The sequence below is a fragment of the Lacerta agilis genome, chromosome 17 (genome assembly GCF_009819535.1).
Source record: "Lacerta agilis isolate rLacAgi1 chromosome 17, rLacAgi1.pri, whole genome shotgun sequence".
Lineage (NCBI taxonomy): Eukaryota > Metazoa > Chordata > Lepidosauria > Squamata > Lacertidae > Lacerta > Lacerta agilis.
The window spans coordinates 39,098,037-39,166,482 of NC_046328.1; the positions used below are offsets into that span (position 1 = coordinate 39,098,037).

General features: G+C 46.4%; 2 protein-coding genes and 1 pseudogene across 2 annotated transcripts; 2 read left to right on the plus strand and 1 right to left on the minus strand.

The window, feature by feature from the left end:
- Positions 1-534: 534 nt before the first annotated feature.
- Positions 535-1,915, plus strand: LOC117061493 (annotated as a pseudogene).
- A 2,365-nt stretch (positions 1,916-4,280) lies between these two features.
- Positions 4,281-11,631, plus strand: LOC117039204 (vomeronasal type-2 receptor 26-like). The gene is made up of 6 exons (XM_033136286.1): positions 4,281-4,474; positions 6,814-6,991; positions 8,273-9,127; positions 9,333-9,560; positions 9,771-9,897; positions 10,730-11,631. The coding sequence occupies exons 1-6, from the start codon at positions 4,308-4,310 to the stop codon at positions 11,629-11,631; spliced, it is 2,457 nt and encodes an 818-aa protein (XP_032992177.1). The 5' UTR covers positions 4,281-4,307.
- Positions 11,632-12,645: 1,014 nt separating this feature from the next.
- Positions 12,646-39,108, minus strand: LOC117061495 (hemicentin-2-like). Its single transcript, XM_033174331.1, has 9 exons — positions 39,088-39,108; positions 37,936-37,954; positions 30,583-30,927; positions 29,480-29,841; positions 19,895-20,138; positions 19,480-19,782; positions 16,263-16,360; positions 15,969-16,022; positions 12,646-12,804 (listed from the first exon to the last, which is right to left on the minus strand). The coding sequence occupies exons 1-9, from the start codon at positions 39,106-39,108 to the stop codon at positions 12,646-12,648; spliced, it is 1,605 nt and encodes a 534-aa protein (XP_033030222.1).
- Between the last annotated feature and the right edge of the window lie 29,338 nt (positions 39,109-68,446).

Below are 68,446 nucleotides of genomic sequence, written 5' to 3' on the forward strand. Positions count from 1 at the left end.
AGATTCTCAGATAATGTTCAAAGGAGCCACAGCTAAAAAAACTAACATGGTTAGGAAGTGACGAAGCAAATGGCACCACCCAAAGTCTGAAACATATAATTGTAAGAAGAAAGCAAGACACACAGAACCAGGAAACATGGACAACTTATTTATTTATTCAATATAAATCAATCAGTAAAAATAAATAAATGAAGAGCAGACGCACCAGAGAACCCTAAGGTGAGGAGTGAGCCCCAGTTCTCATAGGCCCCATAAAAGTGGGTTCTGGGTCTTTGTGGCCTGCTCAGTGTTCAGCAGGGGACATTCAGTATCAGACAGTGGGAAGGCATTTGCTGTGAAGCAAACAACGGAAGAACCAAGGGGAGGCAGCTCCTCGAATGTGAATGGTCTTCCTGATCCTTTTGGCACTTCAGACTTCCTGCCAGTGTGGAAAACAGTGGAGTAAATTTGGCCCCATCTGAGGAACAGGTACGGCATGCTTAAGTCAAAATGACCACCTTCTTTCCTCTATGGACAGGCACAACCCTTTCTCTGTGCAATGAGAATTGCCAAATGGGCTACAGTCGGACCAAGAAGGAAGGGAAGCTACCTTGCTGCTATGATTGCATCCCGTGCCCAGAAGGGAAGATTTCAGACCAGAAGGGTAGGAGATGTTTTATTTTTATTTTTTGGGTACACTAGTTAGAAGCATTGTCAAGGATGTTCCAGTACATGAAAATCAAAATAATTAAAGAATTAATTTGGTGTCCAGTGATACCACTAAGATGAACCTGTTTTTGGAAGCATAGTCTCATAGGCTCGTGGAATGCAGAGGTAAGGATTTCAGCATAGCAGGAGATGATGGAAACAGGGAGAACTTCTTGTATATAGAATTACTTGCGCCAACTCCTATATTTTTTACCAGGACTGATCCAGCAGCCATCATTCAAGGCTTTCTGACCATTTGCCTTGATTTCTTCCGGGCACAAAACGCTTCACAAGAAGAGTATAGCCATTTTGCATTTTTCTTTTTCAGACATGGACGACTGTTTTGAATGCCCCGAAGATCAGTATTCAAACAGTGACAAGGATGGATGCCTTCCAAAGATGAAACTTTCTTGTCTTATGGAGAACCGTTGGGGATCAGTCTGGCCTCTTTTGCTGTCTGCTTTTCCTTCATCACAGCTGCAGTGCTTGGAATATTCGTGAAACACAAGGCGACTCCCATAGTCAAGCCAACAACAGGAATCTCACCTATGCTCTCCTCTTCTCTCTCCTCCTCTCCTTCCTTTGTGCTTTGCTCTTCATTGGCCAACCGAACAAGCTGACCTGCATCCTACGGCAAACTGCTTTTGGCATGATCTTCTCAGTTGCCATTTCGTGCATATTGTCCAAAACCGCCATTGTGGTTCTGGCTTTCATGGCTACCAAGCCTGGGTCCAGCATGAGGAAGTGGCTGGGGACACAATTGGCCAGCTCCATTGTGCTCTCCTGCTCCCTTATTCAAGCCACAATCTGTAGCATATGGCTGGCCACTTCTCCTCCTTTCCCAGACGTTGACATGCACTCAGTGACTGAAGAACTAATACTAGAATGTAATGAAGGCTCCACTCTTATGTTTTATTGTGTCCTGGGATTCATGGGTTTGCTGGCCTTTGTGAGCTTCACGGTGGCTTTCCTAGCTAGAAAGTTGCCTGACAGTTTCAATGAAGCCAAATTCATCACTTTCAGCATGTTGGTGTTTTGCAGTGTGTGGCTGTCCTTCGTTCCAACCTACTTGAGCACCAAGGGGAAATATATGGTGGCTGTAGAGGTCTTCTCCATCTTGGCCTCCAGTTGTGGGTTACTGGGCTGCATCTTTACCCCCAAATGCTATGTTATTTTACTGAGGCCTGAGCTGAACAGCAGGGAGCAGTTAATGAGAACAAAGAGTTAAGAACTGACCAGAGTGACTCAATGGTCCTGTCAATTCTTTGTAACTGGAAATTAGAGGTACTTCTTTCCAGATCATTGTCAGTTGGGTATGGATTAATTGAACACATGAAGTTAATATAAACTGAGTTCCATGTTTTCAGAAGTTTGGTCCTGGTTCATCATATCTCAATCGACCGTGATTTATCCACACACGTGGTACCTCATTTGTTTCCACTACTCTTCATCGTCCTGACACCAATGTAATTATGTTGAAACCAGAAGGTGTATTTTGTGAGGTCATTAACTGGCATATAATTTCTCAACCCACCACCAGTTATCCACACACCCAATATTGCACATTACTATATGAAATCCCCCTTGCCTGCTGATAATAGTTGTTCAATAGTTCTGTTAGATCTACTTGAGTGGATTGAGAAGAGTGATAAGGGATGCAAACTCATCCATTGGATACAAACTTTTTGACTGTGGCTTAATATATTAACATTTATTCAGAAATTTTGCAAATATGCACAGGAACACATATATTTGACTCATAATAAATACCTTGCCATCCTGCTCAGGAGAATCTTGCTGAGATCTGAAGAAAAGGCAACTTGTTTTCTTTTGCAGAGTCCCAGAAGAACTACAGTTTATGAGTGAGCCATGAACTACACCAGAATTACCCACTTTACCATAACTGCATCTCTTAATTCTTCTAGTTCCGTGGTTCCCAACGTGGGGCACAGGGGGGCAATTTGATTTTTAAGGGAGGCAATTTGAGAATGGATTATGAACAGTTAATGGTCTTTTAGGCTTCCTCCACATAAATAGGAGTTCACTTTTTGAATAATAAAAATTATATGTCACACGGAGCGGGGCCTCAGGATTTTAGAGATGCTTAGATGGAGCATGGCGGGGGGGGAGGTCGGAACCACTTATTATATAAGCACTGCTCTAGTAAGTAGGGAATTCAGGAGTCAGATGTGAAACTAAGAACCAAGACTAGAGGGTGCTATTAATACACTATCTACTGTGCCATTTGAAGATGGGGCCACAGACACAGAAGGCTCTGGACTTGGCTATAAAGCTGCAAATAAAACATTTTGTGCTGCAAAGTACATTGGCGATGATGGACTACGGGAAATTCAATCTGTTTTTGCAAGACGTTATCTACAGTGGTGCCCCGCTAGACGAAAATAATTCGTTCTACGAGTGTCTTCATAGAGCGAATTTTTCGTCTAGCGAAGCGGCAATGCAGCGCGGAGGTTTTCGCGCCCCCCAAAAAAATCGTCTTGCGAGGCAGCCCCATTGACTTTTTCATCTTGCGGGACAGCCTTCCGCTAGCGAATGCCTTTCGTCTAGCGAGTTTTTCATCTAGCGAGGCATTCGTCTAGCGGGGCACCACTGTACTTAGAAGCAGCTGTTCTACCAGCAAATTTCAATCATTTGTGATGAAAAGATAACAATCATGGTTTCTTATTTTTAAAATGCCATAAGAGTGAATGCATAGGCAAAAATCTATTTAATTGTTGGATTCGGTTATTGTTTCATACCTGAGTGTGATATACTCAGAGTCGAGCCATCAGTTTTAAGGAGTTTATTCAAGTTGTAATAAGAACAGTCAGTCCTCATGCGTGTTTGTTGCTGGGGCCCCACGCAGACCACAGGCTAAATATCCTTTATTTGGGTCACCTAGGTCACACCTGATAGGCTGATTCAAACTTCCCATCTGGAGCCGGGTTGGGCAGCTACTACGGCCAATCTGATCACTACATTCTAAAATCCTACCTGCCTATCATTCCAAGATCCCAGCTCCAGACATAACACTGAGACAAACCAGGCAGCCTTTGAAAACTCAGTTCTTTTGCTGAATCGGGGTCTCAACCGATTTTTCACCTGGTGCAATCCCCTCTTGTTACCTATGCTGTCCCTAGTCTCCCCATTAAGGAGAACCAAGAGAGAGTTCTGCTGAAATGTGATTGATATGTTTTCACCTTAGAGAATCCAGAATTCTGAGCAAGTCATTATCTCCCCTTGTAGTTATGGAATTATCTATAATTACTACTTCTCCAATTCCTTAGGCAGTTCAGCTGCCCGCTAGCAAAACAGCACAGATGGAAGAAGACATTTAAGATCTTCTGTGTCATTCAGAACTGGAAAAATAAATAGAGAAAGAGAGTTCCATTCTGTTTCTGGGACTAGAGACACACAAGGCTCTGATAAATGAAATTTTGCACCATACAGCCCTGGCTTCAATCATCCAAGTGAGTGGTCATTCAAGCCACACTGTACAATTCAGTATCGTGGTGATGTTGATGTAGGGACAGATTGATTGGTTTCTATCAAGAAGATTTTTGTGCAAGATGGAGGTAGTATTGCTATTGCTAGTAGTGCTACTTCCTCAGGCAGTGTGCATGGTTCCTGTTTCTAGATGCAATGTTAGTGACCCTCTTCCTATTCATCACAAGTATTATCAGCCAGGAGACCTCATAATTGGTGGCATTCTTTCGCACATCTTCCGTTTTTTAAGTGTGCCAAACTTCAAACAACGTCTCTCTTCTGAGCTCTTTGATGACCTTGTGTAAGGAGTTGGGTTTTCTTAAACATATCATATATCTGTCCTGATATTCTTCTTTTTCACAGCTTCATTTTATATGCATTTCCAGCTTATATGGAATATCTTTTGCCTCAGTGTATTAGAAAGATAGGCATGCCTGGACGCTCTGGTCCATGGGGTCACGAAGCGTCGGACACGACTGAACGACTGAACAACAACAATTAGAACAGTTCCTGTGGGTGATAATAAAAGGCACTATCTGAATTATCTTGTTACAGCTGAGTTGAATTATCATAAGCTAGAATTTTCTGAAACATTTTCAGATTTTTATATTTGAAACCTTCCACACCATTGCAGAATTACAACTCTCTCTTGTGGGGGGTGGGGAGTGGGGAAATGACCTTCACGGTTTAACCATCTGTGAATACGGTGGAGAACGTTGGATGCAACTGTTGATCTAGTTTCAATTTTTTTTAGTATTCTTTAATACAGGTATCTAATATTTTGATATTTTACAGTAAAGTCTCTTCTTCCAGCCAATTATCTTAGCCCACCACTCCTTTCATTCATCAGTGTTGCTTAAAATTCGATAGTTCCATTCCGCATTAACTCAGCTGAAATTTCAGTGAATTTCAAAAACTCTAACTTTTGGAGAAATCCACTTTCTTCCCAGAGAGTATTTATGTGAATCACTCACAAATGTTGCCATCCATAAATGCCTCTTTATTTTCAAAGCTATAAACTGGTACTTAATTGATCAGCTGTGTAATGTGCAAGTGCATCATAGAAACAGGGATGGACGGATCAGTATATATTTTGTCAATTTCATATGTGTTCACTCCTAAATCATTTGTGTTCTATTTCCATACTAATCTGTGATTTTTTTTTAAACACCCTGTAAACTTATATTTTAATATGTATTTTATTACATTCTACACAGTTCTAAATGTGTTTTAGAATAAAACACGACAAATGATTTCTTCCCATATTTTAGTACTGTGAAATTTAAAGGATTATTACATGGATTAGTCTGGGCACGACCAGATTTAGGTTTGATGAGGCCCTAAACTACTGGGGCCCTTTATACATCCAGCTGTCCTTTGTCAACAACAAATTGTGGTCGTTTTTTGTGTTGAATATATGCTATATAGTAATTGATGGACCTAATAGGTATCTAAAGCCATTTGCACATAACAAAATATGTATTTTATCAGAGTAATTGTTGAATTGAAATACAATTAATACAATTTTTTCCCTTTATTTTTTTGGGGGGGCAAGAGAGTGGGGCCCTATGCTATAGCTTGTTTCGCTTATACGTAAATCCGGCACTGAGTCTGGGTAATTTAAATTGTGTGACTTATCTTAAAAAGTTGGGCTGAACAAAAGACCCCCTCCCTTACTAGGAAAAGTTTTGTTCATTAGAATTATGTCTCACATACTACAATCTATTTGCATTATTATTTATACTTTCCCCCTAATATTAAATAATCTCATTATTCTTAAGAGTTGTTATATGTTTGTTGTTCTGATGTGCATCTGAAATGTTAGCAACCTGTGCTCCATTGGCAAACAATATTCACCGCAACCTGATTTTATGTCAGGTATGTCAAGTATTCTGTATTGCACCAATCTACCAAGACTGGAGATGCGGGTGGCGCTGTGGTCTAAACCACAGAGCCTCTTGGGCTTGCCGATCAGAAGGTTGGCGGTTTGAATCCCCGCGACGGGGTGAGCTCCGGTTGCTCTGTCCCAGCTCCTGCCAACCTAGCAGTTCGAAACCACGTCAAAGTGCAAGTAGATAAATAGGTACCACTCCAGCGGGAAGGTGAACGGCGTTTCCGTGCGCTGCTCTGGTTCGCCAGAAGCGGCTTAGTCATGCTGGCCACATGACCCGGAAAAACTGTCTGCGGACAAATGCCGGCTCCCTTGGCCAGTAAAGCGAGATGAGCGCCGCAACCCCAGAGTCATTGGGGACTTAACTGTCCTTTACCTTACCAATCACCCTAATAGCTGCAGGTACTATGTTCTGGAGAACATATGAAATGTTTTGGGGGACCCAAAGGGTTTACTGAATGTAGTAGCATGGTCAGGAACAGGCTATAATAAAGTGAAGTTCTTATTAAATTTGTCACTGAATTGTATAAAATATAAATGCTGGTTAACTAAGGCAGCTATTTAGATGAGAAGTTGTTTTTGAAATTAAGAGAAGAGGGGTTGTCACTTCAAGGTCGTGTTTTCTCTCATTTTAGGGTGCTGACTCACCACTACCAGCACATTCTGGCCTTGGTATTTGCTCTAAAAGAGATAAATGAAAATCCCCGGATCTTACCCAACATCAGCCTTGGCTCCCACCTCTATAACAGCGGTTTCAGATCCAGTGCAACATATCTTGCCTCCATGGAACTCCTCTCCACAAAAGGCAAATTCTTCCCTAACTACAAGTGTGATGTCCGGGACAATCTTATAGCAGTCATTGGGGGACCTAATTGTGACGTTGATCTGAATATGGCAATTATGCTGTGGAACTACAAGATTCCACAGGTAAGTTGTGCTCCTAACAAAAAATAAAGAATAATCTATCCTACCATTTTAGATTTAGTAAGCATTAGAAAACTGCATATATCATAGGGACGGACAGAGCAGTTAATTACATGCCAGTTCCTGGCACTGAAAAATAGTTCCACTCCTTCCTTTTCTATCCCATTGCATGCCTTTCTGTGCCGTTTCACCCCCATTTTGTCCTTTCCCTCCAGTTTTCTGCTCACTTTTTACACAAAACATACATTTTTCAGTGTGTTTGAATACATTCGTTTCGTATGCATCTTTACAAGAAACGCAGAATTCTGTGCATGGAAATGCATTGCAAAACCAGGGAATGTGCACACTCCCAATGGGAACTGTGTTTCAATCCACAACCAAATTCAAGAATATCAGATCAGGGTGGATCAAGCAAATTCTTCCCCAATTTATGTCCAAATACAAAAGCTAGGATACAAAGGATGGGGCAATTGATGCCCTGAAGGGGAATTTCACATCTGATGCGTCTCTACCCCCATCGTTCTGCCCGGACACTGAGGTCCAGTGCCGAGGGCCTTCTGGTGGTTCCCTCGCTGCGAGAAGCGAGGTTACAGGGAACCAGGCAGAGGGCCTTCTCGGTAGTTGCACCTGCCCTGTGGAACACCCTCCCATCAGATGTCAAAGAGGAAACCAACTACCAGACTTTTAGGAGTCATCTGAAAGCAGCCCTGTTTAGGGAAGCTTTTAATGTTTAATACATTATTGTATTTTAACATTCTGTTAGAAGCCACCCAGAGTGGCTGGGGAAACCCAGCCAGATGGACGGGGTATAAATAATAAATTAGTAGTAGCAGTAGCAGCAGCAGCAGTAGTAGTAGTAGTAGTAGTAGTAGTAGTAGTATTTTGAGCATGGTTCCTGAATGGCTCCGTTTTCAAACGTTTCGGCTCCCCAAAGCTGAGAACCTGTAAGTAAATACTCCAGTTTTTGAATGTTTTTCGGAACCTGAACATCTGACGCAGCCCCCGCTTTAGTGCAAGAATCTCTTGCAACCAATCGGAAGCTGCGCCTCGGTTGTCAAACATTTCGGGAATGAAAAATGGGCTTCTGGAACGGATTACGTTCGACAACCACGGTTTGACCATGGCGCCCAGCACAGGCGAGGTGGCAGCCGCGATGGCACCCTGCTGGGATTGCACTGATGGGGCGGTGCGCTCCCCCCACATTCCTCTTCTTCCACCAGTGCGCGCACACACACAAACATACATATATACATACATACCATTTTCCATCTGCTCTTTACTTAGCTCCCATATGGTTCTGCTCTTGTAGCAGATCGCAAATCTCAAGGAGCCTTCTTTCACCAGATGTTCCCAGATGTGGACCACCAGTATAAAGGGATTCTCCAGTTACTTCTTCATTTCCGGTGGACATGGATTGGGGTGCTTCATCTGGATGATGACACTGGAGAGAGGTTTTCCCAGATGGTTCTTCCCGTGTTTTCCCGGAGTGGCATCTGCTTTGACTTCATAGAAAAATTCCCACAACTCTCTTTTTCCGAAGATGTTTTTCAAATGGCTGGAAATGGAATTGAAAAATCAAAGGTGATCATGAATAGCAGTGCTAGTGCCTTGATTGCACATGGTGAAATTCAGACCATGATTGTTTTGAGAATGTTGATATTCGTCCCAACATTTATGGACATGCCAGTTAAGACAAAAGTCTGGATTATGACAGCCCAGATGGACTTCACATCTCTTCCCTTTCAGAGCAATTGGGACATAGATTTCCTCCATGGTGCTATATCGTTTGCAGTAAGTTCAAAGGAGTTGCAGACATTCCATAAATTTCTTCATGCAATAAATCCTACCTTGGAAAAGGAATATGACTTTATCAGAGTCTTCTGGGAACATGCATTTAGCTGTTTATTTCCAGGCCCTTTGGTAGACAACATGGGTGGGAGAATCTGTACTGGAAGGGAAAAGCTGGAGACTCTCCCTGCATCAGTTTTTGAAATGAGCATGACCGGCCACAGTTACAGTGTCTACAATGCTGTCTATGCTGTGGCACATGCTCTGCATGCCATTCATTTGTTCGAATCCAAGCACAGAGGAAGGGCAAATAAAGGAAGGTGGACATTTTCATATCAACAGAGATGGCAGGTAATATCCTGAGCAGACTCCTTCAGGAGAGTTTTCTACACTTTTGTAAGTCGTCAAGTCTTTTTTTAGCCTACCATTGAACTTCTGTATCCCTTTTTAAATACACACATGTGTATTTAACCCAAAAAAAATACCGTGTTTTTAAGTATCTTGTACATTGAACCTTCACCTTCTTTTTACTTTTTTTTTTCCTTACCCCCTTCAGCTGCACTATTATCTGAGAAGTGTTTCCTTTAACAATACTGCTGGGGGAACCATTTCCTTTGATGAAAACGGGTCATTAGCAGCTGGATTTGACATTATCAACTGGGTCACATTCCCGAACCAATCCTTTCTCAGAGTGAGAGTTGGGAGCATAGGCCCACAGGCCCACAAGGAAAATGTGCTCACTATTTATGAAGATACCATTGTATGGCCAGACAAATTCAACCAGGTAAGGTCCAAGCTTATCTTGGGATGCATTGACTCATTTTACAAATGCTGAGAAAGTGCGACTCAGGAGAAGCAAACTAGAAATGATGCCATTGTGTGATTCCAGCCTTAGCCCATTTTTAAAATCCAGAGTGACTCAGGAGAAGCAAACTCCCAAAATGTATTCCCTGAGAGTATTTCCAGATTAGTATCTTCTTTCATTTATGGACAGATTCCACCTCTTTCTGTGTGTAATGACAACTGCCATTTGGGGTCCAGTAAGACAAAGAAGGAAGGGGCGCCATTCTGCTGCTATAGTTGCCTTCCATGCCCAGAAGGAAAGATCTCAAACAAAACAGGTAAGAGATATTAGTACAGAGTAGGTTTCTTAAAAAAATGCATGCTGGCTCTGATTCACAGTACAGTGGTACCTCTGGTTGCGAACGGGATCCGTTCCAGAGCCCCGTTTGCAACCTGAAAGGTCTGCAACCTGATGCGCCGTGTCTGAACATGCGCGTAACGAATTGCCGAACCCGGAAGTAACCCATTCCGGTACTTCCAGGTTCAGCGTCTTCGTATCCCGTGACGAAATGCAACCTGGACCAATCGTAACCAGAGGTACGACTGTATCCCAAGCTGCTCAGCAGTGGTGGTGATGGCCTCACCTGAGAGAGAAAGAAAAGGGAGATTGTAGTATACCTCAACAAAAAGTGAGATGATGCTAACTTCCCAGTTGTGATATGCAAGGAGAGCAGTGGTGAGGCTGAGCTTTCCTTTGGACCAGATGTTCTGAAGAAGAGAGTTTTAGTTCACAAAGGCTGATGCCATAAAAATGCGTGAGTCCTCAAGGTGCCACAAGACTATTTCTTTTTTATTTCTATCATCACTGTTTCTGACCCAATCATAACTTACTGTACATGGTACATCAAAGGACCAGCCTCCCTCTAGGACTTTAAAAAATGTTAAGAATCACAATTGGTCACATGAATCAAACATAAATAACAATTACAAAAAAAAAAAAACCAGGACCAAAGAAAAGGTCCAATGACTTCAATAACATGACATTTGAAGGAGCCCGATGGTGTAGTTTCTTCTCTGTATCTTTCCCCCCTAGCACCCTATGCTCAGATAGAGTTTTGAATGCTAAGGGTTGTTTAATGTCTATATCGAAAGCCATGTTTTCTTTTCCAGACATGGATGTCTGTATTCAATGTCAAGAAGATCAATATCCAAACCGTGGCCAGGATTCATGCATTCCAAAGAAGATAAGTTTCTTGTCTTATGGCGAACCTTTGGGGATCAGTTTGGCCATTGTTGCTCTTTCCTTCTCTCTCCTCACAGCTCTGGTCCTTGGAGTCTTCATTAAGCACAAAGACACGCCCATCGTCAAAGCCAACAACCGGAGCCTCACCTACGGTCTCCTCATCTCCCTACTGCTCTGCTTCCTTTGTGTATTCCTATTCATTGGCCAGCCTGAGAAGATCCCATGCCTCTTTCGACAACCTGCCTTTGGCATTATCTTCTCCATGGCAGTTTCTTGTGTGTTGGCCAAAACCATCACTGTGATCCTGGCCTTCACGGCGACCAAGCCTGGGTCCAGGATGAGGAAATGGGTAGGGAAAAGACTGGCCTTCTCCGTTGTTCTATCGTGCTCCCTTATTCAAAGCACCATCTGTGCTGTGTGGCTGGCAACCTCTCCCCCATTCTTGTATTTTGACATGCACTCAATGACGGAAGAAATTGTTCTGGAATGTAATGAAGGTTCGGTTATGATGTTCTACTGCGTCTTGGGCTTCATGGGCTTCCTAGCCGTTGTCAGCTTCACTGTGGCTTTCCTAGCCAGGAAATTACCCGACAGTTTCAATGAAGCCAAGTTTATCACCTTCAGTATGCTTCTGTTTTGCAGTGTTTGGCTGTCCTTCGTTCCCACCTACCAGAGCACCAAGGGGAAATACATGGTGGCCGTGGAGATCTTCTCCATCTTAGCTTCCAGTGCAGGGCTACTGATTTGCATATTTTTACCAAAGTGCTATATCATTGTGGTTAGGCCTGAGTTGAACACTAGGGGGCAGCTAATTCAAAGAATAAATTAAAGATGCTAAATAGTAAGTGCCTTTGCCTCACATTCTGCTAAAACTGGTTATTTGTTTTAAGGCATTGGAGATAGCCATGAACAACTTATTCAGTTCATATACTGTAAACAGTTGTTAACCGGAACTAATCCTCCGTGGAAGTTTATTGTCTGATCTCATATTCCCTCCACCACCACATTAGAGCGCCGTGAGGAAAGAGGTTTAGTCAAGCACAGTTTACAAACTCTACTCTTCAGACCTTCAGTCATCAAATAAGAATTGTATGACAAATCCGGTTTTCAACAGGTTTTCCACACCTATCAGCCAATCACCCATTCCCACCACCCTTCTGAGTCATACCCCTCCCCACTCTCCCACTATATATAAGGGTCTGGTGACTTCCGTTTCAGTGTATCCGAAGAAGTGTGCACGCACACGAAAGCTCATACAAAGAACAAACTTAGTTGGTCTCTAAGGTGCTACTGGAAGGAATTTTTTATTTTGTTTTGTTTTGACTATGGCAGACCAACACGGCTACCTACCTGTAATTGTCATAGTTATGCTTTTGTACTCAATATTTAAAAAAAGAACGAGACATTCATACAACATACTCATATCCAGCTACAGTATATTATTCTTGGAGTAGATGCACTGAAATTAATTGGCTTAAGTTAGTCATATCCATTAATTTCAATGAATCGGTTGTGACTCACCCTTAGATTCCTATTCAGACCTAGCAGAAGCAAGAGCACAGCCAGGGAAACCGATGGAAATTACATGGGGTTCACTACTTACCCTGATGTTAGGTTTCTGGCAGAGCACATGTACGTGAAATCACGTACAGTGGAACCTTGGTTCTCCAACAGCTTAGCTGATGGACAAATCGGCTCCCGAATGCTGAAAACCCAGAAGTGAGTGCAGAGGCGTACGGAGCCACTTCACCGCCTGGAGCGTCAAACGCAGGGGCACCCCCCAGGGGCAGGGTGCTGCTCTGTAGCGTGCGTGCATGTGTAGTGACATAACAATGCACACGCGCTACTGAGAGCTGTCCGTAGCTGCTGGGTGCAAGCAGCCTGTCCGTGCGGCGGCTGCTCGCACGGCAACTCGCAGTGCTGCCAGGCGCGAGCAGCCACATGGACGGGCTGCTTCAGCCCGTTCGAGCGGCGGTTGCTCGCGCCCAGCATCCGGGGCAGACTGCGCAAGTGCGCACATGTGCAGTCTGTGCAGGATTCCGCACTTGTACAGTCCGTCCCGGATGCTGGGCGTGAGCAGCACCCTGTCCATGCAGCAACTTGTAAGGCTGCAGCACGCGAGCAGAGAGTTGATGTGCGAGCAGCCGCTGCACGGAAGTGGTGTGGGTGGCGGCTTGGGAGTCGTCGGGGGGTGCCGAGTGTCAACCCCCCCTCCAGGCTGGAACCGGCTGGAACGGGGGCCTGCCACTCTCAACACCCCTACCTTCCTACGCCACTGAGTGTTCAAGTATTTGAATGTTTTTCAGAAGCCGAACGTCTGATGCGGCTTCTTTACATGCTTCTTTACGGATGGACAGGGCAGCCCCACAAGCTGCTGCTCACTCGCCGGCTGGCCGCGGAAGCAGCAGTGCCGGCCCGGATGCACTACGCATGCCCGGAAATTCTTGGCATGCGCAGTGCATACAACATGCGTCGTGACACCCCATTGCCAGGGGGGTGCCTCCACTCCTCCGCCCCGGGTAGTGAAGAGGCTTCCTCCGCCACTGCACCCGGGGTCCTTTATGTTCACAGTGCATAAACATAATCACTGTAAGCATATGCAAGAAGCCCTGGCAGATATGGGTGACCCGGTGCAGCTAAGTCAACTTTAATAACTTTATGAGTTATCCTCTGTTCCTTCTGAAGCCTTACAGATTTGATTAGGTGCATGCGTGTATGAATTTGGAAAGGGATGTTGGAGGAAAAGTTCTGTGAGGAAGAGAAACAGAAGCGGTTGCTCTCTCCACCCCTCGTTCTGGCTGAGTTTCTGCGTTTGCCATTCTTCTGACAGGCAGAAACTCAGTTAAGTGGAGACGATGTGATTCATTGAACTGAATGTGCTTTGCTAACTTAGATCCAGGGCCATCTTAAAGGGATCGGCCGCCATGGCACGACGATCCCTCGGCGCCCCCCGGTGGGCCGCCTCTCCGCCCACCTCCCTCCTGCGCTGGCCCCCCCTCGGGATGGGGGGTGGGTGAGCGGGGGATGAGGGGCGTGGCGCTGGAGCGGCGCGGGGCTTTGCGCGCCCTTCCCAACGCTCCAGCTGGGGCTCCGGAGGGCAGGCGGCTTGCAGCTTGCCCGCCGGCGCGCGAGCACCCGCCCTGCCGCCCATGGGGGCGGGTGCGGGTTGGGGAGGGGGCGCCCAGTATGCCGGCGGGCTCGCGGGGGCGCCCCTGGGGGGCCTGGCGCCCTGGTGCGCCGCGCCTCCCGCCCCTATGACGAAACGGCCCTGCTTAGATCCATAAATTTTGTTGGGTCTGCTCTGTGAGTATGACCAGCACTGGAAATAACCCATTGTAATGGATTGCTTTGAAGTCATTTCTGCAATAGGTACAGCCATTTTTAATCCCCACCCCACCCCACCCCACCCCACCCCACCTCCCCATTCCTGTCCCTTATTATGTGGCAACCCTGCTCTGAATACCTCTGAATACCGGCTGCCAGGAATTGCTGGAGGGGAGAGTTGCATTCTGATCCTGGTTCATCCCATATATTCTGTGGGTTTTCCACAATGGGCACCTGGTTGGCCATGGTGAGAAGAGGGTGCTGGACTAGATGGGCCATTGTCCCAATCCATCTTGTTCTCGTGTGTATCGTGTTTGCAGCTATAGAAGAAAACCTTTTGATCATCCTTTCCGCTGTGGTAAACATCTCTCTGCCCTTTGTCACATTAGACCTGAGGTGTGAAACATGTAAGCCAGAAACCAATGGGGGGGGGGGAATATCTAGCAAAAATTGTTCTGACAGCATTTTCTCCACTTCCGCTGTTGTCTGCTAACACGCATGGTGATCGCTCAGAAAGTTGCTGCTAGGGAACCTCTATTATTCATTATTATTGAAGGGGTGGTAAATATTGTCTCCTTGCTTTCAAGAATGAAGAATTGGAGGAGTCTCGTGCATGTAAATCTCTGTACCTACTATACCAAGTTAAAAAAGGGCTTCTTCTTGTTGTTGTTTTGCAAATGTATATTTCAACATTTTTTAAAATCTCATTATAAATCATTTCCCTGAAGTCCTTTACTTTCTTACATTCCCACCACATATGGTAAAAAGTACCTTCCCCCCCCCTTACATTTCCAACATTTGTTATTTGTTTTGTACATTTTATCTAATTTCACTGGTGTTATAGACCATCTGTGCATCATTTTCAAGAATTGGAGGAGTCTCAAACCTTTGCCATGGTTTATTTATCAGTTGCATTCATGTTTCCCCTTTTCCTCCAAGTTCCCTCCAGGTGTTGTTGGACTCCAGCTGCCACCGCCACCGCCTCCCACCTATTGGACCAACCAATTGGCTCAAACCACCAAACACTGCGAAATGTCACCATCTCATACAGTAACAAATGTGAGCAAGTTTTAAATCCAATGTGGTATTCCTTTTCAGTATGCATGATTTTAAAAGGCAATCTGGAGATTCGCAATGGGGGAAGCTTTGTTGTTCCTTGCCATATGGGGGGAAGAGAGTCTCTCTTTAATGCAGAAGAAGAGTTTGGATTTGATATCCCGCTTTATCACTACCCAAAGGAGTCTTAAAGTGGCTCACATTCTCCTTTCCCTTCCTCCCTGTGAGGTGAGTGGGGCTGAGAGACTTCAGGGAAGTGTGACTAGTCCAAGGTCACCCAGCAGCTGCATGTGGAGGAGCGGAGACGCAAACCTAGTTCACCAGATTACGAGTCTACCGCTCTTAACCACTGCAGGCAGAGTGGCTGAGAGCAACCCTTCTAATCATTTGCAAACCGGCAGACAGGGCGGGGTGTCCTTTCCTGCGAACCACACCAGGGGTCGCCAAACATTTTTGGGCATTGGGTGGATTTGAAATTTTGTGGCTTCCAGTCACAAAATGGCTGCTGTGGACAAGAATTTTAATAGCACAAAAATGGAAACAAGAAGAATTACGAAGAAAGGAAGAATGGTTAATGGAGTTGGTGGAGTATGCGGAACTGGCTAAGATGACGGGAAGAATCCGAGAAAAATGTAATGGAAATTACTATTGTATTATTGTAAAATGAATAAAAATGATTTGGCAAAAAAAATTGGCTGCCGTGGGATATGGGACATGGCACAAAATGGTTGTCACGGGTAATAAGGTCCATTAGCCACCTCCTCCAATGGAAAGAAAAGCACGTACTTCAGCCGCCACCACGATGCTCTCAGAGGAAAGCTCTTTGCGCATCTCCTCTGCCTGGAATGGAAGGGGGGGAGACGGGGGGGGTCCGATCTCAAACGTGGCAGAGTTGTGGTAAGAGAGTCTGAGCCACTGCAAGCCGGAAGAGCAAACAGTCCCTCGCATACCGTGGCTTTTTAGAAAAGGAGACACTTATCAAAACCTATTGCAGAGGCCGCCATAGCAATGACTGGTGGGCACCGTGGGCTCCACATTAGCAGTCCGTGGTTCTATGCCGACACAACACTGGTCTCAAACTTTCCTTTCCAGAACGTTCAGCAAGATGATGGTGGCAACCTGGAGGGCCAGCCCCACGACCATGGTGGTCCTCACCCAGGAGAAGCAGCTACATTCATCTGCAGGGGGGCGGAGAGGAGAAGGAGGAGGGAAGAGATCTTTCAGAATGGAGAACGGTGGACATTCAGACCTTTGCCCATCCACCCACCCACCACCCCAACTGTTATCCATAGTCTCTCACCCAATCGCTGCTTAATTCTGTTAACTTTGATTTACTTGTCACAATTTGACATACTGCCGGCAGGGGAAAAATTAGCTCCCACTGAAATGCTGCTGTTTGCCCAAGCATTTAAAACTATGGCCCATTGCTCATCCTACTCAGAGTAGATCCATTGAAGTTAACATCCATGACTGATTTGGACTTATTCCTTTCAGTGAGTCTACTCTGTCTAGAACTTAGTTAGAGACAACCAATGCTATTTTTACTGTTGTTGTTGTGTTATCAATCATCTTGTAAACCACTGTTTCAATGAAATTTACACCTAAGATAATTAAAAACAGAACAAACACAAGATACCAGGCAAGCACGTTCAACTGTACACTTTTCAGTGCCTGGGGGAAACATTTTCCTTTAGATAAGTTTGCCCAGAAAACTGGTGCAAGTCTTAGTCTGTTGTTATCTTAACTTTTCAAAAGTCTTAAATTGTTGTTATTTTTTCTTATTGATAATTTGTTTTATCTTTTTTATAAACCACTTTGAGTTTTTTCCCCTTACAATCAAGCATTGTATACCTTTTATAAAAAATAAATTAATGTGTTTTGTTTTTCTTATTGCTTTCTATTTTTTCCTCATTGCTTTCTAAACCACTGTCTCAAGGAGACTTACACATCAGATGATTAAAAAGCATTAAAAAACACGTAATCAGCAAATGCGCTAAAAACAAGACTAAAGCCCTAACAAATATTGTATTTTTCCGTGTATAAGACTATGTTTTCCCCATTATTATTTTTTAACTTTAAAATTGGGGGTCATCTTATACACGGACAAAATTTCTTAATTTTGGGCTCAAAAAATAGGGGTCGTTTTATACATGGGGGCATCTGATATGCAGAAAAATACGGTAAATGCTAATAGCAAAGGTTCATTTATTCAGCTGGGAAAGCCTTCAGCTCCCAAAATAATGACCTTTTTAGCGCTTGCTTCGTGAAACCTCACACTTCTCCTGTTTCACTTCTCCCTTAAGAGTTCATCTTTTAGTTTTCACTTTTCAGCACAGCAATAAATTCCTCTCCCCCGCATACCATTTTTAAAAATAAAAAGGCTTATTAATATCACCTAACAATTCAAACCAAATTTGAGAGGCTCCCTCTTTTCGTCTTGGCCCCTAAAAGCTTGTCCCCAGTCCCTACACACACACACACACACCATTTTCATGTTAATTCCCTCCCCTTCCTTTCCTAAGAAAGAGTTTGATGACCAGTTGGGGTGGGGGGGGGGGAGTCATCCAATTAGAAATGGGAAGCTGGAATAATGATAGGACTCAGTATCCCGGCTGGATGTCTGACCTGAAGCAAGAAGTCATCCTTACACAGACCCAGCTAGTGGGAGAGTCGGCTTAGCATCAAAAGGGGAGGCTCGGCTTAGCACAGATTTCATTTTTTAAGGCTAAAAGAATTCAGTTATTTTAAATGGGAAAAGGCAACCAATAACCTTGAATGTAACTTTCAGCTTTCAGCTCAGCTTAAAACCAGATTTTAAAATCTGTCACTTACATTCTTGTAAAATTGTGCTTATAGCATGGTCTTCAAAACCTGATTGATATATATATATATATATATATATAATATATATATATATAGACGCACCCTATTTTTTAATATAATGCTTTTTATTCAGTTTTACACTGTACATTTAAATGCAAACATTAGATGTGATCATCAACATTTAGGATTCCCTGAATTCTTAGACTTCCCTCCACCCTTCCATGGTTTCCATTTTCAATCTTTTTCAACTGCATCATATATTTCTCTACTTTTCTCAAAATAATCCATTTTACCTTCATTTTTAGTACATTACAAGCATTACTCAAATCCTGCCAACGTTTTTAGTTGTTTACAGTGTTCCGTTAAGTAATCTGTAAATTTAGGATGCACCCTATTCTCTTGATTGCAATCAGGTTTAGCTGTTTTTAATAGTGTGCTTTTATCTGCATTATTAACAATAACGCAGTCCCACGGCTCTCAGAAGAAGCCCTATAAGGCACAGGGAATTAATTACATTGTACAATATACTGAATGTTTTCCAGTAAGATGCAGTTCCGCAGCTTAAAGGGTGGGTCCTGAGGCCACCCACTAAGCGTGTTTGCCAGGGTGTTTTGGGGTGCCGGGCTATGGAGAAATATCTGGGATACCTTAATTTTGGTGCTTGTCTGACCCACTAAGATAAAAAACTAAGAGGATTATATTTAACCCGGTCAATTGAACACCTTATACTCCTAACTTTAAGGTGTTCATATTTAGCTGTATTCAGCTGAGTTCTACTCAGAGGATGCCCATTGAAATGATGGAGCCTAAGATGGAGCAAGCTGGTTTTCTGCTTCTCCAGAGGGGAAGACCGGAATCAGACTCAAATTACAAGAAAGGAGATTCTGATTAAACATTACGAAGAACTTTCTGATGGTAAGAGCCATTCAGCAGTGGAACAGGCTCCCTTGGTGGGTGGAGGAGCCTCCTTCATTGGAGGTTTTGAAACAGAGGTCGGAGGAACATCTGTCAGGGGTTTGTTAGTTGTGATTCTTGCATTGCAGGAGGCCAGACTAGATAGCTCTTGGTGCCCCTTCCAACTCTGCAATTCTATGATTCTGTGATAAACAAGATAAGCAACCAGAAGATAGGGAGTCCTTGGGAGTCCCTCCCAACTTTATTATTCTGTTAGTCATGTCCATTGACTTCAGTGGGTTTACTCTGAGTAGGACCATTCTGGAACGACACCTAGAATCATTATTGTATTTCATAGAATCATGGAATTGTAGAATTGGGATGTACCCCAAGGGACAACTAGTCCAAATAAATGCTATTGATTAGATGTTTGCTCCATAAAGTGTCTCTAAGCAACTTACAGAAAAAATATTAAAGCATAACATAAAGTTTTAAAAGTTTTCGTTTTTTTAATTACAATAACAATCCAGAGAAGAGACCCTCTAAAACAGCGACAGGGTCATGCTAGACTTTGACTGACCTCGAGCTTCATCCTGACAGATGTTGAAGACATCAAACGAGATGTTCTTCTGATCAACTGAATTGCTGACCAGGCAGGTGAAAGTGGAATTTGACGTGTTTGGCCGCCATGACAGGTGAAGGTCCTTGTCGCCGTTGGTGAGGCGATACCAGTCTAAAGCTTCTGAGGTCCTGAGTGGGTTTCCGTTTTCCCAGGAAAAATGCAAATCTGACATTCCAGACGTCCGACAATGCAGCGTCACGTTACATTGATTGGCGGAGCTGGAAATGATCTGGTGATTTATTTGTGGTGGCGGCACGGGCTCTGTTGGATAGAAACGATAAATGTTTGCGCTCTGTGGCTACACAAAAAGATAGATGGCCACCCTAGCTCCTCACTTGGTTGTGAGATAGGCAAAGAAGATAGAGTCCCTTACCGTGGACCACGAGGTTGAAGGAGTACTCCACAATCGCTGAGGAAGCAAACCTCACACGGACGTCCATCACTCCAGAGTCCGCCATCGTCAGGTCTTTCATCTTCAGCGTGGTCCCCTCAACCATTTCTACCCGTGGTCCAAAACTGTCGTTTGGATGTGGTCTCCTCAGCTCCCCCTGGGCAAACTCAGCAACCAGGAGGGGCTGACCCCCTGTGGGGGTGAATTTCCATTCAACCTCGTCCACCTTTTTCAGGGGGGGTATATTTAGGGGAAACAAGACTGACCCACCGAGAATCCCATGCAGCTGGTTGGGGGGATCTTGCGCAGGAAAATGAGCAGCACCTGAAGTCAATAAGAAATGAAAGCAAATTACTGCTAAAATAGTAATAATAACTAATAGTATCAGTAATTACTAGTAATAATTACTATTAATAGTAATAATTACTACTCGTAGTAATAATTAATAGGGATAATGGATGCCAACAGTAATTAACAACAGTAATTAACTATAGGGAGAGAAAACGTACGTCCCCACTGTAATAACAACAATGGTAATTTTGTTATTTATAATAATTATTTATATGCTTCCCATCTGACTAGATAGCCCAGCCACTCTGGGCGACTCCCAACAAAATATTCAAAGCACAATAAAACATCAAACATTAAAAGCTATAGATACTATAGGCTGTTTTTCGTTTTGTCTTTAAGAAAACAGCTTTAAATATTGAGTTGCTGTTTTTACTATCTTTGTTTTAATAAACCCTTTTGTATATTGTTTTAACTCTATTAGAGTTCAATTGCTTTTTAACGATTCTCTTTTATATGCCTTTAGCTTTTCCCATCTTATCCGTGTCCTTTTGATTTGCCTAAGCCCTGCAGTTCTGCTTCCCTGCAATGGAAAGCGAAAATCCTTCTCTTAAAATCTGAAGACGTCAAAACCTTCTTGGAACTTATGGCTGTTCGCTTTCCTTGGAACAAGGGAATGATTCCCATTTCACAAAGTTGCTGCTGCTGCTGCTGTTTGGGGGTGGGGGGAGATCTTGAATTTCAGGAGAATGGCTGCCAGCTGGACAAGCGGAGCTCCCATAATTTCCTTGGTCTCAGTGGTCTACATGGTTTCCCTCCTCCCCATTTTAACTTCACAACTACCCCCCGAGGAAGGCTAGGCTGAAAGATGGCGACTGGCCCCAATGTCACAACTGGGGAGCTTCATGGCCAAGTGGGGATCCAAACTGTGGTCTCTCCCAGGTTCCAGTCCAACCATCTAACCACCCCTGGCTCTTTCCATTGGGATGCATCACTGGAGATGAGGAGCACCCTTGACTGTGTTGGGTCCTGAGAACATCAGAAGGGTCTTTCCGCAGCAGCTGGATAAGGCCCAGGGGGGGCCTATCTAGCCCAGTCAATAGCAGTCAACCAGATGACCTAAAGGAAACCTGCAGGCAAGCAGGACCTGAGTGCCACAAACAGGATTCTCTCCCCACTTGGGATCCAGAAACCAGCCTCTGTCTTGCTAGGCACTGGGCTGGCCATGAGATTCCTGTCTCCCTCTTCTCCACTGCTCACCTGGGAATTGGAGAATGACGAGCAGAAGCAGGAGCTGGGTGCTCTGGGTTTCCATCCTTGCCTCTGCCTCCTCCGTTCTCTGCCACCTTCCTCCCCCAGTGCTGAAACGGGGTCTTGTGTGTGGTCTTCCTTCTCTGCACAAGTCTTCAGCCCCTCCTGCCTTGCCTTCAACCAACCACAAGTTTCCTCTTCAGCTCCCGTGCTTGACACTTAAGTCTCACTTCCCTGCCAGAAGCAGCCGTCGAGCGAGGCCCTCTCACCCCAGTCCTGAGAAGCGTTGGCCCTGGGTTTCTTGGTAGCAGATCAAAGAAGATAAGAGATGACATGACGGTCGCACGACCCAGCAGAAGGGATGGCAGCAGGTGAACCCAAACTCACTTCTGAGAATTTTTGCATGGTCAATATATGTGGGTGGGTGGGTGTGTTTATTAGGGGAAAGGGTGCAGAAGAATGCATATATCCAGGGAATCAATATACTAAAGCACATGCTCTTTGGGGAAATTTGCTTGCAAAAAAGGGCAAAATCGGGCAAAATGGAACCAAGCTTTTGTGGGATAAAGGCACACTGAAATGAGCCAGTGTGGTGTAGTGGTTAGAGTGTTGGACTGGGACCTGGGAGATCAGGGTTTGAATCCCACTCGGCTATGGTGCTCACTGGGGTGACCTTGGGCCAGTCACTACCCCTCAGTCTGACCTACCTCACAGGGTTGTTGTAGAGATTAAAGGAGCTGGGAGAGAACCATGTATACCAGCTTGAGCTCCTTGGAGAGAAAGGTGCAGTGAGGCAGCAAACGGGAGATTGGAACCGTACGAAACTGAGGGAGCTCAAAACTGGCAGATTGCTCCGTCAGAAGGGACCTGTCTGTTGATCACTTTATTGGAAATGTTTTTTGCTGCTGCTCTAAGGTTTTGGATACTTTCATGGAAGTATTTTTCTGACCAGTCGTGTATTTTAATTTATATATATATATTATATATATATATATATATATATATATATATATATATATATATATATATATATATAAGATTTTATTATTTTCCATATAAAAACAAAGAACAAAACAGAAATACATAATAAACAACAAACAATAAACAACAACAATAACAATAACAATATCAATAAACATAAGAAAAACACAAATGCATGACTAAACACACACCTATCTTAATCATCTTCTTAATTCTATCTTCATTTCAACCTTTTTGACTTCCCCCGTTCCCCCTCCTGCATTCATAATTATTATATAACTTGGGTAGCTTTGTATCTTTTTCCACAAATCATAATCTTGTCTCTCATTAAACTTTAAATTGATTAAACAAATATAGTTTCTCACTTAAACTCATTATCTTTGTATATTCTTACACAATCATAATATTACACATCATAATATTTATCTCTAAACTTCTGATACACTATTTTATCTAACATAAACATGCTAAAGCCGATTCTACTAGCTAACTCTGCTCAAATATTCAGTTTTACACATTTAACTAAATAATCCTTAAATTTCTTCCAATCCTGCGACACCTTCTCCTCCCCTGGTCTCGGATTCTCGTGGTCAGTTCGGCGAGTTCCATATAGTCCATTAACTTCATCTGCCATTCTTCCACTGTCGGAATCTCTTCGCCTTTCCAGTTTCTTGCCAATAAAATTCTAGCGGCTGTTGTGGCATACATGAAAAATACTCTATCCTGACTGGGAATCTCTTCATTGGTCATGCTCAAAAGGAATGCCTCTGGTTTCTTACTAAAGGTAATTTTCATTACCTTCTTCAGTATTTTAATTATATATTATCTGTCCCTTGTATTTACCAGAAAATGTAATGACCCTCCTCCTGTTTGCTGGAACAGGTCTTGATGAAGACCATGAAAATCTCTTTTGAGATAAGTGTGTTATTCGGGAACTAGAGATGTGGATATGGTCTTCCAAAAATGAAGGCCAGGTCCTCTTTGCTTCAAACTCATTTACAAAACAACAATGCAGTAGAAGGAGCAGACAACAGTTCTCAGGACTTCGGGGCTACATTATTCACTCACATAGGAAGCCCCTTTCTGCCTCTCTCCATGAAAGTTAGGAAAATCAAAGATTTGTTTGTTTGTTGCACTTGTATCTCACATTTTTCTTCAAGGATCCCAAGGTGGTATATGAGGGTCTGCCCTCCATTTTATCTTCACAACCCTGTGAGGTGGCCCAAGGTCACCCAGTAAGTTTCAGGACTGAGTGGGGATTTGAACCTGGGTCTCCCAGTAGGTCTGGAAGATGTACTGATACATTGTCCAGAACAAGTTTGAGAGCCAGAGGGTGATTACGATTACCTGATTTCTGACCAAGGCAGTATACTGCAGGTGGGGTTCAGAGGCTGGCCGGCCAGCTCCTTAACTGCCTTCTCCAGCTGAGCTGGTGGGCTGCCTTATTCCTCCCTAGGCCGGGCGCTGGCAACGGCGGGAGCAGTAGCTTCACCACGGTGCCTCGCAGTGCTGGGGCCAGCGCTCCTTCCTTTTCCCTCCGCATGCCAGGCGGCGGCAGGAGCAGTGGTGGTTTCAACCCAGCGCCTTGCGGTTTTCACTGTGGGCCGGGACCTCATTTGTGTGAACATTGCCATGCGTGTCCGACTTCGCAATCTCCTCTCCCTCTGTGCTCCCCGGGTGTGGGGCCGATACTAGGGCTGGGCGATGTACCTTGGCTGCTTCTCCCCATCCTGTTTCCTCCTTCCTCCTTATTTCAGACATCGTGATGTCTCACTCACTATAGTGCGATGTTTACCTGGCGATACGGTACGATGTTGAAAACCTGATATCGCCCAGCCCTATCTCCCACGTCCTAGTCCGACACTCCAACCACTACACCACACTGGCTCTCTATAGGTATGTGTTTCACTATACTTAAACCTCAGGTTTTCAATGGTTAGTTAGCTCACAACTGCAATGGGACCCCCTCTTTGCTCCTCAAGCGTCTCATGGGCCAACCCAACACTTTGCTGGACCAAGGAATGGGTGAGAGACTGGCACAGGAATCTGAAGTAGGGAGCTTAACTCTCAGAAGGCACAGGTCTTAATGTGCTCCTCTTGCTCCAAGATTTGGCATATCCCTCCCCTTTCCTAGTGGTTACTATTGCACATTGCTACGCTCCCTTTCTCTAAGACTTCTGGGTAGTTAGGGATCCTTAACTGTTTAGAATTAAGCTGTGTGAATGTTAATGGTAACGCCTGTTACCTCGCCGTCTGAAGCAGCACTCGTACACACCACCACTTTCATTTCTGTGTAGTAAACAACTCTTTTTGTAGAAAAGCTCTTTATTGGGTGTATGGATTAAAAGCAGCACACATTTTAAATGAACCCACACCCTGACTCCACACAAAAGGTTCCTTTCCCCTCAGACATGTTATGGTGAGCACATACACAGGCCGGACACCACATACACCTTGTAACAAATTCCTATACAGTTCTTAGGTAAAGGGTAAAGGGACCCCTGACCGCTAGGTCCAGTCGCGGACAACTCTGGGGTTGCGGTGCTCATCTCGCTTTACTGGCCAAGGGAGCCGGTGTACAGTTTCCAGGTCATGTGGCCAGCATGACTAAGCCGCTTCTGGCGAAACCAGAGCAGCGCACGGAAACACCGTTTACCTTCCTTCCGGAGGTGGTACCTATTTATCTACTTGCACTTTGACGTGCTTTCGAACTCCTAGGTTGGCAGGAGCTGGGACCGAGCCATGGGAGTTCACCCCGTCGCGGGGATTCAAACTGCCGACCTTCTGATCGGCAAGCCCTAGGCTCTGTGGTTTAACCCACAGCGCCACACGCGTCCCTCTAAAGTTCTTAGATCCCCCTTATTGGCTGTTACGTTGGTGTCCGATCTACTGACTTCCGCTCTTGCATTGCTTGCTTGTATTAAGACCATGCAAAGAGCCCTACAAGTGGATCAGGCCCAAGGGGGCCTGATAACTCTCCCCACTTCTGCTCCCCATCAGTCAGCATTATTATTCAGTGGCCTGGTGCCTCTGAAACTGGAGCCATTATGTAGCCATCATAATGACTTGATGGAATTGTCTTCAGAGAAGCTGTTGCCTTCTCACCATAACTGCACGGCCCATTTGATCATGCTGGTCTTCCCTCTCACCCACTGGGATCATGTTCTACATGGTTTGTGTAGAGAGCCCCCATGTGGAGACATCAGTTGACACAAGTCATTCATCATTATAAGACAGGAAGTGTCTTGTTGGACGTTACAGGAAAAATTCCCCAGCTCACTTGGATTGTCAAACAAAGACTCCAGCCAAGATTATAGAAGCAAAACTGCAGCCAGTAGGCCTGATCTTTGTCATTGCAACAAGACTTCAAACAAAGGGAGCCAGTGTGGTGTAGTGGTTGAGAGCGGTGGACTCGTAATCTGGGGAACCGGGTTCGCATCTCCGCTCCTCCACATGCAGCTGCTGGGTGACCTTGGGCTAGTCACACTTCTCTGGAGTCTCTCAGCCCCACTCACTTCACAGGGGGTTTGTTGTGGGGGGAAGGGAAAGGAGAATGTGAGCCGCTTTGAGACTCCTTCGGGTACTGATAAAGCGGGATATCAAATCCAGACTCTACCACATGGAAGAAGCAGAAGCCCTGAACAAAGGATGGCTTCCCTTTTATAAGTTTCCCAAATTACCCATAACACCCTTACTAAAGGATCATACATTTGTCATAACTATGTCATAAATTGGGTGGGGGGAATCTTCTGGCAGAAACCTGAGCTCCCCCTTCCAATCTTTAGGTGAAACAAAGGCAAGCATTTACATTTTCCTGTTTTCCCAGCCAAGTTAAGCACACCCTTTGTCTTGACTGAGACCCCAATCCACTAAGGCTGGTTTTGGGATTGTTCTTGGAATGACTACCTGTCTGGCACTCAGGTGCCAGGATGCCAGCGATTATCACCCGGGCAGTGGAGCCAATTATGGCTGCCCCTACCCATGTCCCAAACTCCTCCTCTGCTGGCCATTTTCCTTCTGAGTAGAACAATGTTAGAATGGCGTAAATCCGTCACTGGAGTGATTTTACATGAATTTCTAAAGTTTTTCTATAGATACATTTATCAGTGAATAATGTGCAGCGGAGGCTCTTTGTCTTTGCCTCGCAGTGTGGAGAGCAAGGTTTGCAGGGGGGGGTCTCTTACCCCCCTTCCAATTTCCCAGTAACATGGTTCCAGTTACAGGTGGTAGCCGGTTGGTCTGCCATAGTCGAAACAAAATAGGAAATTCTTCCAGTAGCACCTTAGAGACCAACTGAGTTTGTTCTTGGTATGAGCTTTCCGTGTGCATGCACACTTCTTCAGATACACTGAAACAGAAGTCACCAGATCCTTAAATATAGTGAGGGATGTGGGAGGGGTATTACTCAGAAGGGTGGTGGGAAATGGGGGATCAGCTGATAGGTGTGGAAAACCTGTTGACGACTCCTTAACGGACTGCAATTAGTCTTGCAGGGTGAGATGGCTAAAATAACAGGGGTAAGCTAAAGCGGCACCTAGTCCAGCCTCCTGTTCTCCCCTGCGCTACCTTCCAAAGATGTTTCCCCCCCCCCGGAACGTCTCTTTGGGGGGAAGTGAGGGTTGGTGCAGCTCAGTTGTGGTCAGAGAGAGAGCGGCACTTCTCTATTCTTGTCAACCTGCAGAGAGAGGCAGAAACAGAAATGTCAGAGGCTTCATCATGCAGGGCCAACCACCAGCTAAAAAACAGATGCTGAAGATCTGAGGCTACTGGAGCATACCAGGAATAAATCAAATCCTGTACACTACTGGATCATAGAATCACAGAATCGGTTGGAAGAGACCACAAGAGCCATCCAGTCCAACCCCCTGCCAAGCAGGAAACACCATCAAAGCATTCCTGACGGACGGCTGTCAAGCCTCCGCTTAAAGACCTCCAAAGAAGGAGACTCCACCACACTCCTGGGCAGCAAATCCCACTGTCCAACAGCTCTCACTGTCAGGAAGTTCTTCCTAATGTTTAAGTGGAATCTTCTTTCTTGTAGTTTGAATCCATTGCCCCGTGTCCGCTTCTCTGGAGCAGCAGAAAACAACCTTTCTCCCTCCTCTAGATGATCCTTTTATATATTTGAACATGGCTATAATGTCACCCCTCAACCTTCTCTTCTCCAGGCTAAACATACCCAGCTCCCTAAGCCGTTCCTCATAAGGCATCGTTTCCAGGCCTTGGACCATTTTGGTTGCCCTCCTCTGGACACGTTCCAGCTTGTCAGTATCCTTCTTGAACTGTGGTGCCCAGAACTGGACACAGTATTCCAGGTGAGGTCTGACCAGAGCAGAATACAGTGGTACTATTACTTCCCTTGATCTAGACGCTATACTCCTATTGATGCAGACCAGAATTGCATTGGCTTTTTTAGCTGCTGCATCACACTGTTGACTCATGTCAAGTTTGTGGTCTACCAAGACTCCTAGATCCTTTTCACATGTACTGCTCTCAAGCCAGGTGTCACCCATCCTGTATTTGTGCCTTTCATTTTTTTTGCCCAAGTGTAGTACTTTGCATTTCTCCCTGTTAAAATTCATCTTGTTTGCTTTGGCCCAGTTGTCTAATCTGTTAATGTCATTTTGAAGTGTGATCCTGTCCTCTGGGGTATTAGCCACCCCTCCCAATTTGGTGTCATCTGCAAACCTGATCAGGATGCCCTCAAGCCCATCATCCAAGTCATTGATGAAGATGTTGAATAAGACTGGGCCCAAGACAGAACCCTGTGGCACCCCCACTGGATCGACAGGCATCTTGCTTTCACTTTGGGTTCGTCCATACTTCTGCTTGTGCATAAGAACATAGTAGCATAAGAAAGCCCAGCTGCTGGATCAGGCCAAAGGGGGCCCACCTAATCCAGCATCTTGTTCTTACAGGGGCCAATGAGATGCCTGTGATGTGGGAAACAAGCAAGCAGGAACTGACCACAAGAGCAACTCTCCCCTCCAGCGGTTTCCTGCAGCTCACATTCAGAAGCCTAGCTGCCCCAACGGCACAAATGTGCTATTCCATAAGGTTAACAAGCACTGATCTCTCAGGGTAGCCAGGGAAAGAAGAATGCAGAATTTGCCAACCCAACTCCAGCTGACATGTACTAGAGAGTAACAAAAGATGCTTCCTACCTTCGTGGTCTGTTTTGTTGATTTTCCTATACAGGAAGACCCCCAAGCACACAAACAAGATGACTGCTATGACTGGAAATGAGATGTGGTGATGCTGAATAAGCCAGAGGATGAACCAGAATGCCCACTTGCCTGAAAAAAAGCAATAATTGTCTTTTCAGGGTGATTGTAACAAGGGACCCAACAATACATGCCCCCATGGTGCTCTCTCTCCCCCCCCCTCTCTCCTCTGTCTCTCCTCTCTCTCTCTTATCTCTGTCTCTCTGTCTGTCTGTCTGTCTGTCTCTCTCTCTCTCTCTGTCTCTCTATCTGTCTCTGTCTCTCTATCTGTATCTCCTCTCTCCCTCTCTCATCCCTCCCTGTGAGAAAGAGAAGTGGAATGCTGGTTTTGACTTCTAAAGACCTAGATCCAAGTTACACAAAACATTGTATCTCCCTTTACGGAGCTGGCCGGGTGCTAAGGCCCTCAGATGAGCCCCTCCTCTCAGTCCCATCAGCATCAGAGTTGGTGGTGACCCATGAAGAGGTTCGACTGGCTCCCTCTCTAGTATCCTTAGTCTGCCGGCAGACGAAGACCTTCCTGTTCAGATGGGCCTTTGGAAACTATGCCACAGGCACTGCTTGACTACTGGGCTGGTATCAGGGGAAACTGCAGTTTTAATTGCTCAGGTCTTTTTTTTAAATGTTATTTATACTTTTCAGATTTATACATTTCACTGATTTTACAATTGTTCTGATCCTCCCACAACAGTAAATTGATGTCTCTTTTTAATGTTTCTTATATGGTTTTATTGCTGTAAACTGCTTTGATATGTTTTTTTTATGGCCCAGCAGTATACAAATATTTTGATAAATAAAATAAACTTGGAGAAAGGCAGGATACAAATGCATTCAATAAAGAAAGGCCAATGGAGGAAATGGGGAAACGGGCAAGGGGTCCCTTACCTTCAGCTGGGCAGAGGCTGAGGAGGTTGACGGAAATGTTCTTCTGATCCACCAGATTGCTCACCAGGCAGGTGATGTTAGCATCCGAGGCGTTGCGATGCCAGAACAGATGGAGATCTTCGCCATTGTCAGATAGTTGGTACCAGCCTGGGCTCTCGTCTAGGGCTCTGAGAGGATTCCCTCTTTTCCAGGAGACATGCAAGTCTCCCTGTCCTGATGCCTGGCACTGCAGGGTTACATTGCAGCCATCAGGCGTTCTGGAGATCAGTTCAGGGGTGATCTGCGGCTCCAGCACTGGCTCTGTCAGAAATGAATTGTAAAAATAAGGATAATTTTAATTTTATTGTTGTATGCCGCCCATTTGTGTATTTCTTTATCCCCTTGGCATCTGAAGGGAAGGTGTTCCACAGGGCGGGCGCCACCACAGAGAAGGCCCTCTGCCTGGTTCCCTGTACCCTCACTTCTCGCAGGGAGAGAACCACCAGAAGGCCCTCGGAGCTGGACCTCAGTGTTTTACTTGATGCCCCTGGGGTTTCACTGACTGGGGGGGTTGGGGTTGGGGGGTGTGTTGGCTCCTTCCTCATCACCATTTCCACATCCATCAGATGGGCTTGGTGAAAGAAGAACGTCAGTTGCTGGAAACCACAGGAGGGAAGAGCTGAGCCAGAGTTGTGCCCGGGTTCTGCTTGTGTGCTTCCCATGATGGGCACCTGGTCAACCACACTGAAGACAGGAGGCTGAACTAGATAGGTCCCCTTTGGCCTGATCCAGCAGGTCCTTCCTATGTTCTTATGCATGTACAGTGAGGCATTCTGCAGCCTAGGGGCCACCACCAAGAAGGCCCTCTCCCCACCCCACCGCGGGCCACCCTCCCCAAACTTCTGAGGATGGCAGGACTACCAAGAGGGTCCCCTCTGTCGATCTCAACACCTGAAAGAGTCTGTAAGGAAGGAGGTGGTCTTTCATCTAAGCAGGTGAACGTGAACTGGATTGAACTTCTCCCACATCCTTACAGTGTGAGGTGCTGAAACAAGTACGTACCATAGACAGCGAGGCCGAACGTGTGTGTTTCTGTCACTCCTGTGGAAAACGTCACATGAGCCTTGTAGACCCCACTGTCCTTCAACACCAAGTTGCTTATCTTCAGCGTGGAGCCATCAGCTGTATCCAGACGCTGCCCAAAACTGTCGCTCGTATTCCACCGCACCCATTTCCCATCGCTGAATCGTCCGAGGTCGTTTGCCTCACCTTTTCGAGGGTGGAATATCCATTTAACGATGGACACGGTATTGGCTGAGGTTATATGTACAGGAAGCAAGGCGGAGTCTCCCACGATCTTGTTCAGCTGAGTCGTAGGAGTCTTCAGTACCGGGCTGCTTACAAGGCCTAGGTGTTTTGGGGGGAGGGAAAAATAAGAAAGAGGAGAAAGGGAGAAAGTGAAGGGGGGGAGTGCCAAATATTGATGCTTCTCTTTATATCAGATAGAGCAGCATATCATAATACTGTTGCATGTTTGCCTGATGGTGTGAATGACTCCTTGAGTCCTTTCCAATTCTTGGGTCCTGTACACAGTGTGAGTTAGAATGCAGTAGAGGTTGGTACACAATATACAGATGGCAGATTGGGAGAGGTTATGGAAAATAGATTTGAAATTTACGGCTGAAAGAGAATTATATGAAAATGATGTATCGGTGGTATTTGACTCCTACTAAGTTAGCAAAAATGTATAGAACAAGAACCAATATCTGCTGGAAGTGTAAAGAAAGGAAGGCACTTTTATCATATGTGCTGGGTGTGCAAGATAACAGAAACTTTCTGGGAGATGATATAATGAAATGAAAAAAAAATGTTTAAAGTAACGTTTGCTTTAAAAAGAAAACCGAGAAGCTTTTCTATTAGGAATTACATGTACTGAGATCCCAAAGAACCAGAAAAGGTTTTTATGTATGCGACAATAGCCGCATGGACGTTACTAGTCCCGAGATGGAAGGAAGAAGCGAGCGGCGACGACAGGGAAGAATGGCAAACCAAGTTGATGGACTGTGCTGAAAGGGCGAAATTAACTGGGAAGCTCAGAAACCAAAAAGACAATAACTTTAAAAAAGAATGGGGGGGGGGAAATATAATATATCTACGAGACCATTGTAAACAGATGAAAACATTAGCAGTATTTTAAGCACACATGTAAAGTAACAAAAATTATGGATTTAGAGGGACAAAATATTTGGATAATGAATTGATATGCAGATATAAATAGGGCCCAGTAGGGCCCATGGAGGGGGTGGGGGGAAGTTGTGAGATTCAGAGTAATCTCTGTACAGCAGTATCTCAGTTTATGAACTTAATCCATTCCGGAAGTCGGTTCTTAAAACTGAAACCGTCCCTTCAACCGAGGCACGCTTTCCCTAACGAGGCCTCCCACCTCCGGTGCCCTTCCACCGTTCGGATTCCGTTCTTAGACCGAGGTAAGGTTCTCAAACCGGGACACTACTTCCGGTTTTGCAGCGTTCTTAAACCAAATCATTCTAAACCAGACTGTTCTTAAACCGAGGTAGCACTGTATATGGATTTAGAAATGATTTTGTTACATGTTTATTTTTTTTAAATCAAATAAAAATTATTTCAAAATAAACAAAGAATTGAATAGAGGTTTCAGTTGCTAAATTAGGGACAAGTTTCTTTGTAAGAGAATGACCTAAACTGGCCCCATACGTGTCCCCATCAGCATCGCCAGGTTGTGAGAGCACAACTAAGTGATGGGACCTCCAGGCTAATGGACAGCCATCCAACCTCTGTTTCAAAACCTTCAAGGAAGGAGAGTCCACACCTTCTGAGGCTCTTACCATCAAAAGGTTCTCCCTAATGTTTCTCCCTAATGTTTTGCAGTCTCCCATGGACTGCAAGGAGATCAAACTTATCCATCCTTAAAGAAATCAGCTCTGAGTGCTCACTGGAAGGACAGATCCCGAAATTGAGGCTCCAGTACTTTGGCCACCTCATGAGAAGAGAAGACTCCCTGGAAAAGACCCTGATGTTGGGAAAGATGGAGGGCACAAGGAGAAGGGGACGACAGAGGACGAGATGGTTGGACAGTGTTCTCAAAGCGACTGGCATGAGTTTGGCCAAACTGCAGGAGGCAGTGGAGGATAGAGGGGGCCTGGCGTGCTCTGGTCCATGGGTCACGAAGAGGCGGACACGACTGAACAACAATGTTTAATTCGAATGTCCTTTCTTGCCATTTGAATCTGTTGTTTGAATCCACCCTCCAGAGCAACGGAAGAGAAGCTTTCTCCACTTTCCATATTGTTCCCTTTTGTGGAATGCTAATGGTTTAATTATTCCAGAGCTGCCCTGAGTTACATCAAAGCACAGGAAGTGCAAGACAGAAATCTTTGCATAATTCTTTCTGATTTGTTTGCACGTCATTAAATTTCTGGGCAGAAGCTCCTTCCTGTTACTGAGCTAGCACTTTCCCTGGCCTCATCAGCCGTAATACAGCCATCCCACTTCCTTTCATGACAAACCTCACTCCCTGACCCCTTCAACAAGCTAAGAAAGCTAGCAAGATTTGCAGCAACTACCAAGGAAGGAGCAGGTGAAAGTGCCCAAGAGAAGACAGGCCATGGAGATTTCGCCGGCACATTTGGCAGCCATGACTGTGCATGTGCTGCAAAGCAAAACACAAAACTTTGAGCTCAGGGCTGTGTTTAAACAAATCGCGAAAGTGGCACACAAAGTCAACAAGAAAGCAGGCAAAGTGAAAGCAGGGCTCAGATTGGTCATCTGGGATCAGCTGATTAGTCAGTAAAAGTGAGTCAAGTTTCGTTGCTGAACTTCTGGGAGTTGAGCAGTTTGTTTGTACTGTATCTTCTTTCCAGGACAGAAAGAACTTCTGTTTCACTGTATCTGAAGAAGTGTGCATGCACAGGAAAGCTCATACCAAGAACAAACTCAGTTGGTCTCTAAGGTGCTACTGGAAAGAATTTTCTATTTTGTTTCTTTCCAGGAGCCTTAGATGCAACCTGAAACCTGCATTCAATCTTAACTGCTCTTTCGGAAACTGCCATCGCTCAGTTAGCAGAGCATTTGCCGGAGAGCTGCTGCAGTCAGTGCGGGCAATACTGGGCTAGGCAGACCAATCGCCTAAGAACATAACAAGCACATAAGCAGGCTTGGGAGGGTGGCGGGACCGAGAGAAGGGCCTCCCCTGAAGATCTCAGAACCAAGGCATGTTCATATGAGGGAAGAGAGCTTAGACCAGTGATGGCCAAACTCGGCCCTCCAGCTGTTTTGGGACTATAATTCCCATCATCCTGACCGCTGGTCCTGTTAGCTAGGGATGATGGGAGTTGTAGTCCAAAAACAGCTGGAGGGCCGAGATCAAGCAGGACCGGAGGCAGAATGCAACAGTAGCTTGTTTTTTCTCTCTCCCCCCCACCCCCACTTTTTAAATTCTCTCGGCATATAACAGCACACAGATACATAGCAGAATCATAGCATCTTGGAAGGGACCCCGAGTGATCTAGTCCACCCCTGCAATGCAGGAATCTCAGCTAAAGCATCCAGGACAGAGGGCCACCCTAACCCAGAAGCTGTTTATTTTTTAAAATTATTTTTATTATTTTTAGTTTTTTTATTTATACTTTTCAAATTTCATTAGTTTTACAATCCATTTATCATTTCTAAATTTGACTTCCTTCCCCCTCTTTCTGTGGTTCCTTACATTTATTTTTGATATCTTCTGCATATCAAAATTCATTTAACTTTCTCCTTTAATTATCCATTGTAAATATATTCTCTTATAAAACTGCAGGTTATTACAATAATCCTGCTAATGCTGTTATCTGTTTACAATTTATCTGTAAATATTCAATAAACCATGTCCATTCTTTTATTAATTTTTTTAAATCTTGATTTCTTATTGGTTTCGCCATTTCTGCATATTCCATAAGTTTTGTATCCATTCTTCCTTTGCTGGACTTTGCTTCTTTCCATTTTGGGGGCAAGTAACATTCTTGCTGCTGTGGTAGCATACATAAATAAATTACTATACAATTTAGGTAGCTCTGTCCCTATAATTCCCAAAAGAAAGCTTCTGGGGTTGTTGTTTTTAATAAAAAGTTATTTTGAACATTCTTTTCAATTCATTATATATCATTTCCCAGTACAGGGACCCAGAAGCTGCTGTTTAAGCAATACATACAAAATAACAAGTTGTTATCCCAGACTACTTTGTATAGAAGGTGATAAACAGCTGGCATTAACCCCCAGGTGAAGTCCCCCCGTACCCCGGGGCAGCCCCTGAGGGAAATAACGACTCATGACAACGTTCTATGGGATTAAATTGGCCACAACTTTATTAATATTCAGATGTAGGGAGACCTTGGCTCAGGCATTGGGCGTTTATCCTTCCCTGCCCCCCAGCCGGGGTTCTGGGTAACTTCAGGGTTATCCAGCATGTGTGGGGAGTGGGCTAGTCTGGAGAACATATGTTCAAGCAGATAGCCTACCCCCCCCCCCGTTCGCCGCCGCTGGAAGGGGAGGGCAGTGATGCATAGCTGTCAAGTTTCGGATTTGAAAATAAGGGATCAGCAGTCTCACCTATCCCGGGGACAGTCACATGTCAGTGGTGGGCGGAGCCAGAAGCAAAAGTGGGCAGAGCAGCAATGTAAACTCCAATCGGGCTCGGGCTCGGAGCGGAGCAAAGAGGAGGCAGCCATGTGCTCCGTGCAATGGAGCCCCACCGTCTTCTTGTCTGATCCCATCAAAACAGGACAGGAAGCAGCAGCTGCTCAAAGGCAGCCAGGCTCCGCCCGCCAGCTAACCCTCTTGGCCGGCTGAGGGGCTTGGCGGCAACGGATAGAGGCTGATGCAGGGGGAGGAATACACCCCCTGTAAGCACGGGAAACGGCTCCCACTTGCTTTGAGGGCTGAGGCTTTTCTCTCCAAGTAGGCGAGGTCTTCCCACCCAGTCCCTGGCCAGCAGGGGAGGAGCTGCTTCCATTAAAAACGGAAAATTTAAGGGAAATAAAAAATAAGGGAGAGCAGCGGGAAACTGCTTGAAATAAGGGAGAATCCCGGGGAAAACAGGATACTTGACAGCACTGCAGTGACGACCCTGGGCGTATGGTCAATGCCTCCCCCTGAGACCCCTTTAACGGGAACCCTGTTATTGCTGCCGCAATGGGGAGGGGGTCACCGCCCCACGCCCCCCCATCTTGTAAATGACTAAAGGATTCTGTCCAAGGCCTGCAACCCCCAAAGTTGTGACGAATTGCTACGGGAAAGGCGAAACCTGCCAATGCAGGGAAAGTCCTTTCCGGCCTTTCAACAGCGACCTTGTCATAGCAGCGCCTGCGTGCCTGTGTGGCTGTGGAAAAAAGGTGGTTAAACCTGCAAAGTAAACGTCAATTGAGGGAGTGGAGGGTGGGGAAGCTCTGAATCCAACGGCCGCTTCCCAGGTATGACTCAAGTTCTATTGTGTGCACTGTATAATCCCCCTTCTACCTGGCCAATCCCCCCGGCAACACCTCCCCAGCCGGGATTGGGTGGCTGCTAGAGTAGGTGGAGTCCACAGGTATCCCAACCTGGGAAGGCGGTGCCAGGACCAACTGCCAGGGAGCTGCCACTGTGATTCAACAGGCCTCCCCGCGACCTCGCAACATGCGCACCCCCAGGGGCGTCGCCGGGGGGGGGCGGAGGGGACAGGGGCCCCGGGCAGCGCCCCTGCTGGGGGTGCACATCGGGGGCGGCCCCGCCCACTGGCTTTTTTTTACTTGTTTTAATTTTTTTTTTAAAAAAAAAAATCTTTTTAGGCTGTTTTCGGCACTGCCTGGGTGGAGCCGCAGGGGCGGCCAGCGGGAGGGGTGTCACACCCCCCTTCGCTGGCCGCCCCTGTGGCTCCGCCCCAGCAGCAACCAAAAATAGCCCCCCCCTTCCAGCGGTGCAGCTCGGCATGGAGGCAAGGGGCAGGCCAGCGAGGTGGGGTGCCATCCCCTCCTCGCTGGCCCACCCCTTGCCTCTTTGCCAAGCTCTGCTGCTGGCTGGCTTGCGGAGCCGGGGCATGGAGAGGGGCGGGCCAGCGAGGAGGGACACCCCTCCTCGCTGGCCGTCCCTCTCCCTGCCCTGACTTGCGCTCCGCCAAGGGAGCCCGGGCGGTGGATTCGGGGAGTCTTTGCAGCCCACAGAGACTCCCAAATCCGCCTCCTGGCCCCCCTTCGTGCAGCGGCTGCTCACGCAGGCACGAGCAGCCGCGGCACAAAGGGTGCCACTGCCGGGCAGAGGCTTCGGGAGTCTCCCGAATCCACCGCCCAGCACCCCCATGGCGTGGCGTCGCGTGCGTCATGACGTCATGACGCACACACGCACCGCGATGCCCCGCCCCCAGGGGTGACTTTTGGCTTCCCGCCCCCGGCAGCCAAGGGGCTAGAACGCCTCTGCGCACCCCATTGATGTGGGAACGCAAATTCCCAGCAGTGCCGTTATTCAGAGGCACGACTATGTAACCACGGAGAAAGTCCTTCCTTTGGCCTGTCCCCCCTCTGCCGGCGGAAGGAGAGTCGCTGGTGCTAACCTCTGCCTCGTCTCCTCTGAATGAAGCTTCCTTCCCACACATACGCAGGCAGGCCGGGCGCAATAGGAGGGGAGTTTCACAGCAGAAGTTCAAAGGGAAACTGCAACCCCAGATCACTGAATAGTCACAGAGAGCAAACCATGCCTTGGTGTGTTTCTCAGACGTGGTTCCAGTGACACCCAGCTATTGCCCACTTTTTCACATACACAGGGAAACCTTTAATGAAATCGCCTCTGGCACATTCAAAGGACAGCTGTGCTTCAGTTTGCATACTGATTCAGGTAGCCTTTTCTTTGAAAAGAAAAAACAGAAAAGCCACCAGCCGGCTGGATGTAAACAATCGTGGCTCCTGAGATGCACACCTGAATCAACTCCAAACTTTGTGGAGAGAACTAGTCCATTGGCAGGAAGGGCTGCTGGTTCTACTGGCATTCTCCATTCTGGGATGTGGGTGGCTCACTAAACCACTGAGCCTCTTGGGCTTGCCAATCAGAAGGTTGGCGGTTCGAATCCCCGTGACGGGGTGAGCTCCCGTTGCTCTGTCCCAGCTTCTGCCAACCTAGCAGTTCGAAAGCACGTCGAAGTGCAAGTAGATAAATAGGTACTGCTGCAGTGGGAAGGTAAACGGCATTTCCGTGCGCTGCTCTGGTTTCCGTCATGGTGTTCCGTTGCACCAGCAGCGGTTTAGTCCTGCTGGCCACATGACCTGAAAGCTGTCTGTGGACAACGCCGGCTCCCTTGGCCTGAAAGCGAGATGAGCACCGCAACCCCATAGTCACCTTTGACTGGACTTAACCATCCAGTGGTCCTTTACCTTTTACCATCTCCACTCTGATCCACCTGCAAGGACAGAGAGAAACAGAACAAGCTGTGCAGGAGCTGAGCCACTCCAGTATGCAGAACCAGTTATGCATGAACTGAGCGGCTGAAGAACGAAGGACCGGCTATGCAGGGCCTGACGGATCCAGAATGCAGGCCCAGCAGCAGCTTAGGAAAGATTCAGCTGATCCAAGGCCACCTGAACAAGCCTAGCATAAAATCGAACCCTGGACAGTGTGCTCTGCTACTGGATCATGAACATCTTCCTTCCACTTTATCTGTCCTACATTTCTTTTTCTAAAGTTTCTGGCAATCATGCCCCACTCATCCAAAAATAGTAAAGTCTGGCCCATAAGGGAAAAAATCCAAAGGGCAATAACTTTATTAGGCCAACCAAACAAACCACCTCTCTGTGTGTGTCTCTTTCCTGGCCTCTGAGGCAGGTGGTGCATATTTATACACACAGATTTGTGTAGTGTTCATACCGGATAAATAAGGAATAAATAAATTGCCTAAGAACATTGTGAAAGTCGAGCGGGACATTCCGATACCCATATATGCGGTTGTGCTTGAGTGCAAAGCTCCTTGCTGGTTTGGTGGCAAAATATGATTTTCTTATTTATCCTACATGACCTGAATCTGGCTGTATTAATTGGCTGTGTCTTAAAACTCCATGCTGGCTAGCAAGGGGGTCACGTCTCTCTTTTCCAATTTGGTTGCTGTTTAGTCACAAGCACATGGCAAAAGGATGTGTTCTTTGATAACCTCAGAGCATCTGTCCACTCTTGTCTCTTTGAAGTATATCTGCTAAGTTCCTGGAGGCCTGAGCAAATGTCAATATGGCCAGGATGCTTGTTTCTTCACTTCCTCCTATCATATTGTTCTTTCTTCTACCTGATCTTGGAATGCTAATTACCTGTAGCTAGGAAGTTAGTTACTAGATCAAACCAGTTCTGCTAAGTTCAAAGATTCTTTGTTCTCCTCATGGCACATGGCCTGTGGGGGGAGTTTGCTCTGGACACTGTGATTGGCTGATTTGAATCTTGGAAGGCGGGTTTTTGTGTTCAATAAAAGTTCCTGGATGAGAGCAGGGGAAGCTCTTTCTTTCCCCCATTCTCTCAGACAGGTTGTGCTGGTCAACGTCCTTTGTCTACCTTTCCTTTGAACTCACGCATCGTGGGTTTAAATCATAAACACCACAGATTTGTGATGAGATGTTGTTTCGTGTTTCTTTGGGGGGGCGCAGTCCATGTGACTAGTTAAGGCTGAGACAGTTACAGGGCATCGTTGGCAAAGATTTACTGGAATTTGTGGGAAGTGGCAATTGGCCTGAAAGGACCATCATGGTTGCGGGACTCCTAACTCCCTCTCAGTCCCAGCAGCCAGCAGGACCATTGGTCGGGGAGCAGGGTGGGGACTGGGGTCCATCAATATCTGGAGGGCAACACCTGGTTCCCCCTTCCCCTGCTAGGAAGCCCAATTCTGGGTTTCATTTTGCCCCCTTCACTTCTCATTTCTTCTTCAGCAAACTTTGAGGTTCTCCCAAACACTTGGAGACCTCCTTCTGGTTTTGGCCCTGCACCCCCTGATGGAGGGACTGAATAAAAAGCAGCCCAGTCTTCCGCCGCTCCGCAAGATCACCTCACCTGGTCACAATTCCTTTCTGTGGAGGATCTCCTCTTCCTCCTCCGCTTCTTCCCCATAACGAAGCTTGGGAAAGTTTCTAATTCTTCGGCACTGCGGAGTGTAATGAAATACATACAGGTCATGTGCACTGCATTGACCAAAGTTGGCCTCCCAATATCCCAAGAGAGCAGAGGGGGTGGCCCCCAAATTGTGGAACCCGCCCCGCCCCCGGCAGAGGTGTATCAAATGCCTTCATGCAGGACAGAGGAAGCTGCCTTGTCCTTCCTCAGACACTGGTCCATCCTGCTCAATATCACCTACTAAGAAGTCTTTTGAATAAACAAACACACACTTCTTCCCTACCTCTTCCAGGCCTTCTGAAAACTATGTGCATGAAGCGAGCCCTGCAGCAGCCACGGCGACAGTGAAGCACACCAGGGTCTTCCACCATGTCCCTGCAATGAACAAACATTCTTCCTTAGGGGCTTCTGCAATCAAAATGCCCAGTTTGCACATCCCAAGGTAAAAGGAAGGTATTAAATGATGAAAATAAGCAAATGGGTTCAATTTGCAATCCAAAACTATTAAGTTCTCCCATAGCTTTTCAGTGAAGGATTTTGTTCTATTAAATGTTTATAGATTGCTGGACAGGATAAAGCCATCAAGTGATAAAAACTCAGGGCATTTGATGGACCTTAATGGTGTGTATTAATACAGTGGAACCTCGGGTTACAGGCGCTTCAGGATACAGACTCCGCTAACCCAGAAATAATGGTTCAGGTTAAGAACTTTGCTTCAGGATAAGAACAGAAATCGTGCTCTGGCGGCGCAGCAGCAGTGGGAGGCCCCATTAGCTAAAAGTGGTGCTTCAGGTCAAGAACAGTTCCAAGTTAAGAACGGACCTCTGGAACGAATTAAGTACATACCAGAGGTACCACTGTAACTGTCCCTGCATGGTATGTATGCATTTGGAAGTAGCATTGACTCGGTAGTTCCCGGACTGAGTGGCAGCACCCCATGGCACAAGGGGGACATTGAGTCTGAGCTGCTCTGTGTGCTCCAAAGATAAGCATGTAGGAACACTGGAAACACAAGGGGCTTCAGTTTCAAGAGAACAGGTGCAAATTCTGTTACACACAGGGCCGTCTCATCCATAGGGGCTAGTGGTGCGGTGCACCAGGGCGCCAGCCCCTCAAGGGGCACCCCCGCGAGCCTGCCGGCATACCGGGCGCCCCCCTCCCCAACCCGCACCCGCCCCCACGGGCGAGCTGTCGGCCGGGCGCTCATGCGCCGGCGGCGCAGCCTCTGCCACCCATGCCGGTCCCGGGCGGGCTGCGAGCCGGCTGCCCTCGCCTCCCGTCCCGGGAGCACTGGAAGGGCACACAGAGCCCTGCGGCGCTCCAGCGCCACACCCCTCATCCCCCGCTCACCCACCCCCCCCTCCCGAGGGGCGGCAAGCATAGGAGGGAGGCGGCAGAGAGGCGGCAGGCCGGGGGCGCCGGAGGGATCGCCGCGCCACAGCGGCCGATCTCCCTAAGACGGCCCTGGTTACACACAACAGAATTACCAACAAAACACAACTTAAGTCACTCCAAAAGAGGATAATGGGGCGCTCCGCTCCAAATAATTTGCCCCTGTGCATGTACAGGAAATAGTAGATTTAGCTGAAAGGCGAGACAGGGAGATCTGCTTTTGATTGCTGCAATGCGCCCCTAATTATCACTACTATTGTATAAATTGTTAGATTATTGTACAGGCAAACTCCCCATTTACGCAGGGACTACATGCAACAGCGCGACGTGTGTATCCCTACTCCACCCCATTTTGCCCCTGCCCTGTTCCATCGCCATTCCGCCCCCCCCCCCAAGTCCCCTTGCAGTGTTGAAAATGCACAAAAGTTAAGGAGTTGTAATAATTCCTTTGTATGAATTATATATGAATACTGAAATTTCCCAGGCAGAAAATGTGGAGAATGGGCGGGGGGGGGGCAATGAATTGCTTACCTTCACTGTGGGAAACCCTGGACACTTCAGGTGGGTCGTTCTCTGGCTCAGGATCTGTCAGGGGGAAAGTTGCAGCCATCTTATTAATTGCTCAGAAGGACGGACAAAAATGGACGGATTCGTTGTGACTTACCAGAGACAGTGAGATTGAATGAGAATATTTCCATCACGTAGGTGGTGTACGTCACTCGAGATTTCAAAACCCCAGTCTCGTTTTCCTGCAAGGCCTTGATCCACAGAGTGGTCTCATTAAGCACGTCTAGTCTGTCCGTGTCTTTCGGGTTAGAAGTCCTCAGTTGTCCGTTCTGAGCACAGCAAGCTCAAAGGGGTGGCCACTTCGAGGGTGTAAGTCCCATTTGATCCACAGCACAGTTTTCCCAGAGGTTATATTTAAAGGGAAAAGGACTGGTTTTCCAACCAATCCCGGCAACCTGATAAAGAGCTTTTTTCGGGTTAGTAACAGCACCTAATGAAGAAGAAGAGGAAGAAGAAGAATGTCAAGGAAAGGGTAAAGGAAGAAGAAGAAGAAGAGAGGAAGAAGAAGAAGAAGAAGAAGAGAAGAAGAAGAAGAAGAGAAAGAAGAGAAGAGAAGAAGAAGAGAAAGAAGAAGAAGAAAGAAAAGAAGAAAGAAGACAGAAGAGAAGAGAAGGAAGAAGAAAGAGAAGAAGAAGAAGAAGAAGAGAAGAGAAAAGAAGAAGAAGGAGAGGAGGAGAAAAGAAGAGAAGAAAAAGAAAAAGAAAGAAGAGAAGAGAAGACAGAAGAAGAAGAGAAGAAGAGAGAAGAAAGAAGAGAGAAGAATAAGAAAGAAGAAGAAGAAGAGGGAGAGAGAGAAGAAGAAAGAAGGAAAGAGAGACGAAGAAAAGAAGAAGAAGAAGAAGAAGAGAAAGAAGAGGGAAGAAGAAGAAAGAAAGGAAGAAAAGAAGAAAAGAACGAAAGAAGAAGAAGAAGGGAGAAGAAGAAGGAAGAAAGAAGAAAAAGAAAAAGGAAGAAGGAAGAAGAAGAAAGAAGAAAATGCAAGAAGGGAGAAGAGAAAGAGAGAGAAAGAAGAAGAGAAGAAGGAGAAGAAGAAGAAGAAAAAAAGAAGAAGAGAAAGAAGAGAAGAAGAAAGAGAAGAAGAGAAGAAGAAGAAAGAAGAAGAAGAAAGAAGAAGAAGAAGATCCAGAAGGAGGAGGAGAAAATCAAGAACGTCAAGAAAGAAGAGAAGGAGGGGAAGGTGAAAATCAAAGAGAAGAAGAAGAAGAAGAAGAAGAAGAAGAGAAGAAGAAGAAGAAGAAGAAGAAAGAAGAAGAAGAAGAAGAAGAAACAATTGGTATTCAGAGACATAATGAAAAGCTTGGAAAGAGTTGTATTTGGGGCTATTGGTTTGAGCAATATGCTGATCCATAAGAACACGAGAAGAGCGTAATGGATGAGGCCAATGGGGCCCATCTAGTCCGGCATCCTGGTACCCAACAACGTACCCCAAGGAAGCCCACAAGCAAGACCTGAGCACAGCCGCTATTCTCCCTTCTGGGGCTTCAGCAATGGTCTCAGAAGCATTGCTGCCTCCAGCAGTGGGAGGGAAACATATCCATTGGGGCTGACAACATCTCCTCCTCCTCCTCCCCCACCTCTCCTCTTTGAAAGCTCTGCAAGTTGGTTGTCTGCATCTTGGACCCAGGAACATGGACTATAGGAAGCTGCCGTATACAGAGTCAGACCATGACATCCTGCTAGCCAGTAGCGTCTGCACCGACTGGCATTGTAACATATTAAAATGTTAACAGGATTAGGATAAATTCAGCAGCATGAAGTATACTGAAATAAACTAGGAAAGAGAGAATGCAGAAAAATAAAATATGCCGCAGCAAGATTTAATAAAACGAACCGTGGGCGGGGGGGGACGGGGGCAAGGGAAGCCGATGAGAAACGTATGGTTTTGTATTTTTCTTAAATATTATTGTGTGAATTTGAAAATGACTTTTAAAAAATTAAGAATAGCTCCCACCCAATCAAAGCTCTGCCTGGCCCATCACTTCGGACAACCAGGTGTCTCTGGAAACCAAACAAGGCATAAGGTGTTTCTTGCTGTCTTCTGCCTCTCTCTGCCTCCCCCCCCCCCCCGGCAGTGAATGATTATTCCAAGGTAGAGTGCTCTGAACATGAAGGATCCATTCAGCCACAGCAACCTAATAGCTCCTGAGGCTTTTGAAGAGAGGGTCCCTGGCACACAGAGTCTAATAGTGGCTGTTTTTCGGGAGGATTTTGACCAGGGAAATGGCATGGGAATGAGTTAACCATATTCCCAATCTGCCCCGTGCGATTCCACATAACATTTCAAAGAAAACCTATTCAAGGAAACCTCTGAGTAACTCACCCAAAAGCAAGAAGATGAGCGCCCCCAAGAGGGGGCTGGAACCTCTCGCAGCCATCTTGGCCTGCGGTGGACGGATAGATGCATCAACAACTTTATCGCGGAAGCAATTTGAAGCGGCGGTTTGAGAAGCAAGAATTCTGCTTTCCTCCTCCTGCAAAGGCACAAACGGAGGCATGTGGTGCAAGTCCAGGAGAGCCACTGAGGAGGAGTGCGGGGCTGAGATTTCCTTCCTCACGCTCATTGCAGGCTCATTCCCTCCAGACTCACATCCTGTCCCCGTATCACCTCTATACATCCTGCACTTTCTTTGTTGATGTTACATCGGGGGTCAGCAAACTTTTTCAGCAGGGGGCCAGTCACTGTGCCTCAGACCTTGTGGAGGGCCAGACTATATTTTGAAAAAGAATATGAACGAATTCTTATGCCCCACACAATAACCCAGAGATGCATTTTAAATAAAAGGACACATTCTACTCATGTAAAAACACCAGTCAGGCCCCACAAATAACCCAGAGATGCATTTTAAATAAAAGGACACATTCTATTCATGTAAAAACATGCTGATTCCCGGACCATCCATGGGCCGGATTTAGAAGGTGATGGGGCTGCATCCGGCCCCCGGGCCTTAGATTACCTACCCATAGTCATAGTCACCTGCATTAGTGACCTACCCAGTGCTTCTTCCCCAGCCGGAGGGCACCAGAGCGCATTTCCGGCACCTCTCACGTTGGCACCATTGTGGGCCAGCACTGCCCCTGCCCGCTTCTTGCCCCTTTATGTACTTCTGACAAGCCCCAAACGAACATTTCAAGTCAAAACAGAAGCTGGCCAGCCAGCACATGTGAGTCTACTCTTCTTTTAGACCTATGACTCCATCTGGCTCCCAGCTTGGTCAAGCTACGGAGTGGAGCCAATTCTTATTTCCTTTTCTTCGATCCAACTCCCGGGTAGCGACGGCCAGCTTTGAGCCTTCCAGCCAGGCCTCTCCCGTTGCATGCATGCGCTTTTGCAAAAGGGCTCTCTTCCGAGCTGCCCTCGCCATCCACCGGAATCCAAGAGAAGAAGGCAGTCAGGGCACATTTAACTGACCTGCACCAGAACTCCCAAAGCAGCGAGGGAGACAGCTTGCCATACCTGATGGCGCATCTACCGGCGGAGAACCCGGCTGTTGTCAAACCAGCATCTGTTCAGGGCTGCCGCGAGTCCCCGTGCGATTTACTCTAACCACTTCATGGCAAGTTCCAGCACTTACAGTGGAACCTCAGTTTTCAAATGTAATCCATTCCGGAAGACCGTTTGACTTCTGAAACGTTCAGAAAGCAAGGCGCAAAGGGCTGTCCGCAAATTCATTTGAGGAAATTGAAAACGTGCAGCGGAAGCCGTTCGACTTCCGAGGCGTGTTCGAAAATGGAAGCATTTACTTCTAGGTTTTTGGCATTCAGGTTCCCAAACGTTGGTCAATGGAGATGTTCCAGAACCAAGGTTCCTCTGTATTTGTCTTGTGGGGGGAGCACTGGGCTTACCCATATTACAGCCTTTCCCTAATTTCTGCACTGAGTGCAACAACAGTTGTAGCTCAGTTTAAAACAACAGCAAGACTGGGCTGGATGCTCAGGGGCTCCCTTCTCTCTTCCAAGTTCCCATTTTACACTTCTCAAGGCTTAATCTTATTTGCTTGCTTCTTGCCTTTCTATCCCACCTGTTCTCTAGAGGAGCTCAAGGAAGCACAGATGGTTCTTGCCCTCCTCATTTAAACCCCACAACAACCCTGTGAGGTAGGCTAGGCTGAGAGGCAGTGGCTGGCCCCCAAGATCATGACCTCCAGGGAGCTTCATGATGGCCCAGTGGGGGGTTTGAACCCAGGGATTTATTTGGGGGAATGACTTTGCGAAGTCCTAGGGGCTTTGTGTGTCCTAGGGGTTGGCTCTGCCCACCAACCTGCTGCCATCCCCACCACATTAACCTCCTTTCCCACTTCATGCGAGCCTACCTACTCGGCTCACAGGATTCCTGCTGAACCTCCTCTGCCGGCAGGGAGTCCCAGAATAGGGCCTGCTTGAGGAACCCCCCAGACGTGTCCCATCCGATGATCTCAGTGGTCAAGATGGAGCACAAGAGATCAGCCCAGCTGCTCTTGGTTCAGTGATCAAGGTGCACAAAGCTCAGAAAGACAGGACCGTGGGGAGCCAGCTGTCCTTCCTTCCCAGTCCCAGAACAGAACTTACCCTTCCAAAGGACCTGGAGAGACCAGCAGCAGCAGGGAATGTTTGCGTGAGACAAGGGTGGTTATCTGTGCGTCTTGAGCGGGATAACATCACCACTTCCTGCTTTCTTTTCTTTTCTTTTATCTGTGCAAAGGTTATTTTGCAATGCTTCCTGATTCAAGGAACAGTGCTGTGGGGCAGAGGAAACTCTGTGTGTGTGTGTGTGTGTGTGTGTGTGTGTGTGTGTGTGTGTGGCATTGTTACCGGGAAATTGCCTCACGAGCCTTGCCTCTGCACACCACAAGGCAAAGACAAAGAGCCTCTGCTGCACGTTACCAAATGTAGCAATTCGCTGATAAATGTACCTACGGATGGGCTCAATGGGAAAACTTTAGCCATTCATAAGAAATCACCTGCTGTATCAATATTCTCGTTCCAATGGCATTTAGGACCCAGGGAAGTGGGTGAGAGAACCCACCATAATCACCGAAGTCATGACTGGGGATATCCTGCCCCAAGAGTGTCAGACCAGATAACCATCTCGTTCACAATCCCTACCCGCCCCATAGTGGGATGAAGCCTGGACAAGACAAAGGGGTGTATTTGACTTGACTCGGGGACCAGGGAACTGTAAATACTTCCCTTTGCCCTGTATTTGAGTGACAGGAGCATGCCTGGATCTCAGGTTCTACCTGAGACCACACCTTTTCCTGTGACATATCTGGGATGTCTTGATGATGCTTCTGGAAATGTATTATCGGAAACCTTGGGAAACTTTAAAATACTGTTGAAATAAATAAATAAATGTCCAGTATTTATTTCGGCTGTGTCAGACCAACACAGCTACCTATCTGAATTTAAATTACTGGTGTAACCATGGATCGGGGCTTCTGGCTGCTTCGTCTTTGTGGTAGTGGGAAGTTTTGTTGCAACAATAAAGATTAGGCTGCTGTTTTGCTTCTATCTGCTGGCTGAAGTCTCTTGCTTGTGACCCCCCAACCTGAACCTATGGGAGTCAAGGCTAGGCAATTGTGGGGTGCTTCAAGGACTCCCTTGTACAGCATGGGGAGCTGTTTGGTGTGGGAGACCCCAATGGGGACTGGGTACAGGCTTGGAAGCTTGGGGGGGTGATGTACATACTCTGAACCCCAGTTCCCGAGATTTCCTCATCTACCCACCCACACACCCTGCCACCCATTTTGAACTGTGTCCCACCCTGTGACCTTTCCAGAATTTCAAGTGTGGGGGTTGCCATATTTGAAAAAGTAAAAACCAGGACACCCCGAAAGTTGTTGAGCTTTCATTAAACAAACCCAAAAGTTGAGCTATTTTATTTTTATTTTTTACAAAAACGCCAAAACGCTGCCTTTCGGAAATTCCCCCGGGCATCAGTTCCGCCTTTGGAATCCAGATAATGTCCAGGGAAATGTCTGCTAATGTCCTACTCAAGTATCGATCCAAACAAGAAAGGAATTTATGATGCTCCAAAGCCTGCATATTGTTGGCCTAGCAGAATTTTATCTAGCAGAAGAGTTGCCCTGTTGCATACTTGCTTTACAAATCCTGAATTCTTCCTCTTTCTCTCTCAACTGATTGTCCTATAAAACACACTTGCAGCAGAAAAAAGTTCTGTTGGTGGATGACGATTGCCACCTAGTGGCAACAGAAACATACAATATGAGTCTTTAAATAGGGGTGGGAGAGATGGGAGTGGGGCTGAAGGCAACAGCAGGGGTACGAAAGGGTCTGCAGAAAGGGGGCAGGGGGGGCACCAAAATTGGGCAGAAGGTGAAAATGGTGTTTAGTAGTTGCAATGTGTAGCAAGAGATGAGTATGGCAGGGGTCAGCAAACTTTTTCAGCAGGTGGCCGGTCCACTGTCCCTCAGACCTTGTGGGGGGCAGGATTATATTTGGGGTGGGGGATAAGTGAATTCCTATGCCCCACATATAACCCAGAAATGCATTTTAAATAAAAGCACACATTCTGCTCATGTAAAAATATGCTGATTCCCAGACCATTCACAGGTCGGATTTAGAAGGTGATTGGGCCAGATCTGACCCCTGGGCCTTAGTTTGCCTACCCAGTGGACTATGGGGTGGCTTGTGTGCAATGCTATTGTGATTATTGTGAGCCGGTTTGAGCTTAACGTTGGTTGTTGGAAAAGCAGAGTGCAAATATTAGCTCTGTCTGTCTAGTGTGCTGTGTAACACGCTGCCCCCTGGGTGTTCCCAGACTCCAAGGGCCACCGTCCCCATCAGCCAGCATGGCACATGGTCAGGGAGGAGGCTGGTGTGGGGAGTCCCGCAACACCCCCAAGCTCAGTAGGGTGAGGAAGAGGACTGGGGGGTCACAAACGCCCCGCTCTCTGGCCCTGATCTGCAGACTCTGGAGCCAAATGCAAGGTTGGCCTCCGGATGGCACAAGCTGGCAACCGGAGACTTATGAGGAACGGCTTAGGGAGCTGGGTATGTTTAGCCTGGAGAAGAGAAGGTTAAGGGGTGACATGATAGCCATGTTCAAATATATAAAAGGATGTAATAGGAATTATGAGGAATATTATAAATGATGACCACGGTACTCCGACATCAGAGGGGAAAACGGATGATGAGAATGGAAGAAATACCTAGGTTTTTGTTAAAATGTGTTGGTTTTTATATTTCTGAAGTTGGAATCAGTAGGAACAATGGCAACAGCTTTACTAAGTTAGGTGAAGAAAGGATATAAGAAGTTAAGATTTGGGAATTGATGTTTTATTTGATAAGAACAAGTTGTATGATTTAAGATATGTTGATTAGAATTGCAAGACTAAGATCAAGTGTAAGAAACTAGATTTTACAATGTTACAAAGTTACTAAAGAAGATTAGAAATGAACTCATTAGAGAGAACGTGAGGAAGTCCCAAGCTTAGGATTTTAAAGAAGAGAAGGATTATTAATTAATTGTGTTGTTTTGTTGGTGTGTTTTTGTGTAGTTTGTGTAATGTGTGTATTTGTATTCTGTTTATTTTGATTTTGAAAATCCAATAAATTCTTATTAAAAAAAAAACAAATATATAAAAGGATGTCATATAGAGGAGGGTGAAAGGTTGTTTTCTCCTGCTCCAGAGAAGCGGACACGGGGCAATGGATTCAAACTACAAGAAAGAAGATTCCACCTAAAGATTAGGAAGAACTTCCTGACAGTAAGAGCTGTTGGACAGTGGAATTTGCTGCCAAGGAGTGTGGTGGAGTCTCCTTTTTTGGAGGTCTTTAAGCGGAGGCTTGACAGCCATCTGTCAGGAAAGCTTTGATGGTGTTTCCTCCTTGGCAGGGGGTTGGACTGGATGGCCCTTGGGGTCTCTTCCAACTCTAGGATTCTAGGATTCTAGGGGCCTGTCTGTGGCTGAACCTCATTCTATGGCTCTCCATCCATCCATCCTTCCAGCCTCCAAACCTTTGGGGAATGGTCAACGCGGCAAATGTATTGAGAATGTTGAAGCAAATGGAGTTGCTGTTGTTTTTTAATCTCTGCTGACTTTTGTGTGGAAATAAGACTCTTAGATCCCAAATATGGTTTTCAAAGCTTTACTTAACAGGACTTAAGTTTCAAACATTAGAAAAACAACGAAAGACACATGGTGTCTGCTACAGAAATTTATTCTTACAGATGCTGGTTGTAGTGGAAGGCACAGTTGGTAATGCATCTCCTTTTTTGTCCTTTAATTTAATTTAATTTAATTTATACAAACATACAAAAATACATTTAAATGAATTATGAAATTTAAAATACAAAAATACACATTAAAAAGCTTACAAAAATACAAGGTAGAAAATGAAATTAGGAAGAACAAAGATACACCATTGGCATATTTTGTTCATTGGCATATGTTATTGCTACTGGCATCCTCAGTTGGCATCCATCTGTCTCGAGAGACAACGGTGTGCCCCTCGAGGGGTGAAGTCAAACCGTTGCATTGGTAGCACCAAAGCTATCTCCCTGGGGCACAAGCCTGGGCCTAGCAAAACATTTGCAACATGTATTATTTCACATTTCTTAAGCAGAAAATATACAATGGAGTCACAAATGATAAAGTCCAAGCAATACAACAGGAAGAAAATTAGAGAAAGTAGTCAATCAATATCACAGAGGCAAACAAGCCTTTCAACTTCCCTAGTCTACAGCATGTGCAGAAACCGCCTTCTGGACCCACTCTTGGAGCCTGTCTTTGCATGCAGGGCAAGTCCTAAATCACAGAGGGTTTGAGTCCCATCAGCTCCCCTCACCTGGTTTAGCAAACCAGTTGAAGCTGTATGTAAACACTTTGAAACTCTATCCAGGAGCTCGGGACTAAGCCATTGGGGTTAACCCGCCCCCTACCTTTGCAATGAAAAAACACTAAACCTTACCAAGTCCTGTGATCAGTTTTTAAAATACAGCACTTTTTCACAGTAACTGGAATACAATACAGTTACAATTATTCACCAGTTTATGTAACATTGAATAATTTCATCCCTTTAAGAATAGTCAGGAGTGCTGGTAGGATCAAATAACATTTTACAGCTGCCAAGGCGTTCCAGCAAAGGGCATCGCACTTTTTAAGGCTAAATAGTTTTTCTAGGCTACTGAAGACGTAAGTAGAGGTAAACAAGGAGTTATTCTCTTCCAAAGGAATAATCTAAATAGAAATATAAAGTGCATGGAAGATAATCTCAGTTACTGAAATGTTTTAAGACTTCTTCATATCCATTTTAACCTCTCAGGGTAGATTACAAGGTGTGACATCGTCCAGAGGGCTCAGTTACCCATATACCTGATTTTTGAATCGGTGTTTCCTTGGAGATGCCACATTTGTTGTATACAGTACGGTGGTACCTTGGTTTGCGAACTTAATCCATTCCGGAAGCCTGTTCTTAAACCAAAGCATTCTTACACCAAGGTGTGCTTTCCCATAGCAGCGGAGGACTCAATTTACAAATGGAACACACTCAGCATGTTCTGCTTCCAAGGCAAAGTTCACAAACCAAAACACCTGCTTCCGGGTTTGCAGCTTTCTTAATCCAAGTTGTTCATAAAATAAGCTGTTCTTAAACCAAGGTACCACTGTATAGCCATTCTGGTTAATTTTACATCCAGAATCCTGTTCTAAATGCCCCAAAAATTTTCAGTGGTGGTACTAATATTTCTGGCTCTTCCAATATTAGATTTACATCACCTGCATAGAGGCTAGTTTTTAATTGATTTGGACCAGATTTTAAAGCAGGGCAAATTATTATTTTCACCCAGAAGAAAGAGAAATATTAAAACACCTCAAAGCTGTGCAGTCCATAAACAGGAATAAAAGACATTGAAAACTACACACTATTTGAGCTTCACAGCATTTTCTTGAAAAGGTCTGTCAGAAAATTCTCCTATTTTAAATACAAAGATCTCACTAAAATTGCTACAAAGACAGGCACTTCATATCTACAGTAATGCCACCAAGATAAAAAGAATACAATGCAGTTTAAAATATGCAAATACTATATATAATATAATACTTTAATAAATAACGCCGTATCAGTAAACTATGTACATTGCTTCAATAAATATGGGGTATTTTTCAGCCAGAACTCAGTTCTGGTACCTCTCAGGTGGGTGCCATTCCCATTCCAAGAGAACGCAAGAGGTGTTCCAGCAACTCTTTTCCTAGAAAAACAGCACTGCCTATCACCATTATAAAGATTTGAGTTTTCCTTAGAATCATTAGACTTATAATGACAACACTGCATTATAAGCGTCACTCTTCCACAAAACCATCAAAACTCTACCCTACCCTACCCACCGGAAGCCCTTCAGGAAGACCAAGAATGCCATAGTGATAAAAGTGCTATAGTTAAAAATAAAAGAAAAACACATTCAAATGTCAGAGAAGAAAATGGCATTTGATCGCAGTGTCCTGCATCCCACAAGGCAGGGGTAGGCAACCTAAGGCCCGGGGGCCGGATCTGGCCCAATCGCCTTCTGAATCTGGCCCACGGATGGTACGGGAATCAGCGTGTTTTTGCATGGGTAGAACGTGTGTTTTTATTTAAAACGCATCTCTGGGTTATTTGTGGGGCATAGGAATTCGTTCACATTTTTTTTTCCAAAATATAGTCCGGCCCCCCACAAGTTCTGAGGGACGGTGGAGCGGCCCACGGCTGAAAAAGGTTGCTGCCCCCTGCCACAAGGTGTTCCGCATGACAGCTGCTGAAATGAACCGTAAGGCAGATCAGGAATCCTTCCATGTGACTGGATGATTCCCCCAAACCGCAATCAGTGCTTGGACCTAGTCTAGGGATTCCCAAGCAAAGCAATGTGAAAATGGGATGAACCAAATGCAACCTGAATAAAAAGAGGAAATGAAGCAATACCAAAACCGAACTGATACGATTAGCACTGTTCCAATTAACAGGACCTCACGGAAGAGTATTTTGGAATCTTCTGTGGATTTGTGCTTGAAGACACAGGAGATGGCACCGTCCATCACATTAAATATTCACATTGAACTTTAATTTTTAGTTGTTCCATTTACTCCTTGTATTGTACAGTGGGACCACGGTTTACGAACTTAATCCGTTCCAGAAGTCCGTTCCTAAACTAAAACCGTTTTTAAACCGAGGCACGCTTTCCCTAATGAGGCCTCCCGCCGCCGGTGCCCTTCCACCGTTCGGATTCCATTCTTAGACCGAGGTAAAGTTCTCAAACTATTTCCGGTTTTGCGGAGTTTGTAAACCAAACCGTTCTTAAACCGGACTGTTATTAAACCGAGGCACCACTGTATTCTTCTGCATTGCAATTTGAATTATATTCAACACAGATTGCAATGCAACAAAGTGCAATGTAAGTAATAAGGGAAGTAACAAAAATAGAATTTAAAACAGTCTTTGGCACGGTAAGAGGTATGCCAAGACCCATCAGCAGTTTTCAAGAGGTCCGTGGGGAGGGGGGGTGGAGTCACTGATTTTGTCTGACTCCGATTGTGGACATTCTGCATAGCGATGCTGAAGAGAGGTGCTTTGGGAAGCCACCACTTCCTGCAATTCAGTTGCGTTGGGTGTGGAATTCCTGTGGCAAAAAACCTGCAGGGAAAGAAAGAAACAGGGCTGTCGATTTAAGTTGATAGCGAGGATCCTTGGGTGCGACTTAAGAGGCTCTAGTGTGCTGGGCCTGGCACCAGCTCCTAAAACAGAATTGAGCCCACCTAAACCCAGACACACAGGGGACACGGGTGGCGCTGTGGTCTAAACCACAAAGCCTAGGGCTTGCCGATCAGAAGGTCGGCGGTTCGAATCCCCACAACGGGGTGAGCTCCCGTTGCTCGGTCCCTGCTCCTGCCAACCTAGCAGTTTGAAAGCACCCCAAAAAGTGCAAGTAGATAAATAGGTATTGCTGTGGCGGGAAGGTAAACAGCGTTTTTGTGCGCTGCTCTGGAAGCGGCTTAGTCATGCCACCCACATGACCCGGAAAAACTAACTGTGGACAAACGCCGGCTCCATTGGCATGTAAAGCGAGATGAGCACCGGAACCCCAGAGTGGTCTGCGACTGGACTTAACTGTCAGTGGTCCTTTACCTTTAGCTTTTAAACCCGGGCACAATTGGCATCCTGGGCCTTGTGCTACAAAGGAGCTCCATCAACCAGACAGGAGGCATCTCAGCACACGATACAACACACACACACACACAGACACACACACACACACACACACACACACACACTGGGTGGCAGGTGGGGCAGCACTTTCCCGCCCCCCAGCATCCACCGGTGGAGGGGCACGCCTTGCCCTGTCCTCTGCTGGAAATCCTTAAGCCTCAGGCACTTCCGGAATCAGCATTCAGACCTCCTGAAAATAACCCAGGAATATTCACTAATGGTTTTAAATGTGGAAACCTGGAAACTTATGGGTTGTTTATCAGCCGAGTGTCTCCCATTTCAGCAGGCAGAACAGAGAGCACTCCTCCTTCACACACATCCTTCTCTTAAAAGCAGTTTTGTAAAGGGGATTCAAATCTTAGTGGAGTTCCAACCTTATGCGGAAATACTTGAGAGAAAGCACTAGAGGAGCATTAATATCGGGTGACACCCAACTGTGCCTTTGGCCTTGTAAAAACTGTGGCGTGTAAAATGAAACACATCTTTCTGAGGAACTGGCCAGATTCTGCCTCTCAGGATAAACAAAGAGGAAGGGAAAACGATATGTGGCAACCCAAACTCACATGAGAGGGGCAGAGGAATAACACACACACACACACACACACACACACACACACACATTCCTACCTTTTGAAATTTGGATTTTAATGTTTCCCACTTCCACCAAATGAATCCAGCAGCAATGAGAAATACCAGTACCAGTATAGCAGCCACGCTCCCACAAATAATCTGTATTCTGTACAGGGGTACATTTGCACCTGCAATAATAAGCAAAAATTCTCCCTTGAGGGTGACTACGACAACAACAGAGGGCGTCAGAAAACATTTTGAACTGATTTCAGCTTTTCTCCATGCAGAATTAGAGCTGGGCTATCACAGAACCTTAATTTGCTTCTTTAAGTATATTCTCTTATGAAACTGCAGGTTGTTACAATAATCCTGCCAATGTTCTTATCTGTTTACAATTTATCTGTAAATATTCAATAAACCATTTCCATTCTTTAATAAAAAGTCTGTTATCTTGATTTCTTATTCTTCTGGTAAGTTTCACCATTTCTGCATATTCCATAAGTTTCTGTATCCATTCTTCCTTTGCTGGGACTTTCCATTTGGGGGCAAGTGACATTCTTGCCGCTGTAGTAGCGAACATGAATAAGTTTCTATACAGTTTAGGTAGCTCTGTCCCTATAGTTCCCAAAAGAAAATCTCCTGGGTTTTTTTTTTACATCCTTTTCATTTCATTATATATCATTTCCCATTGAGCCCTAAGCTTACTACAAGACCACCACTTAATTGCTCGTTCTAAATGCGTTTTGAGGTATGTTAACTGTCAGTTGTAACTAGTTGGTTTTTATTATTTTAAGGGCGCCAGAATTGTCTTCTGCATCAGACCAATGGCCCATCTAATCCAGAATTCATCCTCTCTCCTCCTGTGGCTTCCAGCAACTGGTATTCAGAAGCATTAACTGCCTCCAACTGCGGGTGCAAATTATAGCCATCAAGGCTAGTAACCATTGATAGCCCTCTCCTCCTCCTCCTCTTTTAAAGCCATCCTAGTTGGTGGTCATCCCTGCCTCCTGTGGGAGGGAGTTCCACAGTTTAACTCTGTGCTTGGCAACAACAAGAAAGCGAGCCTTTTTGTGTCATCTGTTGAGTCCTGAGGAACACTCTGCCACTAGAGATTCAGCAAGAGGCACCTACTGGGCCAACTTACAAATGCCTATTGAAAACTATTCTATTTCGCCATCCCTATGCAGGCAACTAATAAGCCATCCTTCCACAACTGTTTTTAACTTTTCTTATATGGTTTTATAATTTTGTTGCTGTAAACTGCTTTGATATGTTTTTTATGGCCCAGCAGTATACAAATATTTTGATAAATAAGATAAACTTGGAGAAAGGCAGGATACAAATGCATTAAATAAAGAAAGGCCAATGGAGGAAATGGGGAAATGGGCAAGGGGTCCCTTACCTTCAGCTGGGCAGAGGCTGAGGAGGTTGATGGAAATGTTCTTCTGATCCACCGGATTGCTCACCAGGCAGGTGATGTTGGCATCCGATGCGTTGCGATGCCAGAACAGATGGAGATCTTCGCCATTGTCAGATAGTTGGTACCAGTCTGGGCTCTCGTCTAGGGCTCTGGGGGGATCCCCTCTTTTCCAGGAGACATGCAAGTCTCCCTGTCCTGATGCCTGGCACTGCAGGGTTACATTGCAGCCATCAGGCGTTCTGGTGATCAGTTCAAAGGTGATCTGCGGCTCCAGCTCTGGCTCTGTTAGAAATGAATTTTATTAGAAATGAAAATATTTTATTGATTGTATGCCGCCCACCTGACTGGGTTACCCCAGCCACTCTGGGAGGCTTCCAACAGAATATAAAAACACAGTAAAACACCAAACATTAAAACTTCCTGATACAGGGCAGCCTTCAGATATCTTCTAAACGTTGTGTAGTTCTTTATCCCCTTGATATCTGATAGGAGGGCGTTCCACAGGGCAGGCACCACTACCGAGAAGGCCCTCTGCCTGGTTCCTTGCTACTTCGCTACTTGCTGTGTGGGAACAGCCAGAAGACCCTTGGAGGAGGAACTCAATGTGGGTGGAGACGCTCCTTCAGATATAAAGAGCTGAGGCCATTTAGGGCTTTAAAGGTCAGCGCCAACACTTTGAATTGTGCTCAGAAGAAGAATAGTCTGCATTTGATATCCCGTTTTATCACTACCTGAAGGAGTCTCAAAGCGGCTCACAATCTCCTTTCCCTTCCTCCCTGACAACAAACACTCTGTGAGGTGAGTGGGGCTGAGAGACTTCAGAGAAGTGTGACTAGCCCAAGGTCACCCAGCAGCTGCATGTGGAGGAGCGGAGACACGAACCCGGTTCCCCAGATTACGAGTCAACTGCTCTTAACCACTACACCACACTGGCTCTCAGAAAAATACTGGTTTTATTTTCATGCCCCTGGGGTTTCACTGACTGTTTTTTTTTGGGGGGGGGTTGCTAGCTCCCTTCCTCATCAGCACTTCCACAGCCATCAGATGGACATGATGAAAGAAGTATGTCAGTTGCTGGAAACCACAGGAGAGAAGAGTTGTGCCCGGGTTCTGCTTGTGGGCTTCCCATGATGGGCATCTGGTTGGCCACTGTGAAGACAGGAGGCTGGGCTAGATGGGTCCTCTTTGGCCTGGTCCAGCAGGACCTTCCTATGTTCTTAGCATGTACCATAGACAACGAGGAATTCTGCAGCCTAGGGGCCACCACCAAGAAGGCCCTCTCCCAACCCCCCGGGGATAGCAGGACTACCAAGAGGGGCCCCCTCTGCCGATCTCAACACCTGAGAGGGTCTGTAAGGAAGGAGGTGGTCTTTCAGCTAGGCAGGTGAAAGTGAACTGAACTGAATTTCTCCCACATCTTTACAGCAAGTTTGAGATGCTGAAACAAGTACGTACCATAGACAGTGAGGTCGAACGTGTGTGTTTCTGTCACTCCTGTGGAAAACGTCACATGAGCCTTGTAGACCCCACTGTCCTTCAACACCAAGTTGCTTATATTCAGCGTGAGGCCATCAACCGTTTCCAGACGCTGCCCAAAACTGTCACTCATATTCCACCGATTCCAATTCTCATCGCTGAATCGTCCGAGGTCGTTTGCCTCACCTTTTCGAGGGTGGAATATCCATTTAACGATGGACACGGTATTGGCTGCGGTTATATGTACATGAAGCAAGGCGGAGTCTCCCACGATCCTGCGCAGCTGAGTCGTAGGAGTCTTCAGTACCGGGCTGCTTACAAGGCCTAGGTGTTTTGGGGGGAGGGAAAAATAAGAAAGAGGAGAAAGGGAGAAAGTGAAGGGGGGGAGTGCCAAATATTGATGCTTCTCTTTATATCAGATAGATATTTGAAGATGGCTTTCATATCTCCTCTTTTCCAGGCTAAAGACACCCAGCTCCTTCAACCGCTCCTCATAAGGCTCGGTTTCCAGACCCTACACCATCTTGGTCTCTCTCCTCTGCATGCATTCCAGCTTATCAACATCCTTCTTAAATTGTGGTGTCCTTGAATTGGACACAGTATTCCAGGTGTGCTCTGACCGAGGCTGAATAGTGTGGGACTACAACTTCCCTGGCCAAACTGCAGGAGGCAGTGAAGGATAGGCGTGCCTGGCGTGCTCTGGTCCATGGGGTCACGAAGAGTCGGACACGACTGAACGACTGAACAACAACAACAAATAACTTCCCATGATCTGGTATATTTAGCAGACTGGCAGAACTTCTCCAGGCTTTTGATAAGGGTCACCCCCAACCCTCCCTGGCAATGCCACCAGACCTGAGCTACAGACCTTCTATTGCAATTGGATGACTTACCAAGGAGAAAGCAGGTGACTATTCCAAAGAGAAGTGAAAACTTGAATCTTCTGTCATCCATGCTTGGGCTATCAGAAGGCCAGTCCTATGCACACGTGATTTTGGTCTCTGCAGATCGGAACTTGGGAGTCTGGCTCAGAGATTCACGTCTTCAGTCCCTCTAGGAGCAAACACCTGCCCTAAAAAAGAAGACACCCTAAGTGTAGGGGGTGTAAATCTCTCTCCATTTCAGGTTCCCCCAGGAAAGCCCCAAGACACCACTCTCCGCGTTCACCAAGCCTGCCTGGAATTCAGTCTGGAGAATATGTATTTCCTCTAAAGCTAACTGTATGGAGGGCTAAAGTCGCTCCATAACACGCACTCTGCACATGCTCAAAGGGATTGCACCTGTCCCATGGCTTAACCCATGGGTAGGCAAACTAAGGCCCGGGGGCCAGATCCGGCCCAATCACCTTCTAAATCCAGCCCACAGACGGTCCAGGAATCAGCGTCTTTTTACATGAGAAGAATGTGTCCTTTTATTTAAAATGCCTCTCTGGGTTATTTGTGGGGCATAGAAATTCGTTCATATTTTTTTTCCAAAATATAGTCCGGCCCCCCACAAGGTCTGAGGGACAATGGACTGGACCTCTGCTGAAGAAGTTTGCTGACCACTGTTAACCCCAACATGGGGAACATGTCCTGGCCCCACCAAAGGCTGCATTCGTTCCAGTTCATGCTGTTGTTCTCCCTTATACGTTCCCTGCAATGGATTTCAAGGAACTATATAATGAAGAACCTCAATGAAGTTCTTATAATAAAGTTAGGCATGATTTAGGGTTCCTTTTTCGGCCAACCAGAAGGAGATTCACGAAGCAGAGATTGAAATCTGGGTCTCTCGTCGTCGGAGTTCCATTGGGATCGCACCAGCACAAGTATACATAGACATTCTCATGGACTTATTTCGAGAATACCTGGACTGTTTGGCTCCGAAATAGTGAGCTGCGTCTGTCATTGTTATTTTGGCACTGTAGATATTATTTAAGATTCCATGTATTAGAAGGAGTTGAAATGCTGCACATTATTGTGAATGAATTTTCGCAAGCCATATGCAGAGTAGTTTAGTTTGTGATTCATCTCTCCGTATTCCTTGGGCGTGATAGTGGAGATTCCTGCATTCCAGGGGGTTGGACTAGATGACCCCACAGGCCCCCTTCCAACTTTGCGGTTCAATGGAGGGGTGGTTTTTTTTTGGGGGGGGTGCCTGTATAAGCAAGCATGTCAATGACTTTGACCAGCTTTCCTTGCTTTGAAGTTGAAAAGTGGGGCAGGGACAGCTCCCTGATTGGGCAGAGTGAAGGAACCTGCCTCGGTGGCAAGCTCCCCCAGGTCAGGGCTGCCACCACTTTGCACCCCACTGCTCACCAGCACTCCAGGGGGGTGGGGGGAGGCACTCCTCTACTATTAATATTCAGTTAGAAGGCTGGGAAAAATTATGGAAGGACGGAATAAACTTTACAGCACGCAGTTCACTTAAAAGAAAATGTAATGAAAATGATGTACAGATGGTATAGAACATAGTGGGTATGTAAGGAAGTGAAGGCCTTCTGGGAAATGATATATAATCAACTTTTAAAAATGTTGAAATATACATTTGTTTAAAAAAAAAAACCCAGAAGCCTTCCTATTAGGAATTGTGGGTAGAGAAATATACAGGCAGGATAAAACACTGTTTTTATATGCTACAAGTGCATTGAAAATATTATTAGCTCAACGATGGAAGCAAGAAGAGATACCATTGAAAAAAGAGTGGCAGATGAAATTAATGGACTATGCCAAATCGGCGAAATTGACTGGTAAAATTCAGAACCAGCAGGACCAGAATTTCTTGAAAGACTGGAATAAATTTATGTTGTACCTGAAAGACAACTGCAAACAACTGACATCGCTAACACGGTTACAAGAAGCTTCGTGGTCTTAAATTATCATTTATTACTAAATACAATTTACAAATTATTTATTTAAGATCATGATTTCATGGTAATATTAATAAGAATAAAATGCACATTAGAGATTAAGTTGGAAAACTGTTCGTTGAGGATGAGGGAAGTTCCAGGCTTATACAGTGGTACCTCGGGTTACAGATGCTTCAGGTTACATACTCGGCTAACCCAGAAATAACGCTTCAGGTTAAGAACTTTGCTTCAGGATGAGAACAGAAATCGTACTCTGGCGGCACAGCGGCAGCGGGAGGCCCCATTAGCTAAAGCGGTGCTTCAGGTTAAGAACAGTTTCAGGTTAAGAACGGACCTCCAGAGCGAATTAAGTACTTAATCCGAGGTAACATTGTATAGCCAAATGTTTTTTTTTAATTTGTAAAATTGAGGTTATGATGGAAAATATTTGGAAAAACCAATAAAAATTATTATAATTAAAAAGAGAGAGAGAAACCCACCCACCCCTGCTGCCCCCCATGAGCAGCAGTTGGGAGGGCTGGGGGCGCCTGTGATGGGAGGGGGGAAGCTTAAAGGTTGGAATGTACTGTACAGTGGTGCCTCTGGTTACGTACTTGATTTGTTCTGGAGGTCCGTTCTTAACCTGAAACTGTTCTTAACCTGAAGCACCACTTTAGCTCATGGGGCCTCCTGCTGCCGCTGCACCACCAGAGCACAATTTCTGTTCTTATCCTGAAGCAAAGTTCTTAACCTGAAGCATTATTTCTGGGTTAGAGGAGTCTGTCACCTGAAGCATCTGTAACCCAAGATGCCACTGTATTTGTTGTTGTTCAGTCGTTCAGTCGTGTCCGACTCTTCGTGACCCCATGGACCAGAGCACGCCAGGCACCCCTATCCTCCACTGCCTCCCGCAGTTTGGCCAAACTCATGCCAGTCGCTTCGAGAACACTGTCCAAACCACTGTATTTACAATGCTGCAAAGGGAAGCTCGCCTTAGGCAAGAAGTTCTACTCTTATCAAAAGCTGCTGATGTAAATGGTCCTGCGAACAGCCAAGAATAGATTGGAGCTGATGTCCGAAGCACTGCTTGCTGCAGCGTCCGACTGAAGAGGCTTGCCTAGCTGCCATCCCCAGCCCTCTCCACCTGCATAGATTTTCCCAAAGCCCTTTTAGAGCCATCACAGCCACCTGCAAGAGTGGGATTTGCTGCCAAGGAGTGTGGTGGAGTCTCCTTCTTTGGAGGTCTTTAAGCGGAGGCTTGACAGCCATCTGTCAGGAATGCTTGGATGGTGTTTCCTGCTTGGCAGGGGGTTGGACTGGATGGCCCTCGTGGTCTCTCCCAACTCTAGGATTCTATGATTCTAAGAGGGAGCTCCATAGTTTAACTCTGCGCTGCGTCAATAAGGACTGGGTTTTTTAAATATATCTGTCCTTAAATTTTTTCCAACGTTCAACTTCACTGGCTGCCCCCCCCCCCGAAGTTCTAGTGTCAGGAGAGAGGGGGAAAACTTCTCTGCCCCTAACCTTTTTAAAAAATAGCTTCTGTTGATTTTCTTTTCTCAAAACAAATATCCAATATCATTGCTAAACATACATTTTTCCAATTTCCCCCTCCCTGTTGACTTCCTTCAACTACCATTTCTGGTTTATTACATCGGACGATACATTCTGCTGTTCGTATACAATATTATGTTATCACATTGTTGTACTTCTTGTTCTCCGTAAATTAAATCGTAAGTGTTTATTTAAACCCTGCCAATGAGACCCTTTCTTCCTGCTGTTTCCGCAAATATATTGCAAAGATGCCCGTAACATCGTCAACTCCGCAAGGTGCCTCGGTCGCCAGAGCAGGACGAGACTCGCAAGCTCAGGGCAGAGAGAGTTGGCTGGGTGAGACGCGCGGTCCCTTCCAACTCTGCAATTCGAGGGTTCCTATTAAGTCGCCTTTTCTCTGAAGTGCAAAAAAAAAAAGTTCCTTCCAGTAGCACCTTAGAGACCAAGTAAGTTTGTTCTTGGTGCTACTGGAAGGAACTTTTTTTCTTTTGAAAGAAAAAAAAGTTCCTTGCCAACTTGATTCGCAGCGGAGCCGCTATGATCTTACCTTTGCGGATCGGAGATCCCCTCTCTCGCCTCTGCGCGGGGAAGGAGGGAGGGATGGAGCAAGAAGAGGACAGAGCGAGAGGCTGGCAAGACCCACTCCGCCCGAAATCCGGGGTCTGCACCGGGGAGGCATTCCGCTTTTTCCACGGGGCCATGAGTCATGCGGCCGAGAAAGGGGACGGGGAAGGCGGCGGCCAATGAGCCGCCCCACCAATGGGAGCCCGTTTTCGATGGCAAGGCGTTCCAGGGGCGGTGATTCATCTGGTATCATCATGGGGGAATGTTTGTAAGGCGCTTTTCGCCACGGAGTCAGAGGGAGGCTCGGCCGACAAGGAGCAAAGCGACCCACCGCCCCGCCCCCCCCCCCGAAATCACACGCCAGGGGCCAAGGAAGGAAGTTCGGCGAAGGAGCAACTTGCTCCAAAAGTCCCGCCTGGAATGAAGGAGGCCTTTGCCCACATTCCCCCCGCATTCTCTGCCCCGGAGTTCTCGGGGGCTTCCCCCCCCCCCATTAATAAGAACTGCAAAGATTTCCACCTTTTGGAATATGGCAAGCCTAATCTAGTCCAAGCCCCTAGTCAGGGACTGGGATGAAGGGGTGGCGAGATGGAGGAGGAGGAGGAGGCCGGCCCCTCTTCTCTTCCTGAAGCTTCCAGGGGAGAGAAAGGCAGCGCCTTGGAGGAGGGCACGGCTCAGAGAAGGAAGGCATGCATCTTTATTCGCGTCAGCAGCCGTCGGCCCTCTCGCCAAGCCCAGGAAGCAGCTGCACAGAATTTGGTTGGCCCAGCACTATGCAGCTCTCCTAATTCCATAGTTTTAAGCCTGGAGAAAACTGCTCCTGTTTAGGGAAACTTTTAATGCTTAACAGATGGTTGTATTTTGTTGGAAGCCGCTCAGAGGAAACCCAGCCAGGTGGGCGGGGTGTAAATAATAAATTATTATTATTAATGCTCCATCTGAGAAGGAACCTCCTATGAAAGACCCTCCTGGGAAGGAGCACAGCAAGGGGCGGGGCGGGGCTTGCTGGAGGGACGCGCGGACCATAGACGCGCCAAGAGTTAGTAGAGCCGCCATCCCCTTCCAGTTTCAGATCGGAAGTTTGCGAGCGGCGTCCTCACACAAAATCTCTCGATGCAATACTGATGTGGTTTGTTCTCGCACCCCCCCCCCTGCCGTATCTCTATGTCCGCTTCTCTCTATGCCCGCTTCTCCTATCTCTCCCTCCGACCTGCCGTATCTCTATGTCCGCTTCTCCTAGAAGAGAAGGAAGGGAGCCGAAGGGCCCCAATCTTAGCACAGCGGACCGACAGGGCAAAGTGCGCACGCTCTGCCTCCCCGTGCAGAGCCGGTTGCGACTGCGCAGGCGCGGGGTGAGTTCGGTCGCGTTTTGACCGTTCCATTCGCTCTCCGGGGGAGGGAGGGGGATTCCCGCGGGTTGAGTGCTCCGCTCTGCCGCCCTGCCGGCGGACGACGGAGTTGCTACGAGGACGCTTTCGCTAGCGAGGGGCGGGGCCGGAGCGCCCTCACGTATGCAAAGCCTTTGGGCCGTACCACTCAGCCGCGAGAGGGAGGTAGGCTGGCGGCCCTCTCGAAGGAGGAGGGTTGCCAACTGATCCGCTCAGCCTCGGCTCCTCTGCGCGCTCTCAGAAGCCGCCTCTGCAGGGGGAGTCGTTGTTTTGCAGCCCATGCCATCCATCCATTCAGAATTTGCCCGTCTGCTCTTCCCCAAACTTTTCCGCACAAGGCAGCTCGGTTGCAACAGAAAGAGACATGGCCATTCAAAAGAAAAAACCCCAATGATAAATAAAATAGAATTTCCATAAGCAAAATCAACAGCCGCCCAGCAGACCTTCGTAGAGGCTCCACCAAGAACGCAGAGTTCCAGCTGCCATAAAACCCCATTTCGATAAAGGAAAGAGGCTTCCGCCAGCCCTTGCATTTACTCATTCAGGGAGCATAAAAGCTGCTGGATCCAGCCAATGTCCCTCCTAGTCAATTCCCAAGAAACTAGGAATCGAGATGGACTGCCTCTGCACCTGGAGGTTCCTTGAGGGCGTCAGAAGAGCCTGGCTGCTGGATCAGGCCAAAGGGCTAGCCCAGCCTCCAGGTGGCCAGTCAGCAACCAGCATTGACCGTAGAGGGACTGCCTCCTGTGGCAGGGAGTTCCACCCATCAGCTATGCCTGACTTCCTTAGATCTGTCCTGAAGGGATTTGTTTTTAAAGCTGCTTTTAATGTGCTGTTTTTTAACAGAACATGCATTGATACATGATGATGCCAATAATAATAATAATAATAATAATAATTTATTTCTACCCCACCTATCTGGCCAGGTATCCCCAGCCACTCTAGGCAGCTTTCAACAGAACATTAAAAACAGAATAAAACTTCAACCATTAAAAACTTCCCTAAACAGGGTAGCCTTCAGATGTCTTCTAAAAGTAGTTTTATTTTTTTAGTCGTTTATTTTCTTGACATCTGATGGGAGATATAGAAACATAAATACATACATATACACAGGGCCGGCACGTCCATTTAGGCGAACTAGGCAGTTGCCTGGGGCGCCAAAATGGAGGGGGCGCTGGCTAGCCTGCCCCCCCCACCCCACCCCGCCCAGATCGGGAGCCCGCAGCATGAGCATCGGACGGCTAGGCAAGCGGAGGCACCCGAGACAGTGAAGGAGCGCCTGCTGAGTGAGCCTGTGCGCCCAGCGGCCGCTACGTGCACTCTGGAGACCAGGAGGCAGGAGCTGCGGCCCCGCCCCCTCCAGGCACCGTCCTGCCGCCTCCTCCTCGCCTCTCCTTCGCTCGCCCTCCTGCGCCTTCCTCCACCCACCGCCTTCCCTCTTCCAAGGTAGACACCTGGCACCTCCCCACACTCGCCCAACGGCGCCCCTCCCCAAGCGCCGCTGTCCAACTCCCCACGCGAGCCACCCGTCCTGGCTTGGTCGCGGATGCTTCTGCTTGCCCATCCTAGACGGGAAAGTGGCGGCGGGGCTTCCACACAAGTTGGGGGGCTGGGCGCGCAGGGGAGGGCTGTTTCTTGCAAGGGGAAGTGTTTGGTAAGCTCACACAAAAAATGAACCAAAATAAAAATGCAGGGCGCTTTCGTTGGGAAAAGCAAACACGCCCAAAGCCTCCTCAAACCCACAGTTGCCTTTTGCAGACCCTCCAAGTGAAATATGATTGGCCGGGGGGGGGGGGCAGAAGGTGATCTCGCCTAGGGTGCAAAAACCCCTAGCACCACCCCTGCATATACATACAGTTTTAATTCTGTTAATGCTTAATTGTATTTTTTTATTTTCTGCGCCTTGTTTTCAGCTGTTCTTATGTTATCTGTAAGCTGTAAGTTGCCCTGAGTCAGGGGAAGCGGCAGAGTACACATTTATTATTATTTATTTTTATTCTTTCTTACCTTCGCACACTCCCTTCCACCTCTTCCTCCAGCCACACCTGGTTTCCTCTTCTGGGAAGCAGCCACTGCCACTTGCTGAAGCCACCAGGGGGTCCCTCCACCTTCACTCCCTGAGTGGGTCCTGGGGGGGCAGCTCCACAGGGGCCTCCCTGACTCCCGTTTCCCCCGCAGATGGTGAAACGGCTGAGTGACCTCACAGGGTGCCGCCAGGTGGTTGACGTGGGCGCTGGCCAGGTAAGTAGGGATGCAGGAGGCCTCTCGGGTTGCTCTTCCTTTTCGGAGTCTCGCAGTCGGCTTTATTTATAGTGTCTTCTCCCCACTACCCCCCGCTTTCCCCCAGGGCCACTTGTCTCGCTTCCTGGCCTTCGGCCTGGGCCTCTCCGTCACCGCCATTGAGGGAGACCCCCGGCAGGTCGGCCAGGCTGCCAATTTTGACCAGGAGCTGGTGCAGGCGCTGAGGAAAGAGGGGGCCAAGCCACGAGCGCAGGTGAGAAGGCTGTTGGGGAGGGGGTGTGGTGTGTTGCAGAGGGTCCTGGCTCCCTTAGGAGGGGGGAGGCAGTCCCTCAGGTCCAAGCCGTGGCAGGCAGCTTCCTCAGGCACTTGGTGGAGTCCCACATGGCAGGGGATTCGACGAGATGGCTCTCGGTGGTCCCTTCCAGCTTAGTGCCCTCTCCTTTTCCTTCAACCTCCACAGCTCCCCCAGCCAGAATCCCAGGAGCTGAGCCTTCTATGCCCCTCCCTTGAACCCAAACTCAGCTGCGGTTCCTGCTTTGCAGCGGGTTGGACTAGATGGCCCTTAGGGTCCCTTCCAACACTGCAGTTCTATCCTTCTATGGAGTGGTTTCTTGGGGGGGGAGCAGTACATGAATGTATATAATGTATATTTAAGCAAGGGTGTCAATGACTTTGACCAGCTTTCCTTATTCTGATTAGGCAGAGTGAAGAAACTGCCACCACGGTGTTCCCAGGGCTCACCAGCAGATGCTCATGGACAGCAGGGGGTGGGGGGAGGCACTCCTCTACTTGCCCCCCCCCGCCTGCCCCCTTGCTCTTGCTTACTTGTTCCAGGGGCAAGTAGAGAAGCACGCCCACCCATCCCTGCGTCCCCCCAGAAAAAAGCACTGGTTCAAACAATACCAATTTCATATTTGCAAAGACAATATTAAATATCTTGGCACATTAATACCACGAGACTTAACTAAATTGGTGTCATTATACATCAACAAAATGTACCATGAGGTATCAATAGCTATCGACAGGTGGGAGCAGTGCCTTTTTCAGGGGAGACACAGGTGTATGCACACCCCTAAACATTTTGTGAATCTATGTTTGGCCTCATTGAGGGGCAATATTTCAATGTAAGTAGGAAAATGAGAGTACCCCTAAACATTTTTTTAGAGAAAAAAAAGCACAATAACAGCTAGAATGGTACATGTCCAAAAAATATAAATGTGACCTTTTCTCCCATGATAAAATGACTTTGTGGGAAAAACAGTCTTTAAAAATCAGGAAAGAAATGGTCGTATGGGGGAGGTGGATGAATTTGGGTATATTAACATTAGACCAGTTGATAAACAAAGAGGATGAATTTTATTCACAGTCCATCCTAAGAGACAAATACAGATTAGCTACAAATGCTCAATGGCAATATCTCCAGATAAAACACTTGCTAACCACCGCCCACGGACCAGCAGCTTTTACAGCTTCAGAGACTCCAGAGATATTGAAGCAGTTGATTAATTCTTACGCAAAAAAAACCACCATAAATAATTCAGCATATATAATTCTTTGTTATTAGCAAACCAGTTTGATATACAGGTACACAGGGAGGATTGGAATAAAGAATTAGATATCTCAACTGTTTTAACTGTTATAACAAAGGTGCCTCTGGACTTTAAATTGAGGCTTTATACAACAAAAATATTATTTAGAATATACTGGACCCCATTATGTTTGTTTAAAAAAGGGCTACCTAAGGTACCGGTATCTAGCTGTTGGAAATGCAAAAGGGACGAGACAAGGATGTCCCTTGTCGCCCCTGTTATTTATTCTAGCCTTAGAGCCACTCCTACAAAATATTTTTAAAAATGAAAATATAAAAGGAATTGTGATTGGGGAGAAAACGTATAAAGTCAGAGCTTTTGCTGATGACCTAATAGTCCCAGCTCCTGCCCACCTAGCAGTTTGAAAGCATGTCAAAGTGCAAGTAGATAAATAGGGACCGCTCCAGCGGGAAGGTAAACGGCGTTTCCGTGCGCTGCTCTGGTTCGCCAGAAGCGGCTTTGTCATGCTGGCCACATGACCCGGAAGCTGTCTGCGGACAAACGCCGGCTCCCTCGGCCTATAGAGCGAGATGAGCGCCGCAACCCCAGAGTCGGACACGACTGGACCTGATGGTCAGGGGTCCCTTTACCTTTAATAGTTACAACACAAGAACCGATACGAAGCATACCAGAAACTATAGATTTAACTAAGAAATATGGGAAAGTAATGGGTCTGAAAATAAACTACCAAAAAACCAAATTACTGATAAAAAAAACTTAACACGGGAAGAAAAAGAAGAATTACAGAAAAGAACAGGTCTGGAAATTAAAAACAATGCTAAATATTTAGGGATTTGGATCTCAACCAAAAGTATAAACCTGTATGAAGATAACTATATGAAGACCTGGAAAGAAATGGAAGAAAAACATGGAAGTATGGAATAGACTCCACCTCTCTCTTTGGTGAAGGATCTCGGTAGTTAAAATGAAAATCCTCCCGAAAATGATTTTTTAATTCCAAACAATCCCAATCCTGGGGGGTATGAAATGTTTTCAGGAATGGAAAAAGTAAATAACAAAATTTTGTTTGGAATGGAAAAAA

Excerpts from the sequence above, each read along its gene's own strand:
- LOC117039204 (XM_033136286.1), top strand. The coding sequence starts at position 4,308 with ATGGTTCCTGTTTCTAGATGCAATGTTAGTGACCCTCTTCCTATTCAT. Across the intron at positions 4,475-6,813 it reads GAGCTCTTTGATGACCTTGT|CGGTTTCAGATCCAGTGCAA; the intron begins GTAAGGAGTTGG and ends CCTCTATAACAG. Across the intron at positions 9,128-9,332 it reads CATATCAACAGAGATGGCAG|CTGCACTATTATCTGAGAAG; the intron begins GTAATATCCTGA and ends TACCCCCTTCAG.
- LOC117061495 (XM_033174331.1), bottom strand. The coding sequence starts at position 39,108 with ATGCGTGAGTTCAAAGGAAAG. Across the intron at positions 20,139-29,479 it reads TTTCTTTATTGAATGCATTT|GTGGACGAGGTTGAATGGAA; the intron begins GTATCCTGCCTT and ends CCCCTGAAAAAG. Across the intron at positions 12,805-15,968 it reads GCATCGTGGTGGCGGCTGAA|TCTGCCCCGGATGCTGGGCG; the intron begins GTACGTGCTTTT and ends GCACTTGCGCAG.